The sequence below is a fragment of the Arvicanthis niloticus genome, chromosome 29, assembly GCF_011762505.2.
Source record: "Arvicanthis niloticus isolate mArvNil1 chromosome 29, mArvNil1.pat.X, whole genome shotgun sequence".
NCBI lineage: Eukaryota > Metazoa > Chordata > Mammalia > Rodentia > Muridae > Arvicanthis > Arvicanthis niloticus.
Genome location: NC_133437.1, coordinates 7,985,169 through 8,057,257, shown reverse-complemented (window position 1 = coordinate 8,057,257; position 72,089 = coordinate 7,985,169). Strand labels below are relative to the sequence as shown.

Genomic DNA, 72,089 nt, shown 5'->3' with positions numbered 1-72,089 from the left:
TGAAGTAAAATGAAGAACACCCTGAAAAACAGTTTCAATTCACTTGTATTTTTTCTCCTATGTGGGACATAGGAGATGAAATAGGCGTCAATATGTCACAGTACAAGGAAACTGGGGAGTGACTGTATCATGAAGCAAAATGTACTTAGAAAATGTCACTGATACAATTCCTGCTTTTTAGTAATCAAGATTTAATAAGCAGAGAAAAGAAGACTTCCTGTAAGTGGCCGCATTAGTCTGTGATAGGCAATTGCAGGCTGCTCAGAATTTTCACATTCTTCTTACATCTCCTGTGATGTTTACCTTTACTTGCTTTAATAAATCCTGGTTGATATACTGAACTAAGCACACACACACACACACACACACACAGAGAGAGAGAGAGAGAGAGAGAGAGAGAGAGAGAGAGAGAGAGAGAGAGAGAGAGAGAGAGAGAGAGAGAGATTAAACCTAAGACATAGGAACTCACAAGTCAAAGCATCTATATGTCACTCACTGACTCAGCGACAGTAGAGGTGCCTGCATTTCCTGTGTCTCTCCTTACTCAGTGACAGTCTTGATGCCATGTGTCATGTCAATCAAGGTGCCAGGCAAGAACAACCTACATTCCAGTGACAGAACTGTTGCTTGACATGCACATGACTCTGTGGGAATGCGAAACCCACCATTTTTTGATTAGGCTCACATCTGACATCACATTAAGACTTACTTACCATCTAAGGGTAGAATGTGTTGTTCCACTGAATAGGCACTCCTAGCTTTTTTCTTTTTTAAAAGGAATGTCTGTCAAATGACTTTATACACAGAAGGGCAATACTTGGAAACTCAATGGGCATGGCCTTTTTTAAAGTTACAACAAAGTAGGACAAGAACAGAATAATTGGTGTCTTCATTTCTGTAGGCAATGACAGGAACTAAGAACCAGGAGAAGCGAGAAATCAGTAGTGGAATTCACATACTAATTTAAGAATTTTTCAGAATTATGTTACTTTGTGGAGTAAATTTTATTCTTGGTTAGCCTTAGTTTTGCCAAAGCTATCACTTATGATCCACCGTTTCTTGTGATCAAAGATGAAAATACCCACTATACCACAGCAAGAAGAAGGGAGAGATAGCCAGCTAATGACGTCTTATGAAGACAAAAAAAAAAGTCCAAAATTATCATTTTCACAATCAGCCCCCCCAAAAAAAAAAACAAACCCAAAGAAACAACATACCTACTTTTTGAACTTTCTTTCATTCTTAGTCATGTAGTTGGATACCAGTTGAACACTTTTAGGTAGACAGAAACTTAGACTTGTCTAGAGTGTTACAATCCTACAAAATTGTAATAGATTTATTATGTTGCATTAAGGTTCTACAGTTCTGATGACATTTCTCAATGTACAAGAAGAGCATCAATGTGTGCCCGGGCTGTGCCCACATTCCCGAGTATCTGAGAGGTTGAAATGAATAAACAAAAGCTCAAGATTATTTTTTCACTTTTTAATTTTTTTTGAATTTTTATTTTCTTCTTACTTATTCACTTTATATTTCTATCACTGCCCCCATTCCTGTCACCAGCTCCCATAATCCTTCCCCCATCCTCCTTCCAATACTCCTCTGAGCAGGTGGGGGGACCCCTGATATCACACCAGCACATCCAGTCTCTGTGAGAGTAGGCACATCCTCTCCCACTGCAGCTAGACAAGGCACGCCAGGTAGAAGAACATATCTCACATGCAGTCAACAGCTTTTGGGATAGCCCCAATTCTAGATGTTTGGGACCCACAGGAAGATCAAGCTTCACTTCTGCTACATATGTCCTGGGGACCTGGGTCCAGCCTGTGTATATTCTTTGGTTTGTGGTTCAGTCTCTCAGACTCCAAAGGGCCAACTTAGTTGATTTCTTAGTTGACGCTGTTGGACCTCATATGGAGTTCCTCCCTCCTTTGGGGCCATAATCCTTCCCCTTGTTTTTCCATAAGATTCCCCAAGCTTCATCCACTGTTTAGCTGTGGGTCTCTCCTTCTGTCTGAGTCAGCTGCTGGGTGTAGCCTCTTAGTGGTCAGTTGTGTTAGACTTCTGTCTACAAGCGTAACACAGTGTCATTAATAGTGTCAGAGATTGGTGCTTGCCCATGGGATGGGTCTCAAGTTGGGCCAGTTAATGGTTGGCGATTCCCTTCGTCTCTGTTCCATACCCTGTCCCAGCATTTCTTGAAGACAAGGTAAGTGTTGGTTTGAAAGTTTTGTGGTTAGGTTGGTATCCCTATCACTCCACTGGGGCTCCTGCCTGGCTATAGGAGGTGGCCTCTAAAGGTGCCATATCCTGATTGGGAGTCACAGCTAAGATCACCCCCATTGATTCTTGAGTGCCTCCCTTATCCTAGGTGTCTGGCATAACCTGGAGAAACGTTTTACCTCCCTGTTCCTGTCAGTTGGAGATTTCTATTCATTCTCATGGCCATCTAGACATCTCTTCTGTCCCTCCCCACACTCAATCTTGAACCCCTCCATTCCCCTCCATACCACCTCTCCACCAAATTCTTTCCCTACATCTGCTTCTTATGACTATTCTATTCCCTCTTCTAAGTGAGATTCAAGCATCCTCACTTGGGTCTTCCTTCTTGTTTAGCTTCTTTGGATCTGTGGAGTATAGCATAGGTATTCTGTATTTTATGATTAATATCCACTTATAAATGAGTACATACATTGCATGTCCTTTTGGAACTGGATTACTGTGTGATCTTAAAAGGTAGTATGGTCCTGTGATGAGCTAAGGCTAAAAGTTCTGGAGACCCTGAAGGGACGATAGGAGGTTTACCTGTTCCCGGGTACCAGGACTCTGTTACTAGCCACATCCCAGCATAGATTTGTGACCATCAGTCACATAAGGACAACACACCAAACACCTTCAGGTGTAGAGGAGGTGACCTGTGATCACATAGGCTCAAGACAAATCTCTATTTTAATGGGACACATAGAGGCCTGGGGGGGGGGGGGCTTAGCCAATAAGCTTTCCTTCTCAGACGTTCCTCCCTACAAAAAGTATTTAATCTCAGGCCCACCCTGAAAAGTGGGGTATGGATTTATGCATCCACTTTCCACCATGGCAATAAATGGACTACCTCTTTTCAGAGGGGTCTGCTGTGGGTAGTCACAGAGAAGACCTTTGCCGACAGAGCCTCTGTCCAATCTCCCATAGAAAGCCTCTCTGCACTCCCAACCACCACCAAGCCAACCTCAAGCCTGCTGCAGTCAAGCCAAGGACAATGACAGTGGGACTATCTGGGGGCTGGCCTTTTCCCTTCCCCTCCAGCCCCAGGCTAGATCCAGCCAGTGCGCCCCCACTCTTAAGCAGGTTTCAGCAGTGCCTGGATGTCCAAGAGTCTGAGAACCAGATGGCTCTGGCCTTGTAGCAAGATCAAGGACCCCCAAACCAGCCTCTGCTTTCTTGTGCCTCAGACTGTGCTTTCCTACCCTGGAGTGGTGTCCTGGGGTTTCCCTATAGTCCACCTGCTTAGCATGGGGTAAGTACTGTCAACTTCCCTCATCTTGCCTTCCCAAGTAGCCGAGCCCTGTGGAAGAGCAGGCGGGGACCTACAACCCTACAGGTTACCTCACTCAGGTTGGTATTCTCAAATTCCATCCATTTGCCTGTAAAATTCATGATGTCTTTGTTTTTAGTTGAATAGTATTCCATTGTGTATCTGTATTGTGTACCACATTTCCTTTATTCATTCTGAGATTTGGTGTACCCAGGTTTATGTTAAGGTCCTTGATCCACTTAGACTTGAGTTATATGCAGGATGACAAATATGGATCTACTTTCATTCTTCTACATGTAGACATCCATTTAGAGCAGCACCATTTGTTGAAGATATCTTTCTTGTTCCATTGCATGCTTTTGGCTTCTTTATCAAAAATCAAGTGTCTATAGGTGTATGGGTTTATTTCCTCGACTTTGATTCAATTCCCTTGACCAACCTGTCTATTTCTGTACCAATACCATGCAGTTTTTTTTTTTTTTTTATCACTATTGCTCTATAATACTGCTTGAGGTCAGGGATGGTGATTCTTCCAGAAGTTCTTTTATTGTTCAGAATTGTTTTGGTTATCTTGAATTTTTTTATTTTCATTTTAAATTTGAGAATTGCTCTTTCAAGGTCTAAGAAAAATAGTGTTGGAACTTTAATGTACATTGCATTGAATCTATAGATTGCTTTTGGTAAGATGATAATTTCACTATGTTAATCCTTCCTATTCATGAGCATGGGAGATCTTTCCATCTTCTTATATCTTGTTCAGTTCTTTCTTCAGGGACTTGAGGTTCTGGTCAAACAGATCTTTCACCTGCTAAGTTAGAGCTACAACAATATATTTTATATTATTCATTACTATTGCAGAGGGTATTATTTCCATAATTTCTTTCTTAGCTCCCTTATCATTTGTATAAAGGGAGGCTATTCATTTCTTTTAGTTAATTTTGTATCCAGCCACTTCACTGAAAGTGTTTATCAGCTGTAGGAGTTCTCTGGTGGAAGTTTTGGACTCATGAATATTATCATATCATCTGCAAATAGTGATAACTTGACTTTTTTTTCTCTCCAATTTGTGTCGCCTTGATCTGCTATACTTGTCTTATTGCTCTGGCTAGAACTTCAAGTACAGTATTGAATAGGTAGGGAGACAGTGGGCAGCCTTGTCTTCTTGATTTTAGCAGAATTTCTTTAGGTTTCTCTCTGTTTTGTTTGATGTTGGCTATTGTCTTGCTGTGTATTGCGTTGACTATGTTTGGGTATGTGCCTTACATCCCTCTCTAAGAATTTTAACATGAAGGTGTCTTGGATTTTGTCAAAGGCTATTTCACCATCTAAAGAAATGTTCATGTGATTTTTTTTCTTTCAGTTTGTTTATATAGTGGATTACATTGATGGATGTTCATATACTGAAACATCACTGCATCCCTGGGGTGAAGCCTACATTACTAGATTGTGATGATGGTTTTGATGTGTTCTTGGATTCAGTTTCTGAGAATTTTGAGTATTTTGGCACATCAATATTCACAAGCAAAATTGGTCTGAAGTTTTCTTTCTTTGTTGAGTCTTTGTGTGGTTTACATATCAGGGTGACTAAGACATCATAGAATGAGTTTGGCAGTCTTCCTTCTATTTCTAGTTTGTGAAATAATTTGAGGAGTATTGGTATTAATTCTTCTTTGAAAGTCTGGTAGAACTCCAGGGCTAAAACCATCTGGCCTTGGGTTTTGTTTTGTTTTGTTTTGTTTTGTTTTGTTTTGTTTTGTTTTGTTTGTGTGTGTGGTTTTTGTTTGTTTGTTTGTTTTGTTTTGTGGGGTTTTTTTTTTTTTTTTTGGTTGAGAGACTTTTAGTGACTGCTTCTGTTTCTTTAGAGGTTATGGTGCTGTTTAAATAGTCTACCTGATCCTAATTTAACTTTGGTAAGTGGCACCTATGTAGAAAATCATCAATGTCATTAAGATTTTCCAATCTTGTGGAGTAGAGGCTTTTGAAGTAAGACTTAATGATTTTTTTAATTTCCTCAGTGTTTGTTGTTGTGTCTTGCTTTCCATTTCAGATTTTGTTTATTTGGATACTGTCTCTCCATCTTTTGGTTGATTTGGCTTAGGATTTTTCTATCTTGTTGATTTTATCAAAAAACCAGCTCTTGATTTCAGCCCTGTTCATTATGTCCTGCCTTCTACACCTCTTTGATATGTATCTTCTTCTTCTTTCTTGTTCTTTTTCTTGTTCTTTTCCTCCTCCTCCTCTTCCTCCACCTCCTCCTCTACCTCCTCTGTCTCCTCCTCCTCTTCCTCCTCCTCCTACTTCTCCTCTTCCTCCTCCTCCCCTTTTCCCTCCTCCTCTTCTTCTTTTTCCTGGAGCTTCAGGTGTACTTTTAAATTTCTGGTGCAAGAACTTTCTAATTTTTATGGACGCAGTTAATGCTATGAACTTTTCTCTTAGCCCTGTTTTCATTGTGTCCCATAAATTTGGGCATGCTGTCTCTTCATTTTCATTGAATTCTAGAAAGTCATTATATCTTTCCTTATTCCTTTCCTGAACCAGAAATCATTGCATAGCAGTTGTTTAATTTCCTCAAGCATACAGCATTTTTGGAGTTTCTGTTGTTGTTGAAATACAGCTTTAATCCATGGTGGTCTGCTAAGATACAAGGCATTATTTCAATTCATTGTATCTATTGGAGGCTTGCTTTGTGACTGACTATAATGGTCAGTTTTGGAGAAGGATCCATGAGATACTGAGAAGGTATATTATTTTGTGTTTGGGTAATATATTCTGTAGATGTCTGTTAGATCCATTTGATTCATAATGTCTGTTAATTTCATTATATCTTTGTTTAGTTTTTGTCTGGATAACCTGTGAATTGGTGAGAGTAGGATATTGAATTCTTCCACTTTTAACGTATGGGGTTCATTGTATGATTTAATCATACAATGTTTATGATTTAGCAATGTTTCTTTTAAAATGTGGGTATCCATGTGTTTGGGGCATAGATGTTCAGAATGCAGATATCATCTTGGTAGATTTTTTTTCCTTTGATGAGTATGAAGTGTCCTCCCCTGTGTCTTTTCATTAAGGTTGGTTAGGAATATTTCACTAAATATTAGAATGGCTGTCCCAGCTGCTTCATGGGTCTATTTGCTTGGAAAATGTTTTTCTAGACCTTTGCTGTGACATAATTTTTATCTTTATTGCTGAAGTGTATCTGTTGAATGCAGCAGAATGACAAATCCCGTTTTCCTATCTGTTCTGTTAGCCTCTGTCTTTTTATTGGGGAACTGAGTCCAAGGTGTTAATATTAATGACCAGTAACTGTTATTTTCTGTTATTTTGTTATCAGTGGTATGTATGTGTGTGTTTCTTTGTGTATCCCTTGTTTTAGCTGAAAATGTTTAAATATTTTCTGGGTTTTGGAGCTGGGACTCTTTACCTTTTTTCTATTCCTATTATTCTTATGTTAGATCTTTTCATGGCATCTCAGATTTCCTGGATATTTTGTAACAGAAATTTTTTTAGATTTCACATTTTCTTTGATGGATGAATCAATTTCTTCTATTGTATCTTCTACACCTGAGATTCTTTCTTCAACTTATGTATTTTGTTGGTGATTCTTACATCTGTTGTTCCTGTTCTTTTCTGAATTTTCCATCTCCGTGATCCCTCTGTTCATGTTTTCTTTCTTTCTTTCTTTCTTTCTTTCTTTCTTTCTTTCTTTCTTTCTTTCTTTCCTTTCTATTTTCTCTTTCTTTCTTTCTTTCTTTCTTTCTTTCTTTCTTTCTATCTGGTTTAACTATATTTTCCTGTATATGTTTAAGGGATTTGCTTATTCAGTGTTTGTCTGTGTTTGTGTATGCTTCCCTTACTTTTGCTGGTAAGGAATTACTTATTTCCTGTGTTTTCTTGGATGTAGTTATCCCCTTTGGGTTGGAGTTTTCCCTCTAGTATTTTCTGTAGGCCTAGATTTGAAGATAGATATTGTTTGAATTTGGATTTGTCTTGAAATATCTTGTTTTTTTTTTTCTATCTACTGTGACTGACACTTTTGCTCGGTATAGTAGTCTAGGTTGACTTCTGTGATTTTTAAATAAGTTGCCAAATATTTCTCCAGGCCCTTCTAGCTTTCAGAGTCTCCCCTGAGAAGTAAGGTCTAATTCTGATAGGTCTGTCTTTGTATGCTACCTGGCTTTTTTCCTTTGCTGTATTTAATACTCTCTCTTTTTTGTTGTTGTTGTTGTTTTGTAAATTTTGTGTTTTGATTACTATGTGAGAGGATTTGCTTTTCAGTTGGTGTTCTGTAAGCTTCGTCTGTGTTTATAGGCATCTTTTTCTTTATGTCAGGAAAGTTTTCTTCTACAATTTTGTTGATAATATTTTCTGGGCCTTGGAGTTGGGATTCTTTAACTTTCTTCTATTCCTATTATTCTTGAGTCAGGCCTTTTCATGGTCTCCCAGATTTACTTTGGTGTCTAGATATTCCTGTTGTAGTTGGTATTGGAAAGGTAGGTACCCTTGATCGTCCTGCAGTGGCAAGCTTATGATGAGTATCTTCTGATGGTTCCAGATCTGTAGGTTTGTATGGTTCAGGAGCTGCGGGTCAGATGATTTGGGAAGAGAGGTGGTGCTAGAATAAAGGTCTGCCTGGGTTAGCATGCTGCTCAGGGCAGCTTGGAGTACCTCAGAGACTCAGTTTTGTGTTAGGATTTTTTTCAGACTTAACATTTTCTTTGGATGATGTATCAGTTTCTTCTATTGTATCTTCTATGCTTGAGATTCTCTCTTCCATCTCCTGTATTCTTTTGGTGATGCTTGCATCTGTTTTTGCTTCTTTCTTCCCTGGGTTTTCTATCTCCAGAATTACCTCAGTTTGTATTTTTTTTTTTTATTGCAGTTATTTCTACTTTCAGGTCTTGCACAGCTTTATTTATTTCACCAGTTTAATTGTGTTTTCCTGTATTTCTTTAAGAGATTTATTTATTTTCTCTTTAAAAGCCTCTGTCATCTTTAAAAGATTGCATTTAAGGTTATTTTCTTGTGCTTCAGTTACGTTAGAATAGCCAGGGCTTGCTGCAATCTTACCCTGACTTTTGTTGTATGTGGTTTTTTGTATGTGTTTTTTCAATGGCCTTTAGCCATCTGGATGGCTTTGATCCATGGATGTTCTTGTTGTAGTAGGGAGTTTAGTAGGGGGTTTAAACTTGATGACCCTGATGTGGCAGGCCTCTGATGAGCATTCCAAGGCTGTATGGTTCCAAATCTGAAGGTTTGTATGTTTAGACTCGACAGGTCTGATAAAGTTGGCAGGGGAGATGACAGGAGAATTGAGGTTCACCTGGGATAGGAACCTGCTCGGGGCAACATGGCTTGCCCCAGAGAACTCAGTAACCAGGGAAGAAGAGGACAAGAAGGGAAGCTTAAATGTATGGTTCAGGATCCACAGGTATGATGAAAGTGGGCAAGGAAGTGGGATGAGAATCTAGCTCAACATTTTGACAGCAATGAAGTTATAAACATTAGAAAGACAGAAGGGACAAAAGAAAGGAGGGGAAAGGAAAGAAGGTAAGAAGAAAGGGGGTAAAAAAAGCAAGGGAGAGATAAATGGGGCAAAGACTTCATATAAAAATATCAGTATGTGTGTATAGATACAAATACATATAAATAGTAGATAGGAGCAAATCATTAAGATTTCCACATTTGGGAAATGTTTTAAATTCTTTTCTTAGCCTTTTCCTATTTTTCTAAAATGAAGATGTATTACTTTTAATCAGTAAAAATCTTTATACTATAACCAGCAAATCAATTAATTTTATATTAAGTACTGAGATAAGAACAGATAAGGATAAAAGAATTATAAGAAGAAGACCTTGAATTTACTTAGCACTTCTCAGACAACTTTCCATCTACACCTTACAGGCTTTGGATAATTAATATGCATCTCTTTTACTGAATTGCCAGCAGTACTTTTTAATGAACATCTAATCCTTCCCTGGCAACTGATGATTATCTTATGCAGTGAATGTAACTCTGAATGCACACTTCTCATTTTCACAGATAGCTTCTCAGGCTCCTAAATGAATTTCGTTTGTGAACAAATGGATCAGACCAAGTTATAATTAATATAATCAAATGTTCTTTATATTCAAGTATGATACTAAATTTTTATGTTTAGATACTTTACTTCTAGTGGAAATAACACTATGTCCACCTACAAAGTTTGTAAATGGAGTCAGATTACACAATCTCTTGTAGGTTGAAACTATGTATACCATAACTTCTGGAATTGCAAAAAAAACATGTGTTGTCTTTAAATTATTACTTACTTATTTTGGACTTTTATTAGTCAGTTTTAAATTTGAAGCATCTATCTCCAATTTTATTCTATAAGTTCTGTGTTGCAGAATTCTCTCTACAACACATGCTTGGTGCCCAACTTTGTCTTCCATATTAGCTAAAGATAAAACTGTGCTTTTGTTTGTTTTATTCTCTATTTATCCCCATGGGTATAGAATACATACATACATACATACATACATACATACATACACATACACACATACACACATTGTACATACATAAATATCCATTTCAGAGATCAGAGGCAAAATGAATACAGGGCAGGACTAGGAAAGACGTAAACATTCAGTCTTAGAGGTCCAGTGCCGAATGTGGCTAGCAAAGACTTAAATCTTGAGTCTCTGTTGATTATAGAGGCTGAACCATTGGTATTTTGTTCAGAAAATTGTCTTCTGTACCAATGTGATCAAAGGTATTTCCCACTTTCTCTGCTATGAGATTTAGTATATCTGGATTTATGTTGAGGTTCTCAATCCACTTAGACTTGAATTTTGTACAGGGTGATAAATATGGACCTGTTTGAATTCTTCTACATGCAGATATCCAGATAGACTAGCACCATTTGTTGAAGATGCTTTCTCTTTTTCCCATTGTATGGCTTTGTCTTCTTTATCAAAAATCAAGTGTCCATAGATGTGTGGGTTTATTTCTGGGTCTTTGATTGGATTCCATTGGTTAACCTGTCTCTATCATGAAGTTTTTATCAGTATTGCTTTGTAGTGCAGCTTGAGTTCAGGGATGGCAATTTCTCCAGAAATTCTTTTGTTGGTCAGAATTGTTGACTGTGGTATTTGTTCTCCAACAGGATTGCCCTGACTGGCTTCAGTGAGATAGGATGTGCCTAATCTGGCAGAAATGGGGGATGTAGATCCCACCCTCTCAGAGAAGGGGAAGGGGAATGGGGGAGGTGGTAATGAGAGAGGGACAGAAAGGGGGCAGCAAGGTTATGGGCCTGTGTGCTGAAGGCTTTCCACAGAGATCTTTGGTCTGGCCAGATATGAAGGTTCAGGCAAAAGGGAGAGAGTGCGAACAGGGAGGGGGAATCACCTCTGCTGCAGCTGCCTCAGTTGTTCTAAGATGCTACACCCATTGCTCTGCTCTGCCCTGCTCTGCTCTAAGTTGGGCCGGGCTGAGCTGGGAGTGGTTGACTGGTCAGCAAGGAGTACGGGGAAGCTCCTGATGGCATTTTGGGAGAGCAGATCTCTTCCCATGTGGCAGTGTTACAGCTCGCTTGTATGACAGAAGGTCTCAGATGAAGGAATAATTCTCACATGCTTTTATTCCTTCTGGACAGGACTTGTGTATACAGTTTTAGGGTGGATCAGGGTCTGGCAGCAGGTACTTCCTATTGGCTTGGTCTGAGAGCTTGAGGATACCTTATCTACATGTGGGAGGGCTTGAAGTGTTGCTCCTATATGACCAGTGGCCAAACACCTCTCTGCATAGGGGTGAGGGGGCTGTAGCTATGTGGAAGGAGCCAGGGAGCCAGGAGTGTAACCAAACTCCTAGTGTCCCTTAGGGTCACTGAGGTTTAAAGTCTGTGCTCGACCAGGTACCCAGCTGCTTCTCACAGCCCAACGCCTCACACAAAGTATTTGTTTACTTGGGATATTAATTAATTAATTAATTTTATTTAATTGTTATTAATTATAAAAAAAGAGCCATTAGTACTTCGACAGTTTAAAGTCCTTATAAGTTAAAAGGGGGGAAATGACAATTCCTGTTTAAACTTTTTCATCTGATTTCTAACTTTAATATTTCCCTGATACTTTTCTTTACTTATCTCTGATTGTGTACCAGCCTTCAAATATTCAAATGTTACCTTATCTGTGTCAAGACATCAGTGTCAGGACCAAATATAGCCATGGTTTAACTGGTTTTACCAAAAGAGGTCTGGAAGGCTTTTGAGGTGTTTTGTCAACTAGCTTTTGGGTTTATTTATTTCAGAGAAACTCTTTAACACTTTTTAGAAGATCAACCATGTCACCTTTCTTAGTGCTCTGAAAAAACCAAGGGTATCCTAAGGTTTGGTAGGAGAGCGGGGAGACGGCTGGGCCGTCTGTTCCCACAGCATCATTGTGGTTTTGCTGTGGGAGTACTGGAAAATACAGGCTTTCAGCATCTTAATAAATGTAGCATGTCATCCCCACTGTAAATATGTGCACAAGCCTGTCACCAAAGAACTACAGAATTAGTGACTTCTGGGCGTCTATCTATTCACTTAGACACCCAGGCTGACCGAAATACCCATGGACCTGTAAGTGGCTTTGGAAATAGTACAGCCACGTATATTCTCAATCTTGCATACAATGTGTGTACAGAAACACATCAAAAACAACCACATGACATTTTCAATGAGGTCTTTCTCAAAATACCGATTGACTATTTACTGTTCTGAGAACTGTTTAGTGAGAACAAGAAATAAATACTAAAGTGTAAATAAACACATATAACACAGAAACTTCTTACTTTGGGAGCAGACAGTCTATGCTAACCCTGTGTGGTTGGAACAAATGTAGTCAACGTTTATTTAACCTCCTAAAACCTTGCAGTTATCCATGAAGTACAGGAATTTCTTCACTTTAACTTTTAGTCTCATGAAAATGGAAGGTAGCTTGGATTTTATTGATGATCCTTGGATGAGAATGAAAAGTTTTATATGATGGGATAATTAAATAATAATGAAAGCCAGCCTACACATCTGACTGTTATTGGCTTAAAGGAAAAGGTGTCATTTCTTTTTCCCTCAGGGACTTACAGAATAGAGGAAGAACTATTTCTGATGACCAGTTAGCACAGATATACATTCAAGAAGTATGACTGTGTATCCAAAATATGTTTAAATGTACTGAGGAGAAAACATGGTTCGTTATCATTAATTAGCTAGCATGTAATAAAACCCAGTGACAGCGCTTTGGGCTTTGACATCAGCTGAGTGACTTCTTCCATAGGAGCCATGAAGGATTCTCATCTTCCCTCTCTTGTTTAATTTAAAGACCAAGACTTTGTTTTCACACAACAGAGTTACCTTTACAAGCATCTTCTAGAAACGCCCGCTCTGTTATCTGCTGATACATTCTTCTAGCTGGTAGCTTTTTAAAAAATCTAATTCCAAATTCGGATGGTGCTGACAGGACAAACAATGAAAACAATTCACCCCTCATCCTGGAGAGCATGCCGCTTTGTTCATTTTGCTATTTCTCAAATCAACAAGCCTTTGGTTCTAACCAGGTCCAGTGACTTTAACACAATAGGCGTATCAACACCCAGCACAGAACAGGAAGTAAGTGGTAGAAGTGTGCATGTAATACATTGTAACAAGATCTAAGGTACTAAAAATTGGAATAAAGATGAAAAAAGTGACTTTGTATTTTTTTTGTCTTAAAAGACAGTAGTGCTTTAGTTAACCTCGAGGCAGAATGCATGTGTGGAAGGATATTTTTCCATTAGCCCTTCCACACACAGATGGTTTTTCTCACAAAATAAAAACAATGCATCATTTCCTGTAGCTCAGCTAATATCAATTACCTTTCAAAATCATGAAAGCTGTACTTTATTCCTGGAAGCCTCACTTTAAATATGAGTCCTTTATGATCCTACTAGAATTAAATATCAGAATTGTCTTGGTTCTATATTCTTTTTTTTTTCTTCTTAATTGGATGTTTTATTTACATTTCAGATGTTATTCCTTTTCCCCATTCTCTCCCCCCACCCAGAAACCCCCTATCTCATCTACCCTTCTCCTGCTTCTATGAGGATGTGCTCCCACCCATCTACCCACTTCCACCTCCCCACACTCGAATTCCCCTACACTGAGGCTTCCAGCATCAGTGTAGGACCAAAGACTTCCTCTCCTACCTATGCCCGACAAGACCACCCTCCCCTACATATACAGCTGGAGCCATGGGTCCCTCCCTATGTGTTCCCAGGCTGGTGGTTTAGACCCTGGGAGCTCTGGTTAGTTAGTATTGTTGCTCTCCCCATAGGTCCACAAACCCTTTCAGCTCCTTCAGTCTTCTCTCTAACTCCTCCATTGGGAACCTCATGATCAGTCCAGTGGTTAGCTGTGAGCATCTGCCTCTATATATGCAGGCTCTAGCAGACCTCTAAGGAGACACCTATATCAGGCTCTGGTCAGCATGCACTTCTTGACATCCACATCCGCGTCTACCTTTGTAAAGCTCATGAAGAAGGAAGACCAAAGTGTGGGTGCTCTAGTCCTTCTTAGGAGGAATAACAAAATACTTATGAGAGCAAATGTATTCTTAAATATTATAGAAGACTGTGTTTGACTGTACTGCTCAGGCTGGCCTGAAATTTCTAAGCTCAAAAAAATAATCTTTCTGCCTCAGGCCCCTGAATAACTGGGACTTTTGATTCACGCTACCAGGGTTGGCAGACTTCAGGGTTTTGAAAATATTATAGTAGTAAATTAGATTACAGATATATGTAAAAAAAATTAAGTACACCTGTACATCCTTTGAAATATCTTGTACAACTTGGAAGGATGTCTGGTTAAATTTGAATGGTAATTTTTTCAAAATATTAGGCTTGTTCTTTAACTTTCCTAAATCTGAAATAGAAATCCAAAGACTTCCCATGCAATCAAGTTGTTCGAGCTTTTTTTTTTTTTTAAATGTGTTAACAAACATAAAACAAACAGAGCTGTAGCATCTGTATCCTGAGTCAATAATCGTCCATCCTGCATCCTTGCCGGTTCCCTCTTTATAACTGATCACATCTGATATCATTATCAAAACCAGAAAAAGCTCATCACAAATTGCCATGAATGAGGTATTGCAATATTCCAGGTTCATGGAGTGTAACGACATCTTCAAAGTAACACAGGATTGCACGAAGTATTAAGACTCCGTTCTCATCTGCATTCACAAACATTCATAATAACATGTGTCCTCCTATGCCACTGCCAAAGGAGTTTTATTCTCGTAAGTTTTTTTTTCATAAATTTCATATTATATAAGTAAGTAAAAGTTGTTTGGGCGAAGAGGTGACTTTTATTTTGAAACTCAAAATATTTAATTAACTTTCATCATTTCTACGATTTTTCTACACAGAGATGTATGAGTTAAAATTGCCATTCTGATAGTTCGTGTGAGACCTAGTCAGCTCAGTCTGTGTGTGAAAATACAGCCGAGCTTAGGCAAAAGGAATAAATCAGCTTTGGCCTTTTATCGTAACCTGTTGATTAACTACTAGCAATCTATCATGCTCTGGGTCACATTACTACAGAGCATGAGCGCCGGCTCCCAGAATGCCCCTCTGAGAACCTCGAGTTCGTGGGAATGCACAGTAGAAGGGACCTCTGAACTCTTTCCCACAGTGAAATGGCAGCTGTGCTGTTCTGGCCTCAGCTGCCTCAGTGTTGACTCTGCTTAGGGCCGTGGTGCTTCCTTCACAGTACCCCAGGCCAGCTCCGGATGTTTTTTTTTTACTATGAATAATTATTGAAAGATATAACGTTTTCCTATCACACAGTTTGATCAAAACTCCAGCTTCTAATTACCGCAAGAACAAATCACAGCTGACGGATGAGGTGGGAGTGTTGCTGACTGGCTGCCAATGCTTTTTCCATGAGTCTTTAATTCCATTAAAAAAAAAAAAAAACAAACCAGATGAGACTCCATCTTACCAAAATGTTTCTCATATCAGAGTAACTGTAGTATGCTATAAAAAGAAAAACAAGAAATTTAAACATTTAAGGAAACGGTTGAATTACAGTCTTTTCCGAGCTCCTACTGCAGTGGTGAAAACATAGTTTGTTTCATCTGTAAAATGTGAATAATTTATATCTCATAACATTATTGTCAAATGCAAATGAAAGGCATGAGACAGTAGATTCTGAACTCTAGCTCTTTGTAATACATTCACTGGACCTTACTGGCATGATTCTTCAGTTTGGCCTTTGTTGAAGATTTTGCTTTACTTTACTTGCTTATTTTAAAAACATTAAAGGCTTACTTTCTTGTGTGCTAACTAAACCATTCAAAACTAGAAAATAAACCCTTTTTAGCTTATTTAATTCTTAAAGACCATAAGTAAATGAATGATTAATACTATCAAAAATTTCAAATTTACTTCATGTTCATTTTACTTTGCTCAGTGATATTTACTGATCAGACAAACTATTGTGTTGATGTTTTAAGTATTATTTGATTATTGGTATTGTAAATTTACAAAACCTCTAAGATATTTATATCTTCATGTGCTTCCTTGTTATATTGCAAAATGTGAAACTTTATTATAATAGTTAATAAATGTAAATGCCTACCTGCTCTAAATGTTGTCATTGGCATTGGGCACTCAATTATAAAAGTATAAAGTCTCTTTCTCTTAAAGCTTACATTTTAAAAGATGGACAGTAACTGCCATATGATTGATCCTAGATTTATAAGGGAAATAAAATAAAGTGATTGATAGAAACTGACACTGAAGAAGAAACAGGGTGAACTTTAGATGGACAGGGGCTTAGAGGGGTTGCTCACTACAAATGGTTCACACATCATATACAGAGAGGCCACAGGACTCCCAGAAGATGAGGTGATGCTGTCAGATGCATATGACGGCTGTGTGCTGGGGAAAAATCAACAAAGAAAAAGAAAAGCCAGGTGATGCAGTGGGTAAAAGGTAGTGGGGAGAAGTTAATTTTATCTCTGTGTTAAGGGAGAGCAATGCATAAGGGGGGGGGCTGTCATTAAAGAAAGTTAAACAGGAAAGGAACTACAGGAAAAAAGCATGGTTACTAATATGGTGACTTCTTAGGAGAGTCCAGGAGAGAAATGACAAAAGCATAGTCCAGGTGCAGCAATGGAGATAAATATGGTGTTCATATAAAAGCACTCTGTGCATGGGAAATAAATAAAACCTACTTCTGGGCTATTAGTACTGAGGAAAAGGCACAAGTTAGAAATGAAAAATGACATTTCTGAGACAGAGGAAGAAGAAAAACTACTTTTAAGAGAAGTTTACAGAAAATAAGATCAGAGGTTTTTTTTTAGAAGCTGTTGTTTTTATGGGGACCACTAGATACACACCGGGAAGCAATTAGACTTGTGAATCTTCATACTACCATGATGCTAAGATCCACAAAAATATTAATCAGATCAAAAATACCCTGGATTGATTTGAGATCCTGATGCAACATTCTTGCTCCCTGAAATACCCTGTTACAGTGTTCAATGTATCTGATAATTAATCTTTTTTAGAAAATTGCTAAGTAAAAGAATACCTGTGTCGGGGCAGGGAATGCCTGCTGGTTTCAGTTTCTAAAATGTACTTTGAGACACATTTGTCATTTACAAAGGCCTTGCTCGGAAATTTCAGAAGCAAAGTGTGGGCCATGGAGAAACTGGTCAAAGAACCAAGCATAGCAAGCATCTGGGTGAATCATTTGGTATTTATGTGAAAGGCAGCTCTATAGAAGGACTCAGGATGGATGAGTAGGGTGGAATGACCCAATATCAAGTGGCAGAGAAACTTCAGCAGTTTCCTCTGACACAGTTACATGTACAGCCAACTGTCCCACAAACTCATAAAATGTGGTGTCTCCATAATTTGTGCCCGACCTTGGTCTAAGCCTCCATAACCTCACGTTAACAAAACAACTAACGACCAGATATAGCTAGTGGAACTGATGTTGAACCTTTTCACTTGGTCTTTCAGAGCTTTTCTCTAATGAATACTTGGTTATCATAAAATACCAAACAGTATGTTGCTGAGGAGAAAAGACAGTATAGCCATGATGTCAATGAAGCCCACCTATCCAGACACATGGGTTTTGCAAATCCTGGCAGCTGGGTGGGGCATCCTTCAAATGTTTCTAGGATTGTTTCTTAAGATCTTTTAATACAAGTCAAGATCACTCTTCATACAAGTGAGCAATTGCTATACTCTTTCAATCCATAGCACCTTACAAGAGAGGTCTCTACTGTATGTGTCTATTGGGATGTTGGGGTGAGTGGCGTGGTAAGAAAATGGCGATGAGAAAAAGTCAGTATCAAAAGACATGTGATACTATGCTCCTACTAGATGCAGCCCAGCATCACAGCAATTGTGCTGTGGGACCCTGGTGACCCTGGGATTAGTGTTGTAATTTGGCATGAGGCTGCTGTAGCGTAGGGTAGCTGAGGGCTGCAGGCCTGCTGTAGAACCAAGACTTTTGGTCCTCCCATCTGAGCTGTGACACAGGGAGTGGGTTTTGGAGAGAGTTCCTACAGCACAAAGCCATCATGACTGGAGTTTGATGCTCTAACACAGACACATTCTCACTTCCCCAAATGTTTTCATAAAATGAGAATGTGCTGAGCAAGGGGGTTGTTGTCTTTGTTTCCTTCCTTTCATTTTCTTCTCTTGTGCGAGCACACCTCGTATGGTGTTTTGACTTAGAGAAAATGAAAAACAAAGACTAATTCTGAAACTGCTAATTGTGTAAAAGCATAGATTTTCAAAGAAAGTACAAGTTCTTTTATTAACACAGAAACATTTTTGAAGAAAAAGCACCAAGCATTGCTTTTCCTTAGAATTTTTCTTCCTAATAAAACATATATTTGGACAAGATTTATCAAAATATATCTATCAAACACCTTTGTCTTATCAAGTTTTCTTTTAAGTTTCTATAGAATTATAATTAGTATAACTTAAAATATGTAAGAATTTTCCTTTTAGACATTTTATTTTTGTTTTCATTAATAATACGTTCATATAATCATATCCTGAATAAATGTAGTTAATATTATTTATACATTAGTGTTATTAGCATAGCAATAAGATGTTCATTTATGTGAAAGACAAGAAGACAGAGTTGTAAAACCACATAGTGAAAATATTTGGTTCTAGTTAACTACTACCACAAATTCACTTTTAAGACTGAAACCTGAACTTTTCCTAAAATTGCCTCATCATATCCCATGGGTTTGGCAACTCATCTATGAAAATCTAAAATGACTCCTCCCCCAGATCAGACCCTGAGATAAAGAGAAAGTCATTTTAGTTAGAGATTCAGTATCTTTTTGATGGCACACCCTACTGCTCAGACTTTTGGTGCACACTGTGGGTGTCAACAGCTGGCACTGAAGAGGCATTTGCCCCAGAATGGTATCTATAGCCCACCGTACCAAGCTGAAGAAAGAAAAATATATGGGCCTAGTTGGCTTCTGACGTAATAACCCTACCTGTAGTGCCATTGTGACTTGGATCATTCAGTAGTCACTAGCGTGGCATTTCATGACCTGTCACACTTTCCTGTTATGAGCAGATATTCATGATTGTTGACCTCGTGCAATGGGTCCCGAGAGAAGTGTGTTTCTGAAGTGTTGTGAATGTGAAGCTGATCGCTTATCACCCGCCGTGGAGTGAGACAATGGCCTAAAGTAACCATAAACGTGGACTGCAGAGTCTGATGCAAAGTACATTTCAGAGCGCGCCTATTCGGCGGGAAGGATACTTATCAGAGGAATCAGTGTACAAAACACTTCCACCTTGTGCTTCCGATATCCAAGTGCATCTTCTGCTGTCTTAGTCCTTCAGGAAAGCACAGTCCTCTGTAAGTTGCAATTCCTCTCCAAGCAGTAAACTTACCATGTGGTCACACAGCCATTTACTTCAGCACAATTGTAGACCTATGTACAGTGGGACTCAGTCAGCAAAATCACTCTTCTGTCCATGGAGGCAAAAAGTCTGTAAGAATTTGAGCACTGCAGGGCTGTGAGAGAATAAAATTCCATTGCTCACCAATGCCTGCAACTAGGGAAAAGATGGTGCTTTCTTTCCTTTTCTTTCTTTTTTTTTATTTTTGTTGTTGTTTTTTGTTGTTGTTGTTGGTTTTTGTTCGTTTGTTTTTTTATTAGGTATTTTATTTACACTTCAGATGCCATCCCCTTTCCCCATTCCCCCCCCTTAGAAAACCCCTCTCCCATGCCCCCTTTTCTTTTTTGCATTTATACATTTTTTTTTAAATAATGTTAATCATAAGCTTTATAAGTTTGGAATTGTTCAATCAGAGGTGTAACCCACTGACCAACCTAGATATAACAACTATCTTTGACTGGTGGAGATACATGAATATCTGCCTCCCTGTCTCCCCCCTCTTTCTCTCTTTCTTTTCTTAAGACTAACAAGCTAAGTACATCAGTGTGTGCAAATGCTGAGGAAGGCCCCCTGACACTTGCTAACCGGAGTGATTCCTTTAGTAGACATAAAGTAGCATAAAACATTTCAGGACTAAAGAACAGTTTCAACAGCCTCAGCTTTTCATGGTCAAAACACACCCTCGTTCTCTCTCTTTCTTCACCTGCTCTACTCCAGCAAAGGGGGAGGTAAGTCACATTTGCACCCTCGGAACATGGCTTTGCACCTTGTTTTAAGCCATAATTGTACAGAGAGCAAACTTGGTCAAGTGGTTTAAAAACAAAGCTCCTCGAATCACCAGAAATATCAAACAGCAAATGAGCCAGTTTCAAGTGAAAGAAAACAGAGATCCGCCTGGGAGATATCTCAGCAGCTCAGCAGTGAGAAGCCCTTGCTGTTTTTCTGGAGGACCAGAGTGTCGTTGCCAGCAGCTACATAAAAGAGCTCCCAGTTACCTGTAACTCTAGCCTCACTGCCTATTGCCTTTTCTAGCTACCCCCAGGCAACTGAATGCACATCACATAAATAAAAAGGTATCTTCAGGTGAAAGCAGAGAAAACATCCAAATGGTCCAAGAAATATACATTTGTTTCACTACGCACAATATACCCAGTGAAATTCTTTAGCTCAAGAATTTTCTAGGCAATGCAGAAAGTCCAGTAAAAGGTAGACTTTTGCAAATACCCCCAAATCCAAAAGCACTTTTAAAAACAACTGTTTGAACTTTAAAGTGTATTCCAATATATAGGGTAAACTAAGTGAGGTTATGTACCTAGGCTAGCTGATGATAACCTCATATTAAAGCCTGTGGGTAGAAGTATGCATCTATGTTTGTGATGAAAACTCCAACTACTCTATGCTTAAAATACAAATAATGTATGTGGATGGAAATCATTGGTGTTTCAAAATGCAATTCTACACATAATAAGCATTTTAAAATATAATATTTCAGTATATGCTAATGATGTGTTGCCTGTTTCTAGGACTGATCCAAAATTTAAAAGTGAGATTTGGATATTGCAAAAAATTAAATGACCAATTAAAACTGACCTTAGCATGTGTTTAATTCCACAATTTCCCCTTGCAATCTCAATGACCATTGTAGTTTTTTTTTTTTTTTAACCCTCAATTGACAGAAAGTAAGTGAAATTGTCTCTCAGATGGAGACATCACCACTTTGAAGGGTTCCTAGACCCCACCCGGAATCTTACACCTAACCAATGATGATGGTTTACAGGAGATACCATGTCACACTTTCCAAGAGCTACAATATAACCTTCATGGGCCGGGGGAGGGTCCTGTTGGGGAAACTTGAGGATTATCAGCAGAGGTGGAAAAGACATATAATGTTTACATGGTATAATATTTATAGAGTGAGACTGAACCTGAGCACGATTTCCCTGCTCTACCACTTCCTCAAACAGGCCATTTCTGCAGAAGCCACGGGGTCTCTACGGCAGTCACAACACCCAGCTCCATCTTTTCCATGGGTTTCACAGCATACTTACAATAGAGCTGGACTCAGTTCTTCATGCTTTTTAGAACATGGCCCTAATCAGTTTTCTGTCTTCTTTTTCTATCACCCTCTTTTCTCCTCAATCCAGTAGACCTGACACATTCTGAGCCCTTCCATATCTCAGTACTGTTTACTCCTTTCTTCTGCCTAAAGTACTCTCCCAGGCTCTGTGGAGTTAACTCCTTTCAGAAATCTCCCATCCATGAACTGTGATTTCTTATGTGACCACACATTTTAAAGTGGTCTCACTGTCCTGCCTATACGTTCTATATTTGAAACCATTTACCACTGTTCTGAAATCATAATTCTTCTTCTACATTCCTATTTATTACTCATGAGAGTAAAGACTGTTTAGTCTTCATGACGACTGCTCCTGTATCAACTAACAATGTGTGATGTAAACAATGTGCTTGCATAAAGCATGTTACCCTCATGGAGTACTGATGCTGAGACGTCCTTGAATCTGTAATGCTACATGTAGTTGCCATCTGACTGTTAAATTACAGTCAATCATCTTGTAGCCTAAAGGGAAAATTCTTCACCCATTTCAATAGAAATGCCAAGTTTAAAAGGTGAAAGGTTAAGTGAAGAGGAAAACACAAGTCTGAAAGCACTTTAGGCCAATCCAATTCTTTAAAAAATTAACTGAAAAGAAAGGTTAAAGGTATTAAGATTTTTTTTCAATTAACAAATAGGGACCACAGAGATTAGTTAATTATTACCTTCACATTTTGAAGATATTTTTATCATGGAAATGTCAAGCCTTTATCTGTCCATGAATGGGCAAGGAAAGAAACAGATCTAAATTCATGCTAATGATATTAGAGTGAAGCAAAGACATGGTCAGCCAAGAGAGTAGGCCTCTGAATGGATTCGGAGGTAAATGCCACAGAATTCTGACAGAAATGTTTAAGTCATCAATGTTGAATATATGAAAAATCACTGGTATAAGAGGTGAGGAGAGTCAAAAGGCCAGACAGTCTGATTGGCTAATGGATGCTAAGGGTTAACATAATGGATACATTTGGATACAATGCAAATACATCAATACATTCTTGTTCTTTTGTAGTTCACCATATCCAACAGATACTCTGTATTTAAGCTTCCAAATAACTATCTGGTTTAATAAACAATGTCAAACTAGAAACTAAACATAACCCACTCTCATAGCTGATTTTTTCTCCCTCCTCTCTTACTTATTTTTTTAAAGCACCTGAAGAAAGAATAGTAATAAATAAATAAATAAATGTTCAGCCAAATTTATAGCCCATGGTAGCAGAAGAAATATTTTTGAAATTATTCTATGAGACTAAAAATACTGTTTTGTTTTTCTCGAGATAGGCTCTCACTGTGTTGCCAAAGCAGACCTTGAACTCACCATTCTCCTGCTTCTGGCAACCAATTAAAGAGCCACCGTGAACTTGTAACTAATAGCAGTTAATAACATTAATCGTGATATAGTTAATGTCAATTATCTGAGAGTCATTTTCCAGAAGGCATTCATGAGTAAAAAATGTCTCATAGCTAGTTGAAGAAACTGAGACAAAACAAAAGCAACAACAAGAAGGAAACATTTAAGTTGATATGGACAGGAACAAAAGCAAACCCAGAATACCCTCTGCTCCTGTACACAGACTGGACTGATCCTTTTCTTATAATGCACTGCTACTCTTTTTTATAATAAGCTAGAATAGACTGCAAACGGAAAAAAATTACCAAGGTCGAATTTTCATTTATGCAAGAGAATTAGTATGTTCCCAAGTCCCATGAGGAAATGATTATCTTTCTCCTCCCAACGATACTCTCCAGAAGCCATGTCCCATCTAATACCATCCAACCGCTAGCCAACAGCCAGTGAACAAGCATTTGAAAGTCAAACCATCAGATAATAATACTCAATGGGCTACCATGTGTGAGCACACAACAATGTGTGAACTTGAGGGATGGCCTTAGCATCCAGATCCAGATCTGTTTCTAGCATCCCTGACTAGGATCCAAATACACTGTCCAATCAGGAGAGAGTGGAGGAAGGACTATTTCCATAAATTCACTGAGAATAAAAGTGTTCTGTACGAAGACATGAGGTACCACTGTAGTTGGGCTTCTCAGGATAATAAACTTCTTAAAATATGTATAATATTTTCTTAACAATTTTTCTAATGTATATGCAAAGTGTGTAATTGTAACTTGAATAACAGGTTCAGTTAAAATGTTCTATGCAGTATTACTTACAATTTTAAAAATAAGTGAAGCCAAACAACAACTCCTTACATTAGTTAAGCTCACCATGGTATGTCTGTACAAGAGCATTAATATAGGGCTACAGGGCTGGCTTATCTGTTAAGAGCACTTACTTTTAAGGACACATACTCTAACAAAAAATTCTTGTTCAGTTCCCAGGATCCACAAGGTGGCTCATAGTCATCTACAACTCCAGTGCTAAAGTATGTGACTCCTTCTAACACACCCGGACACCAGTCATATACATCGTGTACACATACATATAGTCAAAAGACTCATACACAGAAAATAAAAAAAGAATAAGTTTTCCTAAATAAGTATTAGTACCAAGCCAGCGTGGTTAATGCCATTGAAAACATTCAATCTAAACTTTCCAGTCCTATGCTGATAGTCTCCGCTATGGAAGAGCATGGCAGAGGGAGGGCTGGGACCTAATGATTCCAGGCAACCTGGAAAACAAAACTAGACCTCAACTGCGTTATCAATTTATAGAATACTGGTCATACATGATTATACTTCCATTAGCAATGAGTAAGTATTTCTCTTTCCCTGCATCCTTATTGGCATCTACTGTCGTTTGTTTACTGATCTTAATTATTCTGACTGGGGTGGAATGAAATCTCAAAATACTTTCGATTTGCATTTCCCTGATGGCTAAAGATGTTGAAAATTATTTCAATATGATTTTCAGATATTTGTGCTTTATATTTTGCTACGTCTCTATTTAGCTAGACACCTAATCCCCACCACAACTAGGTTATTTTCTTGATGTTTAGTTTTCCCCGTTCCCTCTGATATGCCTTCATGTACAATAGACACAAATGTTACGGGAATAATCAACTGCTTTTAAAAAATTGAACTTAATGCCCACTCCCTGAGAGAAAAGCCATACTTGACACTGCTAACAAGACTAAGAACCTGAAAATAGATACGTCATGGGCCCTAATAATAAGCCTACTACTATTTTTCTGCTGAATGAACATTGCAACAAAATATTCATTTTGTTGATTCAGAGATGAGTTCATTGCTGAAACCTTACCGGACAAATAACTAACGCTGGGACCTACAACTGGACAGTGTACAGAGACTGAGAGACTTTGCAATACTCAGCCCAAACTGAGATGTTCTCATCACACTCCTTCCTTCAAGGCTCAGGGATCTATGCAGAAGAGGAGGCAGAAAAATTGGGCTCACTGCAAGGAGAAATTGTTTTCTGAACAGAGAAGGGTTGATGTACATATGGACTCACAGAGAATGTGTATACAAGATCTTCACAAAATCAACCCAGACAAATCCCAGCACAGAGCAAAGGATGTACGGACAAAGTCTCACCCTTAATCAAGACGCTATTTACAATTAATCTCAGGTGGGAGAGGAAAAATCGGTTTTCTTCAATGAAATGACAGTTAAAATATTAGGCTTCATGTTTAGGAGTAATTTGTCAACACAGAATGTATCCACGATTTAGTATGTGTGTTGTTATGGTTGGGTTTGGGATATATATATATATATATATATATATATATATATATATATATATATTAGAAGAGAGAAAAATCATAAATTTGGGTGTGTAGGGTGTCTGGCAAGGACCTTAGAAGAGTTGTGGGAAAGAAACAAATATGATCAAAATATAAATGAGCTTTGAAAACTACATTCATATTAAATGAAAAGTCAATAAGTATACCATATGCATATTATAGATCTATTTCTGCAAAGTAGTATGAAAGTAAATTTAAGCAAGCATTAAACAGGGAAAAACTTGGGAAACATCATAAATTAATTGAAAATAAAAATGATAAGAATCAAACATAAGAGGCATAAAATATTTAAGACCATGTAAATCTTGCATATATAAATTTATAGAAATATGACAGTGCAACAGCTGTAACATTGAGAGGAGTTAACAACTAGTGTCCAGGTAACTGACCACTTCTGAAAATCACTGAAAGAATGGATCCATACGTCAGTATTTTATTAAAGTAAATTTAAATTATATTAAAGACAGGCAAGAATGAAGAAAGCAAATCATTAAACCTCTTAAAAACCAGAAAAGCAGTAATAAAAGTGGTGGGGGGCAGCATAGTAAAATGGCTCAGTGGATAAAGTACTTACCACACATGGGTAAGTTTCTAAAACCCAAGCAGGCATGCATCCAGAGGTAGAAACTTCATAGCAATCTGGCTGGCTAGACTCACAGGAATTGGTGCAATCTGAGTTTAGCAAGATACTGTGCTTGCTGTTTAATCTCAACTGTCTACCTGATGAAGTCTAGAATCACCTGAGAGGCTTCTGGGTATGTCTATAGGAGAAAAACATTCTTATTAAGGAAACAAGGGTGGAAAGATCCTCCCACTGTGGGCAGCATCACTCCTCAGTATATATATATATATATATGTAGTGAACTAAGACTGAGCATTTGTTTTTTTCTGCATCTTGACAGTGGGTACCATGTGACCTGTTGCCTCTATCTTTTGCTGCTGTGGCTTCCAATACCCTTTAATGTTTAGCTGGGAACCAAAACAAATCTGTTGTTTCTTACGTTCTTTTTGCCAGAACAATTTGCCACACCAACAGGAAACGGAACTACAATGCCCTACATCAATATACAAAGTGGATCTCTGTCAGTCAAGGAAGGTACCAGGCATAAACTTCAATGAGTTTACACAAATAAGTTCATTAAGTACACAAACACACGCACACGAGAGAGAGAGAGAGAGAGAGAGAGAGAGAGAGAGAGAGAGACAGAGAGACAGAGAGACAGAGAGACAGAGAGAAGATACAGAGAGGCAGACCCCCCACATTCCTTCATGCACAAATATGTACATGAACATTAATACACATGGACAGAAAAAATACAGCATAAATTTTTATTAATTTGTACTCTTTTATTATTCATGAATAAAGATGCTCATGCTCACCAGCAACCAAGCAAATGGAAATAACAAGTACAAGAACTCATTTCTCTATTAGTCAAATTAAACTTTCTAGTTAAATTGGAAGATATTGTTGACTTGCAGTGTGATGGAAAGGACCTTGAAGTACAATTGGATTGCACATTTTTAAAGAACTTCTCAACCACTTGAATTTTTTGAGATTATAACATGATTATATTTCCTTTTTCCCTTTCCTTTCTCAAACCCTCAAATATACCTTTCCTTGTTTTATTCCGAATTCATGGCCTCTTTTTACTTTTTACACTAATTGTATCACAAAGGGGTGTGTGTGTATGTGTGTGTGTGTGTGTGTGTGTTATTTTGGGTTAGCCCAGTGAAATTTGTCCCTTGTAGTATGTAATCTTAAAAGAACCCATGCTAGTTCCAGCTAGGTGCTGGCATCAGGACTCACGCCCATCCCAAACTGCTAGCTTGGTGCCAAGCCAGAGCTCGTATATCGCTCCCTCACCAGCCTACCATCCCGCATTCAGCTCTGCAGATGCCATGGCCACCACATGGCTTCACCCTCTCATTTGCCCACCTGAATTGTCGCAAATGGAAAACACCAGACAATCTTAATTTTAAAATTAGCCAGAATGACACAATCTCTGGGCATGGAATCTATTGTCCTAAACTCATCATCTATCCTATGTTGGAAATTCTTCCAGTGGTGGAAGCTGGGTCTGACAATTCCCCAGCCTACATCCGACACATCCTCTCACTCCTGTCTCCTTTGAAAAGGCTGTCCATTCTCACTCCAATGTCTCTTCTTCCTCTCCCTGATCCGGAAAAAAAACAGCCTCCTTATGTTCGCCCAGCGATTGGCTTCCTTTCTTTATTAACCAATCAAATAATTAGTGGAAATCCCCCTACAGTCCCTTTTGTGTTGGAATTAGAGTTAGTATTGTTGTCTTTGTTCAGGTCTTAGTCCTGAAATCATATATGTGCATACAAGTAACATTATGTGAATTAAGCATATTATATTTATATACATAGGAACACACACATACACACACACACACACACACAACAATAATTAAAGAAAGTATGTTGCTAATTAAAAGAGAGATTGGAAGTAGTAAAGTCAAGAGGTAACATAACACAAATGTATTTTAATTTAAAAATTAAAATTTATTTTATTGTTTTAGTTATGTGTATGTTTATGAGTCTGTGGGTGTGTACATGCAATTTCACACATGCATGAAGTTTCTATGGAGTCCAGTAGACAGTGTCAGATATCCTAGAGCTGGAGTCAAAAGCTGTTGTGAACCACCTGATGTGGATACTAGGAACCAAATTCGTGAGCTCTGGGAGAACAGCAAGTGATCTTAACCACTGAGTCATATCTCCAGACTCTGGATTGTAAGCTAATATTCAAAATAATATTGTCTATTTACAGATGTAGCTTCAGGGTAAATAATAATAGGTAAAGATGCTTGTGGCAAACTTGACGAATGGAGTTCAATCCTAGATAGCCATGTACTGAAAGGAAAGAACCAAGTTATAAAGTATTCTCTGACCTCCATACCTGTACTATCATGTACAGGAATGCATGTACACACACTCACATATGCTCTCTCTTACACATACCTGTGCGCATACATAAAAATAAAATTATCAAAAAGGGATGACTGTGCTGCTAATAGTCAATAATTATGAGAATCTCAGTTAATAAATACGTACATAACGTCACTGCTACTGGTGAGTCTATACATTGATCAATATTGGACTAGTTAAGGAAATGCAGTATTAAACCTCATCCATCAAGTTTGTCACAAGCATCTTCACCTGTAGTTATCTGATTTACCCTTACACAACTACACGTGTGAACACACACACTCCAGGTCTATATGCAATCCCTGTGTTCTCTATTTATGTACATTTTGAACTGAAATATAAAACCCCAACCCAAGTATCTGCATTGTGTGAGAGAAGAAGAAAGCTGGCACCCACTGAGGGCATTGAACATGGTTTAACACTGTACAGGGTACTAGTCTTCTTTCTACTGTAAAGATATATGCAGTCCTCAGTGTCAGATAACTAAAGAACCTAACTTGTTCTACCAGAACATTTTTTTAATGAATACAGCATGTATTCCAGAGGGAAGAAGGATAAAACCAAGTAACTCTCTGAAATAGCTGGAGGCCTCCCAGACTTCCCGTAATTGGTAAATATGCCTTCAATAGCTTGTACTACTAGGGTACTAAGTCCTCTATCTTCTCAAACCTTTGCAACCCTATAAGTTCAAAACCTGAATCAGCAATTGCCAGAAATCTTGGAGGTGAGATGTTCTTGTCACAAATCATAATAATGAACTTATGAAAGACTGACATGCAGGTGTTTGTGAAAGTCACGACATATAATCCATTAAGAGAGATAAATCCTCTTTGCCCAAACTCCCACTGGTCAGAGCCATTCATCTATGCACTACAGAGAGAGACCTACAAGGTCTGGCTCAGTGACTGAGCTGAATTCTCACTAGAGTTGTTAGTCCCTATGGCTCTCTGGAAGAAACTTTGCCAAGGATTGTGGGCACTCATATAACCATAACTGGAATCCTGTCTTCCAATGTTTAAGGAAATAGAGCAAATGTAATTGTTCATACTGAACAAGGCTTCATGAATCCAACTGAACCACAACTCTAGGAAAACTGCCTATATGCAGAAACTGAAATAAATGGTTTCAAACCATAAAGAAGAGACTATACAGAAAACATGCTCTAAGTTTCTTAAGGAGGTAGAGTTAGTTCAAGATTTTTAGGGGATAAAAAGTGGCAGAAACTCACAGATAATGAAGACATTTGACAAAAGGCATGAACAAAGGCCAAACACACTCACAATGGGATGAAGATATGCTGTATTGAAAATGGTCACTTCACAATGTCAGGCCTTACGATTATCAACTTGATTTTTGCTAAACATGAATTCATAATCCTTTCTATGTCTGAGAAATCCAAGAAGCAACTTCTACTATATTAAAGATAAGACAAGGTAGAAACCTTACCACATGACTGGATGCAGAAACACAGAAACAAGCTCTCTCTAAGGCATCTACTCACTAAAGCAGAATTCATTTGGCACTCTGTTCAGGCTGCAGTTATGCATTCGTAAGTTGTATAGTTAATGTAAAATAAATTCCTGTCAATTACTTTCTACAACCAAATGTTATAGAACTGAGATGAAAATCTATGAACCCAAAACTTTAACTAAGAAAAAGAATCCATCTAAGTTTTTTTAAATTTTGACAACAAAATAAATAACCAAGTAACTGTGCAGAATTATCCAGTGTTGGCAAGAATACAGGAGACCTACTGCAGCTCTCAGTATCTTCTTTATTGCTTCTCTCAGAAAACTTAAAGCAGGGATTACCAGCTCCCCTGACAAACCTGTCCGCCTCCTCATTCCTAATCTTGCAGAAAACAGAAATCTGGTGCCACACAGCAGTCTGTGGAGGGGCAGGATTTCTGCTCAAGAGATCAGAAGAGCAAAGAATTGCATTCTTCTTAGAGAAGGCTCTTGCAAAGTTTCTGCTGAATTGAGCTTTACATGCATGTGGAAAACCTAGTGTAAGGGATGTGGTTGCATTAATTATAAGATTTCAATTTGACAGTTTAATTAGGAAACGGAGAGTTAGTGTAGGGCTTGCAGAATTCATGATGAATCACATACTCCAATAGACTTCATTTTCATATTTCAATTACACACATTTCTAACTGATGAACAGCAACATAGCATTTTCTGTTTAATAAATGTGATATCTGTTGGAATTGATAACATTAGTTCAGTAATTACTGAGCCATTATTGTCAGCCTTTTAAAAAACATGGGAAGAAGACTTAGTTATTAAAGTTTAGCATCAGCACAAACTACGTTTGAAATGTTCCGACTACAGAGCTTTGAGCCGAGTATTAGACAACCCTTAAAGAGGAGAGCAGAATTCATTAGCAGGTGTTTGCATGAGGTTGATTTTGATCTAATCATGCCTTAATCACTCCCAGACATATCACTGCAGTTACTATGTTCTTTTCATATCCTTATCTCAGAAAAAAAAATACAAAAAACAGGAGCAAGACTTAGGTTTAAATAGTGTAATTTAATGTGAAATCAGGCAGATATTCTAAGCTTTGTCTAATAATTCTAACAAAGCAGAAAGAAAATTATTTTTCTCTGTCTAAAGATAAATGTCAGTTGAAAGAGGATAGAGCATTGAGTTGCCAAATCCATCAAAACACATGCAAACTGATGTGTCCTTTCCCAGAGAGGTTGTTCTGAGAACTGGGAGCTAAACTTGAAAGCCAAGTAGGCTCAGAGATTGGAGTCTTTTCTTCCATGGGTTTCAAACAAACAGAAGTTCATTAAATCAAATGCAGATGTCAGTTTCCTCAGGGACTGGGGCAAAGATCTTTCCCTACAATAAACATATCCAAACACACTGGAAGTGAAGCATAAGTCTGTGGTTTTAATTATGTCTCGATTTGTTCATATGGATCTGTATGTGAACAATAGCATGAATTCTATATACTTGAACTGCAAATCTCTTTCTACATAGAAATAACCCTGTTATTTCACTTAGATGAAGTATATTCACATATATAGTGTCACATATTTATGTTATTTATGTTTCTATGTGTGATGTGAACATTTCTAATTATGCTAGGCCTAGACAATAGACAAGAAAGCAAAATGTCGCCTTGTCCACATTAGGATTACACACTTTGTATTTTAAAGTTTCAGGTTAATCATTTTTAAAAATCCATTTTCAATGGTTTCAGGAAAATTGCATGATTAAATATGTTTGCATTGCTTGAGAAAGTTAAATACAAAAATGACCATAAGATGGTTAGCACAGTGCATAGCTTGCTCAATAAATGCTACTTACTCAAGAACTGGTGATTTCACTGTTCCTTCAGCAAAGCGAGTTTTTGTATAATAACTACAAAAGTTAATAAATGCAGGAAAAGATTGTATTCTAATATCATGAACAGTCCAGTTTATCAACAACTGTTATAAGTAGATAACAGAACTCCGGGCATATTTAATAACATTTCATTTGATTCATAAGGTCAAAACTAGTCTTCTAACCTTTATAAGATATGTGGATAATTCACTCTACTGATAGAAAAACATGATAGCTAAAACTTTGGAGACTGTATAAAAGCTATGGCACCAAGGTACAAAAGCATATTATTATACAGTCTTTAGTGACACTCTATCATCAAAAAAAAATTATAAATTAAAAACCTGCTCATCGCACATTGACCTCTCAATATACACATTTTAATATTCTTTATGGAAGACCAAGTGCGAAATATACCAGAAGCATTCCTGTTTGTAGGAAGGGATGCCTGTCATGGGGGAAAGCATGACAGGATGGCCAAAGTTTCTATCATGAAACTTTTTTTCAAAGAACAACATAATGTTTCTTGAAACAACAGACTTAATCTTTTAAACAGAAAGGAGAAATTTGGGGAAAAAATTCTATTATTCATCAAGACAGATTCCAAAATCTTAACAAGCCTTCCAATGAATCATTTGTGATATTAATAAATGTGATATACAGGTCATGTAAAAATTCATGCCTGGATGGAAGATAAACTTGAAATCTTACAAGAACCAATGAATTTTAATGTAATGGAGTATGATTGTGAACAGTTCTTTGCAAATAGGCTTTCAGAAATTATTGCCACTTTTAAGTTTTGAGTATCAAAGAAGAGTATCCATAACCATCAAAACATTATTCAAATAGACTTCATTTTCAAACTACATTAGTTTATGAAAGTAAGTTATTTTCATTGTCTATGACCAAAACAACATAAAGGAACAGACTGAAATGCAGAAACATGCAGGTCCTACTTTCCATCAAACATTAAACAAAAGCTAAAGTCATCTCCAAACTATGAAAAACATTGTCATGTGTTCACTAAACATAAGCATATTGGAAAATATAGGTATACTTTATAAAATACATTATGCTACTTTGTATTTGTATAGTAACTTTAATTCTTAAAAACCTTTAACTAGTTTTTCAGCTTTCTTGGCTATAATTCTGAATGCAACATATACTGCACTACTTGTAACAGGGTATTTAGTCTTAAATAACTTAAGAGCCACTGTCTTATATTTCTGATAAAAATAGAAAATAGGTTATAAGAAGAAAAATATTAAATCAACTAGTGGTTATTGGCAGACAGTGGTAGAAAAAAAAACTAAAAGTAAGAAACCATGTTTCAGAGCAATGATATTATACACTGTAACCACATACATGGGTATAAGACTACATACCTGCAGTACCTTAGAGTCCACTTATCTAACTATGGTTCCACACATCCTAACTGTGAGATAAAGATTAAGAAAATGTTCATGAATTTTACTGAACCTAATATAAAAAAAATGTATGCTACTTGTTCATTTCTTCAGTTCTGACACAAAGTAGAGGGTTATTGTTCTATGAAGCAAATGCCAGAAAAATCCCCCAAAGAGTCTTTTTTTAAGAGTCTTAAGATATTCAGCAAATATACTAGACAATTATGCAGTTTGTGTGATTTTAAGAGAACAGAATCTATTCCTTCCCATAAATGAAACATTTTATACCTAGTAGTTGATGTCTGAATTCATTATAATAATTAGATATATGGCCTTTTATTCTACAATGAAATGTCAAAATACAAATATCCAAAAAAGAAGCAGCTTATTCACTTAAATTCACAATAAATTTCAGATGATTGATATTACACAGGTTTCAAAGTGACATAATCAAATGAAGATAATAGGGTGGTAGATCTGGAATGAAAGACACTTAATAGATGGTGAGAGGGAAGACACTTGCTAGAAAAATTGGAGGTTTAAAAGAAACTTTGTTTCATAATTTAATACAAAGTGAGTCATGTTTTGGAAATCTGTTAAATGCCACTCACCATAAATAAATCGCTAATCATGAATTTACAGAGCTCCCATAATACTGTGTTTACAGAGAACAAAACTACATTGGAAAGAGATCACTCCTGCCCACAAAGTACATCCGAGCTTTGGTCTCTCAGGCTCTTGTCTGTCAGCTGCTATCCTTGAAGTTACTACTCCATCTGTGCAAATGTGCAGACTTTCAGCTAAGCCTTCCCCTGGCAGTGGAACTGGCTTTGGACCACGTGTGCTAGTTCAGCACAATAGAAGAGGGGCTAGAGCATAGGAAAGGGTAACCCAACTCATGCAGCCTTCTTCCTGCTCATCTTTGTCACTGTGGACAAGAATTTATGTTCTTTGAGGCTCAGCTTTCCACTGACAAAAGAGCAGTTGTGATTTTCATTATCGTTATCATCGTTACTACTATGACTATTTGAAACACAAAACACCACCATATTAATTTTAGGTATTTAGGAAAGAAGTTGACATTTCTGTCACAAGTATTAGTTGAACATGTCTCACTGGAATTTTGTAGGACGATATTTCCTTCAAGGAAAATCAGAATGAAGAATAGAAAGAGCATTTTAACGAGACAAACTTGTCTCTTGAGGAGAAAAATCTATATTTAAGCAACTCCTTTGTTTAATCTCAGTTTCTCATTAACTACTTAAGAACATGTACTCTTCCACTCAGCTTTGTCCAGCAATGCCCAAAGGGTTTTCTTCTTAACAGTAAAAGAAACACATAAAGAGTTTAAGATGAGAATCTGTCTCTATCAAACATTCATCTCTGGCCATGTCCTAGGAGAATTCTAAGAGGCCAAGATGTCACAATCATGCATTTTCCACCCCTTATAAAACTGTCCTACAGTACAGATGGAAAACCTGCTCGTAAATCTCGGCAATGCACATGTTGTACACTGCGTATTACTCCTGGCAAGTGGTTCCCAGTTCCCTCTTCCCTGTTAGTGGCATAGACTTGTATCCACAGATACTTGCAAATGAAAACAACACTTTTTAGAAAACAGAGGTCTGTTTCCACATGTTTTACCCCAGTGGCTCTAAAAACCTCCTCACCTTCTAATGATTGTGAGATATATATATATATATATATATATATATATATATATATATATATATATATATTCTTTTTATTGTAAATCTTTATATTCCAAATATTGTAGCCCCCAATTTCATACAACAAATTCTAAAAGACATAAAGACCATACAGATCATAGTGCAATAATAACATCTATATAATAAAGCACTAAAGCATTCAAACATTCGGGGCTATAAATTAAAATAATTGGGCTTTTTACAAGATAAAAGATAAAAAATGTAATTTAATTCTTGTGATGTAGAAATGCATATTCACCCTTCCATTTGTTGAGTAGGCTATCTCTTTGTCCAATGTATGTTGACTACTTTGTCAAAAATAAATCAGACATAGATTTGCAGTTTTAATTCTGGGTCCTCTATTCTATTCCATTGGTCTTCCTGTCTAGTATCAGGCGGTCCTTAGGTAAACGGCTCTACAGGATAACTTGAAGTTGTACATTGTATAACCTTAATAGTGTTCTTGCTATTAGGATGGCTTTGGTGATCCATGGACTTTTGTGGTTCCATATGAACACATGCATTGCTTTTTTTTTTTAAACCTGTGAAATATAAGATAGGGATTTTGAAGGTTATTACATATAATTAATACAAATATCTTTAAAAGATACTAGATGATATAAAGACTTTCCATGGTCCTGAATAATAAATTTAATACTGCAAAATGGCTCATCTATAAAAAATTAGTTTACAGATTTAATATAATAACTTTCAAAATCCTAATGTATATATTTAAATTTCCAGTAGCAACTACTATTCACAAGAATTCACTATGCCTCTAAAATGTCTAGTCACTTAAAAAATCTCTACCTTGGATACCATGTTGGTGACTATGTCTCATCTTCCTTCAGAGTTTTAAGTTCTGTTTTCTACTTGCAATTGACATGTGTTGGTATATTTGCATGAATCTTCATTAGTCCTTTTAAAAAGCAGCCCCTAATTTGAAATGTAATTAAATACCAGCAAAGAAGAGAATAGCCGTCAGATTATCACATGATTGCCATGGATTTATTGGGAAAACCTCTCTATTTTTCTTGCCAATGGCTACATGTCTTACAGAATTACTGACTTGGTGCATAAAATGAAGAACACTCATCACTAAAGGTAGTTTGTGAAACCAATTAATCAACAAAGACTCATATGTTAGTCTTTATGCTGAGTAGTACCCAGTGTCAGCACTTCAGACCACATGTTACCTCTGTTTGCAGTAATACAAAGGCATTGCCTCTGTGCTAAGGATTCCATTTCTTGCCTTAAGTTTGCATTGTCTGAAACTAGACTGGCTCCTATAGACTCATTCTGATAGCTTATAACTCTGATAAGTCTCTATATCAATTTCTATACATTAGAGTTGAAATAAGGCTCTCTAGTCTCAGTTTATTTATTAATGTTTTCCTTCTACTTTCAGTACAAAAACTATATACATTTCAGTTTCATTATGTACTTTGAGACAAATAGAGATTTTTATGCACCCTATATAGTAGCCATTTGGGGGTGGAACACTTTAAACAATCTCCTGACAGAGTTTTCATGTTAATATGTCATTGCTAGCTATGGACATCATGTTGTAGAGAGACCTTCAGAACTCTTTCTTCCCATAACTGAAAGTTTGTACCTTTTGATGTTGTTTTTAAAATAGTATTTCTAAATTCTTCAGAAACTCCAAGAAAACAACTATAACAAATATAGAAATCCTTTAAGGTTTTGCTGTCCTTTAAAATACAAGCCAAGGATCAATTAACAAAACAAACTCCTTCCATTAATCAGTTTACTAAGGTGCAAATTGTTTACCAGAACACAATGCCGGCGAGGCTGCTTTGTTTAATGACAATCTTAACAGCAAGAATCCCTGGGGCAGGAAGCAAGTAATCAAGAATCCATCTCTGAAACTCTGAGAATGTTGGCAACAGTCTATTCTAATACATGGTTACAACGAGACCTTGTACAGAAAACAATACACTGAAATAGACCAAACTTGTTATGAAACAATAAACTTAAATATAGCTATGGACCTGAAACAAATTAGCAATTTTTGCCTTTAGGATCAAGTTTAACATTGTTTCAAACATATTTTTGTTGCCTACTTTGTGCACCCGAATACTCACAGTACATACACATTTTTAGATAGAATTTCAAGATGTGAGAGTGTCCATGGAGGTTCATGATGCCATTAAATTCAGATTTGAACTTCTAAGCACCTGATCTAGAGATGGGTCAAGCAGATGCTTAAATGCTTTCATATACTTACTCTGTGTTAGGATAAATTTAAAAAATATATACAACACAGAATAAAGTTATAATAATGCCACAAATATACTATCAAGATATGACATCCATGTGGAATATCATGGGAAAGTCAGGTGATTTCAGATGGAGAGTGGACTCGGGAATGGGTGTGGACTGACTTTCCAGAAGGAACAGCACGACATGCAGAGTAAGGACATAGAGAATGCCCAACATTATGTTGAGGGGACCATGAATCCACCATCTGGCCTTAAATCAGGGACATTGAATTATGACATGTACAAGACAAATTTAGAAGACAGGTTCAGGCCCAACTATGGAGATAGAGCCAGTTTTCCAAGCACAACTTTTATTTTTTTTTTATTTACTTTTTTTTTTTTTAGTTCAGTCTCATGACTAAGAGAGCGCTCTCAGAGTTACATGATGATCAACATTTCCTCCAACTTAGAGGTGGGGTCAGGAATGCTGGGAAGAGGTCAGGGTCATGCTGAGACTGACACAGGGAATGACAGAGAGTCCTGTTTCCCAGTCCAGCCATCTCCCAGCCAAAATATACTACAGCCTCCCTCTTCTTTCCCAGGTTTCAAAGTCTTGCAGTGGAATGACCGGCTGGAAGCTGGAACTGCCCTGTATTTTTTCCTCTCCCTGTGACAGAAAAGAAAAGAGAGGAGGGCCAGTGAACTTTAAACTTCCTGATAACTATAATGTGGGAAAGTGCCATTTTTAGGTTTACATGAAGGAGCTACCTCTGAGAATGGCCTCTTGGCCTGTGAAAAACTAGAAACATCCCAGGAAGTCACTGCAATGTTGTAGCACTGTGAGAAATTGTATAAAAATAAACATTGGATTATTTCAGGCCTAGTCCCTTGAGAAAATGAGCCAGAATTACTCAGAACTACTAGGCTAATCTTGACAGAACAGAGGAAATTAACAACTGAAGCCAGATTTTTCCCTTCTAAAAAAACTGGAGGTGGAAACTATTTATGATATTTTGGAAAATGAAAAAGAATCAGGTTAACCGTGTGATTCAAATGACCCTGAGTGAAGATGGCTGATGTCCCTGATGAGAAAAAGCAGAGGGGACAACTGCCTCAGGAAGGTGATGGCTGAAAACCAGATTCAGGACAGCCTGAACCACACAGTCCAAGAAGCTTACAGCTCCAACCTCTGAAAACTCGAATATCTGGAGCTTGGTGGGTTCTCTTAAAGCTTTGCTTTAAATATTTGTTTTTCCTTGGAAGAAACAAATATTTAAAGACAGAAAGGAAACATGCCCTGTCACTATGTCACTATGGGAGCTCTCCTCACACATGACCAAGAAAGGGTTTCCTTTTCACTTAAAAATAATTTCCTATTGACCTTCTGGTTTACAGGAAATCTACTCATTGAGAAAGCCAAAACCAGTTTAAGATTTAAGTAATGTTAGCTAAACAATAGCTCAGAGTACTGTGCTAAAATGATAAAAGTCAGTCTCTCTCAAGTGTGATCACTTTCTACAATTTAATCAATCGACGCCATGTTATTCTAATTCTGCTCTAGGGACTTAGTAGCTTCTCTATATAGGCAGAGTCCTGGGCCCATGATGTCCTGGCTTTCATCATTGTATGGGACAGAAATAATCTAGAAACACAACATGGAGAAGAAAATGAAGTTATTGTGTCCCAATTCTTTACAACTAGGTTGAACCTCAAAATCCCACATGGGCTTTTATAAAGAACGCCTTTCTACTGCTAACAACCGAAGAGCTGGACAAACAATTTGAATCTATTACATCTACATAATCTACTAACTCAGAAAATAAAGAGGAATATGAAGAGCTTTTTTTCCTCTAACATTTGGAAAAGGGTTCACTGTTCATATCTTCATTACCTATGATAGTTAAATCCTCCAGAAAACCAATGCTAACATAGTGTTACAACTACTAGCCTAGCCGGGAGTAAGTGAAAGCATTTGTGTGTGAGGAATGCCTGGGAACCATTTAGGGTAGAAGATTGAGGGGCACCATGGAAAGTCCTAAGCTCTGAAGCTGTGGCCCAGCTCTCCCAGCTAGGAGAAGGGATCCAGATACAAGAATAATTAGCCACTAAGGGCTTTAAATAGAGAATACTGTTGAGAAGTTTTTAACCACAGTTGTCACTAATAGATAAATTTAGAGTCGGTGGAGTATGGAAGCCCTGAAGTCCTGCTTGTGTCTTCCCATTGACTTCAGGTTTCTATGGGTCAAAGAATAAAGCAGTTCTCAAGGGGCTGCACTCATATTTGGTGCACCAGGTTGGCAGGGTGTTACTGGAAAGTCGTCTAAGTTATATACACCTATGCTGCAGTTGTCTGTCCATGTGATTTTCATTGTCTGAGAATCGTCATTCCATGGTCTGGTGGGGGACGGTCTTAGTAGTGAGCTTAGAGCTCATATTTCCTATGTCTATATCATCTCAGAATGATCCTGCTTTCTTTTTCACCCAGATTTCGTGTCAACTTGTTATTTCTTGGGAAATTCTACTAGTTCTCATCAGCTTAAATTCCTTCAGAGATGCAACTGAGCCCAGGTCATATGGAATTTTCCCAGAGCTTATAACTTATCGGAAGTTTTTTCTCAACAGGAATGTGATTTCTCAAATGCCATAGCTATGCTCTGGACCCCTAAGGATTAGACACGTGTTTTGCACCAATATGATAGAGACCAACACTTCTGTATCTTTCAAGTTCTTAAAGATAATTCTAACCAGTGGCTTTGCTCTTGACAGTAATATAATTCCTGAAATCCTATCTCAGTTGACATAGGAGGAAGTTCAAAATTCTACTTCTTGTCATTCTCCATTCTAATAGTTCTCAGTCAGTAAATTAAGATTGAAATTGTGGTTATTCCACCTTTTGAGTATTTTATTCTAAATTGTATATTTTATGAACAAGGAAATAAAAATTAGATTGGCTCTAGATCATATGGGCCTGTGATAAGATGAACATTGGCAAGAGTCCCACAGATCTCTGTACCTGAGTGGTCCTCACATTCTCTCGGAAATATTGTAACCTTCAGATTCCCAGTTATAATACCAGTTAAAATCCAGTTCAAAGAAGTTCTAGGAATGTCTGGTGTTACTATTCCTCAAGACATAAGCACCTAGGTGAATATCTATCTGGATCCTTTAGTGGAAACAATAAAGGAAAATCAACGTGTCTCTTAAGGATCAGTCACTGTATTCTGTAGCTAGACACTGAGAACCTGAATTTGAGACTCCAGGCTCATTAATCTCATTAGTACTTGTTTTTATAATGTACTAAACATAATGTCAACATTATCTTTCAATTTAAGATTATTTTTCCCTGTAAACACCATACTATATACATTCTTCTTAGGTGTCTCTGACCTTGACAACCCCTAGCATAAATTACACCCTTTGATTTTTGGTAGTTAACACAGCTGTGTCAATACCACTGCATCAGAGAAACATTATTCCATGAGCCCCTGAAGCTCTTGGCTCTGTGACTGCCTCTCCTGACATAAAGGAAAGGAGGCATTACCAAACTTCTCAGTGATTCAGATGTCTTCCTCAGTGAAGCCCTGATGCCTTCGATGGCAGGTGAGTCTTCTGGATCTTCTCTGTAGAATAATCCTCTTTCGAGTTCTAGTACGCCCACATCCTGGAGTCTCTTAACCTCTTCCTTCATCATTGACAGCTATAGTTTAACATTCCATTTCCCATTTTGAGCCATCACACTGCCCAGACATCAAAAAGCAATTGTAGCAATGGGTTTTTCTTTTCCTCTGGACTCATAAATGTTAGATCCCATGTGCAGACTAAATGACAATGAGTCGGTGAACTCTTTTTTACCTACTCTGTGATCCAGTACCCTTAGTCAAGCTCATTACAAACCTATGCCATGGCTTCTGACAATATATGCTAACTTAATCATGCAATTTCCTCAGCATACCTGCTATAAATATATAGAAATTTCCTGATTCTCAGAATCATAGAGCATTACTTATCTTTCCTTTAACAAAGTCACCATTCATATCCTTGTAATAAATAATGTCACCATTGATTCTTCCTATAATATTTAATTCTAAAGCAACTTATATTGCTTTTAAGACACTTTAGATTAGGTACCAGAAACTACCATCAGATCTTTAGGATCATATTAATCCTAAGCTTGACACCTTCACTGTCACAAAATGGCTAAAAGAGACAAATGGGCCTTAGCTCTTTGTTCAATGTTCAGTCTGAGAGAGAGAAATTTTCCTCTTTATTTTTTTTTTCATCTGATTGAGAAAATAGGGCCCGTATACACAGTGTTGGCACTAGACCATGAGACTCGCCAGTTATGGGAGTCTTTCATACAAAAGCCAGAGCCCCAGCAGCATCAACAGCTAGGTTCTACCACCCATGGAGATACACTAATGCAAGAGATGTGTAATGGTGAAAATCAGAGACAAAGGATTTAGCCAAAGGGCGGCAGTAAGCCTGAGTCTGCCTTAAGTCTCTAACTTAAAACTTAGGGCTATTTAGCCAGCAAGTGGAGTGGACTTAAGCAATGGTCAATATGAAGGTTTGACGACCATCTCCAATACTTCTAGGTAGTACAATGTCGCCTGTGTAATGCCCATAAAACTGTTTTGTTGTTAATCAGTCTCACCCTCTGAAATGCTTGTCCTTCCTGGGCAATGGGGAGGCAGTCTTGTCAAAAGACACTCAAAGGCAGAGAGAAGAGGCTTTCAACTTTGTTTTTAACTACCAGGTAGGATCAAAGAAGACTCAGAGGTTCCAGCCTGATTGGTTCCATTTTGACTAATTTATTCATACTATTTAAGCATAATGAAAGTGACTTTTGCATTTCTGCGTATTTTTTTGCATATTTGTTATGTTTCTGTTTTTTAAATGTAATTTTACATGCTTATCGTAATTGGCATGCAATAAATACTTAAATGGGGTCAATTGATGTAACCAGTGGAAATTAGAGGTAAGGTAGATTTTGAGCAGAACCAGAGGAAACAGCAAGAGAAAATGGACTTAAGTCATCTTAACTTCTTTCTAATTTGAGGAAGATGTTAAAGAAATAATTCTCTAAAACCATGGGTTGCTACATTGCCATTATTAATTTTATTTGTCAACCTGGCAGGGCTAAAAGTAGTCCATGAGAAAAACTAGTTGACCACCATTTCTTGATATTTCTTGAAGGTTATTTTGAAAAGTCATTTAAATTTGAATTCATATATAAAGAATAGATTGGCAGAAGACGGTAAGACCGAAAGGAAGACATAGAATGCTGTAAAACACCATCTTCTGGGCATGACATCATTCTTTGACTTTAGAATGCAAAATACTTGTGATGACCTACCTGCACAATATCTGTGCGAGATTTGGGCCCTCAACATTGTTTCATGAATAATAGGGTCAAGAGGCCCCCTTTTTCCCCTGAGGATTTGTAAGTAGTTGCCAGGACAAGAAAAGAGTCATTTTCTTCAGTGGTACAACTGCTAGTAAGTTTCCTATACTCCCGGAAGTAATCATAATTGAAGTCGTTCAGTCATCTCTCGCAAAAGAATGAAAATAATTCTACCTTCAGTATTCAGGAAGAGAATCGGCAGAATATAAGGAGGATACGCGATGGTAATGAGCTGAGTATCATCAAAACATATGTGTGAAAAGGTTGACACTGAAACACACTATTATGTCTTGTTAATATATACTAATAAAAAAAGTGCTCTAAACCAACTCTATAAATAACATCAAATTTGATGAGAAGTCAAATTTAACAAAAAAGAGAATTGAAGAGCAAACTCTTTGTCATCGCTGAAACGCAGTTCTTCTCCTGCCCTCAGTGGGTGATTATTGGTCTTTGGAACTCAACTCGGAACTTAACAACAGCAGCTACTCCAATTGTCAACCAGATGGAGACTCATTTTCACCCAAACTCTGCCCTAGCTTCTAAGCTTGAAATAGCATATTTGGGCTTCTCAGAAGCCAATGTGATTCAAGGCAATTTTCATAATAAATCCCGACTTAAATACCTGTATTATCCTATTGGGTTTGTTTCTTCAGTGATTGCTTGCTGATGTACACATCTATCTCAGTAGAATAAACGATTCAACTGTTGAGCAGAATCTCTCAGCTTCTCTCCTCATCAAAGTTAGTTGTGACTCAATTTGAAGTATTTCATTTTCCTGATATTAATGAAAGGAAAGGTAGTTTTCTCTGTTTAACATAATCATTGCCTTACAGTGCTCTTAAGGAGATACTGTGCTTTTAAAACCTTCATCTATTCATATATCTGATATTTGAAACAATCACTCTCCAGCAATGTAACATCCAAAGTGAAAATTCAATATCTTCTACCATTAACAACATCATTAATAACAAATGTCTGTTTAATTACTCTTGCTAAGATTAAAAAGGCCATTATTCTTGTAACTCGAAAAACTCATTAGCTGAAAAGGGCTGTTAATGCCAAATGCACTCTTTAAAGATGCAGTCCTCGATATTTGAAGGTATTTCTGACACTCATGCATTTGTATTACTTTAAAAAAGCACTACCCAACTGTGCTGAAGATCATGCTGGGACAAGAAGCAAGCACTGTAACATTTCAAAATCAGACATGAAACTACAAGACATTTTACAATATCATACAGAGTTTGTTCTTCGGCATAGTTAAACTCTCCACACTGAGCCCATTACTCATCACGTGCCTCGCACTAACCCAGTGCGTCCATACCAACACAGTGCATCCTAAGGTACAGTTAATATTCATAGGCAACTTCTCCAAAGGGATTGAGAACCATAACTTACGATTCCTGAAAGTCAATTTAACATCTGAGATTTCAAGGAATTTAGACCCATTAAATGAAAATTATACGGGATTTAGAACAGCATCTTTCCTAATCCACTGTTGCAGCTCAATATATTTTTAACACAGAACAACTTGCTTAACGTTTAGGAAGAATTAGAACAGTGACAGTACGCTCAGAAAGCAATTCAGGTTGTGGCAGTGGTAACAGCTACATCAGCTACATGCCATGTTTTGTAACAATTTTTCATATTTTTTTCACTGCAAATGATAAAGAAGACAAACGACTCGCTGTGCTGAAGCATCTGTCCTTACTGTAGGATGCGTGTACTTAATGGATCTAATGACATTTCATACTCATGATTTAGCCTCAAAGAGACAACTTTTGAATAAGAGCAGAGCCCGAGGAAGAGCAGGAGTCAACTCTGGTGAATCACTATAAGGAAGAAAGATACTGCTTCAAAAGAAGAATGAAATACCTTGCAATGGTGAATGGGTCTCACTTCTTTTTTTTTCCATACTTTAATACATGCAAACTGATTGCATCCTTAGTATCAGGAGCTATGATAAGGTCTAGACTGTCACCACATATCAATCCTGGAGGAGTTCTTCCATTGCCTGGGCTGCTGAGCCCATCAACCAATAGAGGCCATCATGTAGACACCACACTGGTTATTTGTGCTGGCTTTATTGTGGCAGCAAAGATAAGAAAATAAAAGTTCTTCAAGGCCAGGAAAATCATCTGAACAGCATAGAATTTAGTTCTGATGTATTTTGTATCGAGAGCTTTTACTGCTGTGAAAAGAAAATATTTCACTGAAGCTAGTTTACAGTTTATAGATGTAGTCCATATTTTCATGATGGAAAGCATGGTGGCAGACAGGCAGACATGGTGCAGGGGAAGGACCCAAGAGTTCTTCATCTGGATCAGCGGTCAGCAGGAATAGGGAACATTGGGCCTGGCTTTAATGTCTGAAACCTTGAAGCCCAACCCCCAGTGACACGTTTCCTCCAACAAGACCACACCTCCTAATCTTACCACTCCTTATGGGCCTATGGGATCCATTTTCATTCAAACCATCACAGATCTAAAAAGACAAATAGAACTTGAGCTAATTGTCACCCTTGTCTTTAGGTAATAGGGCAAGATAAATGAAGGGAGGTTTTAGTTGAGCCTGTAGTTTTACCCACAAGCCTGACTCCCGTTCGTTCCTTCATATGCTGCACAAGTGAGCTTGTTACTGTCTCTCTGGAGAGATACTGGGACCCACAGGCTCCTGGTTTATGCACCATTTACTACAGCTTCTTACGATACTTTTTCTTTAGGGAAAGCACTGTCTTACAAACTTTGTCTAATCAGTTTTTAATCTCTCATTGCTCTCTCTCTCGGTTGGAGTGCAGTAGTGTTTACAGAATAAACTTCCAGGGACAGTAACAAAAAATAAGAAGTTGCTTTTGCATCATCTCATAGCCTGAAAAAAAAACAAACAAAAACAAACAAAAACAAACAAACAAACAAACAAACAAACATGTTTAAACATTTGAAAATGCCTCTTTCAGATCCGTGGTGGTTTGAATGAAAATGCATCCCGTAGGCCCATAAGGAGTGGTATGAATAGGAGGTGAGGCCTTTTTGAAGAAAGTGTGTCACTGGGGGGGGGGTGTTTTGGGGTTTCAGATGTAAAAATGTAAAAAGAAAATAGTGCATACCTGATTATATAGAAAATAAGCATACCTTACTCTGAGGGAATTCTCTCTTATATTTGTGTAAATGTAAAAGGAATTGCTCTCCCACTTGCTAACACCCCTGAAACAGGATGTGAGAACGTCAAAGTTCATTAACATTAAGTAAGTGTGCTATTAGATAGCCCTTTTAGGAAAACTGTACTTCTTGGTTTGCTGTTATGATTTTTTTTTTTTTTGAATTATATGAAGCATTAGGTTTGGAGATAAGGAAATAGGTACCGTAGCCATCATTTTGCTCTTCAAATTTTTCAAGGGAGAAACATTTTGTGTGTTTCTTCTACATAAAAAAAAAAAAAGTTGTCAGAAATAGTTATAGTAGGAAGCAGAGAGGTGATTCAGCAGTTAAGATCCCTGGCTATTCTTCCAAAGGACTGAGGTTTGACTGTGGCACCCACATGGCATCTCACAACCTTCTGTAACTTTAGTTCAGTGGGGATCTGATGTTCTCTTCTGACTTCCACAGGCACCAAGCATACAAGTAATACACAGACATACATGTAATCAAAACACACACACACACATATACATATATACATCATATATACATATACATCATATACATATATACATACAGATATATATACAGATATATACATATATACATACATATATACATATACACATACACACATACACACACAAATATATATATACATATATGTGTGTATACATACACACATATATATATATATACATATATATATATATATATTAACTAGAGTCCCTCAAAATTAACTCAGTGAAAAAGAATAGTTACATTTGCCCTGACAGGGTTTCAGGTTTAAACATTTTTGCCAAATAAATTCATGTAAACCATAATCACATGTGCTGTGTGGGACCAAAATCAAGCTACTAGATTACATCCAAGTCTGCCCAGTTACATTCCTGATATCACATGATGAGTGTTCTACATGGTCATGTGAGTTGCTTTGGGACCGGGCAAGAGCTGGGAGTCTGCTTTCTACGTTTGAAAATAATCTCAAATATAGTTTTGTCTGCCAAGATGAGAGTGAGACATGGTGGCACACACCTGTAGTCCCACCATTGAAGAGAGGGAGGTAAGATGATCAGAAACCTAGATGACATGGTGACATTCAGTCTACAGGACTGGGGGAAGAAAAAACTTTAAAAACCCAGAAAAATATATATAGATAATTAATAAATATTTGGAGAGCTTACCTCTAATTAATTTGAAATTAGTACAAGGAACCGAGGGATCTTTGTATCATATGCGTGAGTTTGACTCATCAGAAATTAGCTTGACTGATTTTTTATGTGACTTTTTTAATACACATATATGCTCATATTTACAGAATCCTAAATGAAACTGCTCTTCCATGGGAACTACATGGGCATTTATAGATAGTGCCTTCGGGTAAAATGAAGAGAGCATACTCTTTTCCCTTTTATGAAAGACTCAGTTTTTTTATTATTCTGGGAAATTCTATTGGGAAAATTTAAAAGGTAAGACTGTGTCTCCTAAAGCAGAACAAAGCCCTGGTTTTGCTATGAACATTAGAATTCACACAATTTTGAATCTGTCATGTGAGTAGAAAGTATGTGTGCATTGCATGCCTGTGTGTGTATATGTGTATGCATGTGTGTATGTGCATGTGTATTCGTGTGTGCATGTGCGTGTGCGTGTGCGTGTGTGTGTGTGTGTGTGTGTGTGTGTGTGTGTATAGAGAGAGAGAGAGAGAGAGAGAGGAAGAGAGAATGAATGAATTTTAAGTAATTTAAAAATAAAAAATAAATAATTTTACTTCTTATGAAACATGTAGAAATATTTACATGGAAATTAATTTTTAAGGAAAGAGTTTGCTCCAAGTCCATGAAATAAACAAGATTGTATGTCACAAACATGGGCAGCATTGGCCAAACAGCTCAAGCCAAGGCTGCCAGATATTTGTCAGTTGGAGAGTTTTCCCTTCTTGTCTTTCCCACCTACGTCTTATATGACTCCACTGTTTATGACTATTAAAATTCTATTTCATATCAATAATATCTGTTCCATGAATTATTTATAAAGTTTCTTTAGATTCCCATAGGAAAGAGCAGTCATAGTGGGAAACTAATATACCAAATGTAGGCCCATGTTCCTAGGTAAAAATGGATAGTTCAGCATAGGTATGACATCTCACTATGCACCTGTGACGTGGTAAATAGAATTATACTACATAAAAATGGTCATCATGTGCCAAATCACCCACAGACAACCATTGGACTGAGCCCACAGACCCCAGTGGAAGAGTTAAGGAAAGGACTGAAGGAGCTGAAGGGAATTCAACCCCACAGGAAGAACAAAGCATCAACAAATCGGATCCCCCAGAGCTCCCAGGGACTAAGCCACCAATCAAAGAGTACACATGGTTGATCTGTGGCCCCCACCTTGTCAGGCTTCAGTGAGAGGGTATGGGCTTGGTTCTGAGGAGGCTTGATGCCCTAGAGAGAATGCTAGAAGGGTGAGGAGGGAGTGGGTAGGTAGGTGGAGGAGTACCCTCTTAGAGGCAAAGGAGAGGAAATATGGGGTGGCATGCTCATGGAGAGGGGACCAGGAAGGAGGACAACATTTGAAATATAAATAAATAAGATAACTAATTAAAAATTGGTCATCATGATGCTATGTGAATTAGAGGGAAATAATTGCATCACAGAAAAGCAAGCCATAAAAGCACCAATAGTTATTTTATAATAAGTGGTCAGAGGGCAATCATAATTAGTTGTTAGGGATTTTGTGACCAATTCTCTGGCTCAGAATTAAGTTAAGTCAGAGAGCTGTGCTGGGATCAGGAGACTGAAAATAAATTCATGCCAGAGAGAATTTACCACCTTCATAATTTTTTTCCTGACAGTTAAAAGCTTAAACAAATAATAGAAGGTTAAGTTTGTGTTTAAAGTAGGAAAATGTCTGATATCACCTGGGGAAGTTCTCAAAGGAAATCTTGAGTCTCATATTTTATCTTTGATAATTTCCTTAACCAGACTTTATTTCTAAAAGGCTAGAGAGTTTATCCATGTCTCCAGGAAGGACTTATGTTAACACCTCTCAAAGCAATAAATTCTCTCTCTGTGTCTCTCTGTCTCTCTCTTTCTCTGTGTATGTCTCTGTCTCTCTTTGTCTGTCTCTGTCTGTCTCTCTCTGTCTCTGTTTCTCTATCTCTCTGTCTCTCTATCTCTGTCTCTCTATCTCTCACACATACACACACACATAAACACACAGGCACTCAACACATATACATGGTACACACATACACACATACATTCAATACACACATATACAATACATACATATACACACAATACACTCACACACATACAAACAGTAAGCACATACACACACATACATACACACAGAGACACACATGTGTCATCACTGCTACTGAGGCCAACATCACCATGTGTTAGAAATATACAAAGAAAGTGCAAAATTATACATGCCAGAAAACACATGTAACAGTAAGTTCTATTTTCTCTGAAACTAAGAAGTCTGAAAAACACTCTTTATACATAACTGGGTCTCCAAAGTTAGTGAAAGGACAATTCAACATCTAGGCAATACCACTCATACAATTTGGGGATAAAAGATTCTGAGCCGTCCATGAAAGTGGAAAGAGCTAAGAGGTCTCTGACAATTTGGGGTCAGGGCTGGGAAATAGAGAGAGGTGAGTAGAGCCTTTCAGCAGACAATGAAATTTAATGAAGAGAAGAGAAACTTGCTTTTGTATACATAGGTTTTTTTTTACATGCAGATGAATATTTTCAGTTTAGTAAGGAAAGAAGAGATTGTGTAATAAAATTTGGTCTCTTTATTATCTGTGTAGAAAATGATGTCATATCTCACTGTGGATACGAAAATCGAGTGGAGGGCACTTATGTTCCTTCTCGTACCATAAACAGAATCAGCTCAAAACAACTGGAAATAAAGAAGGGCTGAAATTTTAGTACTTTTAGAAGAACATTTGAAAAAATCATTTTATGGCCTTCACAACAAGGAAAGCATCTTTTTTTTCCCCAAACACTTTATTTATCAGTATTTGTATATACATACATACTTATACATGTATACATATATACATACATATATGAACAATAATTAAATAAGATATATTTGAAAAGTATTGGGGGTTGGGCAAGGAAAGCATCTTAAACGAACAACCAAAACACACAAGAAGAAGTAGAACCGATTCAATTTATTGAAGTTTTATACTGTTGTTAGAGCAGAGTCCACGGACCTTGTTAAAACACACATTCAGCTTCAAGACGTGTGCTTGGACGAAAAATTAGATCCTAAATAGCAAACAAAAATAAAGTATCCAGAATATTTAAAATACAACACATAAAAATATAGATATGGACAAAACACTTCCGTTGACAGGAAAACCCAGAAACCGGGCTCTAAGATGAAGGTGCCTGCTGCCAAACTTGAAAATCTGAGTTCAAAACTGTATGGTGGAAGTCAAGAAGGAAGTGCTGTGTGTTCTCCTGACTGTGACTACCACACACATGGTGTAGTATGTGCACACACAAGCGCATATGCACACACACACACACACAAACAAAAGAAAATAAGTAAATAAATACAGCTCCTCTTTTTAAAAATCTAACAGTAATATTGGATTGGAAAATATTGGAATATATTATTTGCCTTTCTCTAATTCAAGTTTTCCTTGTTAATGACCATTAGAACCATTAAGAGCCATCTCTGTTGCTTATTTTCCCCAGAAACTTCTTCCATGCTCTTGGGAGCTGACTTAGTTAGGGTTTTACTGCTGTGAACAGACACCATCACCAAGACAAATCTTATAAGGACAACATTTAATTGTGACTGGCTTACAGGTTCAGAGGTTCAGTCCAGTATCAAGGTGAAAACATGGCAGCATCCAGGCAGGCATGGTACAGCTAGAGCTGAGAGTTCTACGTCCTCATCTGAAGGCTGCTAACAGAATTCTAGCTTGCAGGCAGCTAGGAAGATGGTCTTATAGTGCACACCCACAGTGACATACCTACTCCAACAGGGCCACACCTTCTAATAGTGTCACTTCCTGGACTGAACATATACAAACCATCACAGGGGCTCTCACTGAAAATGCAATAGTAGTCTTTGAGGGACATTGGTCTAGAAGAAGCATAAGCACATGTGCCTATCATGTTCCTTTAAAAACAGCAGTCAACACGAGAATGGAGGGCTCAAAGAGGGTGATAGGTTTCTATTGATCGCTGAGGATGCAAGCTCTATTTTATCAGAAACACTTCCTTCAGCTTCATGATTTGTCTGTGTGTGTTGGATACACAAGACATTGTAAAATAGTATTAAATTCCTTATGAGGATTTGCATTACATAGTGATATCTTTATTATCAAAAAATGTATGACATATTGAAACAAAACTGATCGTTGTCCTGTAAAAATCTCCCTTTACAAAGACCTTCAGAAGAAAGTCCTTTTTTGGCTTTATTGCAAAAACACATTTGCTTTATTTTTTTCCTAAATTATATTTTGAGCAAGTAAACTATGAAGCCAAACAAATCCTTGTTTTCTGTAAAGGCAAGCATGGTCACATTGCAGGCAAAAGCACTAAGTGCTCTGTTACTGCTTCAAGAACTTTACGGATTGCCAGATTGCCCTTCCTACCCTTTGTCCTCTCCGGCTGCTTCTAAACTCTGCAAAGGGGCTTTTAAAGACTATTATCTGCCATATACATTAAATGCATAATAATAAATATATACATGACTGACTTTAAAGTGTAAATGTACATCTCAGGTGTCTGTTTCTGTATATCAGCTGCAGATGAAACTATTTTTTAATTGACTGGGGACGTTTTTAGTAAATTTACCAATTTTTATTCAAAAGTAAAAGTTTAATCTTTGAATCTCATAGTAACATTTGTTAATCAAATAAACTAGGTAAAAGTATTGATTTTAAAGTATTATGTTATGAATTCAAAAGCTGACACTTCCGCTAATAAATTTATTATAAACCTTGACCACAACAAAGCATTTTTATTCGGTATGTTTCTTTGTCTGCAAAAATGTACCAATGATGACTTTTTCAGGATTCTGTTAGGAAATGAGTAGAAACCTGTATTTTTAAGTCATAAAGTTACCAAAAAGAAAATACAAAGAAATTTCTCAGTTTTACCATAAAATCTTATCTTTAAACTCTGCTTCTGTTCTTTTCTCATCCCAAGCCCTTGGATTACTCTTAATCAATATAGTCTCTGAAAATGGCGATGACTAATCCTGCATGATGACAAACACCTGAATCCCAGTGTTTGAGAAACAACTGTCTCCACAGACAAAGAAAATGTGTAAGGCAAGAAATATCTTATAAATTGATAAACAAAAATGTATGTGTGAATGTATATATGTAGACACACATAAACTAAATATACATACATCATTGATATCTTGATATATGATATATATGATACATCATTGATTAGTCTTGAAAATATAAGCCAGTATAAAATATACTACTGCTATAACAAATACTTCAAAACTGGATGAGCCACATTAACAGAGCCTGATGTTACTGAAAATACACCTGATATCTGATAATTAAATTAAAGTGAATTTAAATATTTGAATATAAATATTTTGAAATAGGACTAATTTATAGACATTGATACAAATAACATATGGATTAGACAGTTTATACTTAGGAATATATATACATATATATGTGTGTATATATGTATATGTATACATATATATGTGTATATATGTATATATATGTGTGTATATACACACATATATATACATATATGTTATACAATATGTATATACATATATAATACATATATTTATGCTTAGAAATATATATACATATATATTATATATGTATACCCATACATATATGTATGTGTATATATGTGTGTATGTATGTGTATATATGTGTATATATGTATAGAGGTATATATATGTATATGTATGTAGTATATATATGTATATATTACACATATATGTAACCCATATACATATATGCATACAATAACAGTTAATAAAGAAAGATGTCATGAATTACAAGGAGGATATATAGAGAGGTTTGTGTGGAGGAAGGGAAAGGAACAAATGTAATTAAATTATAATATCAAAGATAAAAAGCAATGTAAATTATAATAAAACACTTAAAGAACAAAATAAATTAATAAACAAGTAAATAAAATTGCCTAAAGAGAAGTCACATAATTAAATACAATTAGTTTTTCGAATTTTTCCTACAACAGTTATTATGAATACATCACCTAAATTTCCAAATAATTTAAAAATAAATCTTTTGCAAAAAGAATTGTAGTTTGCAATCAATGCTAGCATCTGAATAGAGCATATGGGCAGCCTGCATTGAAAAAAGTTTCTGTACAAACATGTTGCTTTCCTCAGGTTTCCTTTCAGGGAGCTGGTTTCTTTTTCTGCATATCATCCTGTGTAATTTATCCATCGATATGACAAATTCATGTGTCTGGTAAACATACATCTAAGTTCTTCTGGTATGCTTCTTAGTATGTGCTGACACTATTCTAGTACTAGATACATAGTATACAACAAGAGAAAATTTTGTTTGAAATGGAAAGTCAGTTGTGTCATGTTTTCTGGAAACTGTCTTATGAGAGGATGTTTTGCTGAAGCAGACATGTGGGAGGATGTTTTGTTGAGAGCAGACATGTAGGGTTTTTCTGGAAGGAGCCTGGTAAAGGACATGTGATGTTTTGCTAGAGCAGCTGCTTAAGAGAACATGCAATGTTTGGAAAGGATATAAACATAGCCCCAAATACAAAGTATGATGGTGTGTGGTATTGGTTCACCCTGGCACTCTTTGCTGATTATCATTTATCATGATGTTGTAGAGAGAAATCAAAGATCTTCCGGTGATGTTCTAGAGACTTCTTGCCACTTCTGCAGACTCTGGCCAATTGGCAGAGCCTCGCTGTTTCCTCTGGATCAAATCACTATTCCTAATTCGTGAATGCTGTTTGCAAGTAGGTTGAGCTATCACTGGTGATTTGTGTGAACTGAACTCCTGCTTCCCTGGCAATGCGGTCTGGATTCACCAAAGAACTATTTCTAACCAGGTACCCATCCTCCTCTTCCCTGTTCACCTTTCCTTTCCACTACCTCTGGTGGGTGGGAGGCAAGAAGGGAGGTCAAAGCATTTAAGTATACTTACTAAAGTAGGTTTTGGAAAATAAAAGCCTACATTTGTTCTCATGTAATTTACATTACATTAAATTCTGATGATAAAAATATGTGCATGAATAAATATGTAAAAACCAACCAGGTGATGCCGTAAAATAAATAGCAAGGAAAAAAAGAAACAGAACGTTAGGTGTGTTTGTGTTAGATCATATATTGTTTAAAGAGGATAGGGAAGAAATCTAATAAGATGATATTTGAACAGTGTGCTGAGTAAAAACAAGTGAGCAAACAATGTAGATCAGGAGAATATGTATATTGTAGACATGGGGGAAAGTAAGTGAGGAGTCCTAAGAGAAAGGCCTTAGAATTTTCAAAGAAGAGTAGGAAAATGCATGCAAAGGAGAACAGCAAACAAGAGAGTTGGTAGAAGGTGACATCAGGTAGTCAATGAGAGTAAAGTTCACATGGACTTGGTAGGGTTGTGAGCAGGAAGAGAGTGCAGATAGATGAAACAGAATTGGAGTATGTGTTTCCAGCTCTTTCTATATTAGAGATAGACTAAAAAAGTGCACAAACTGTCAGTGGGGTGCCCAGCCACTAATGCAACATCGGTACCTACATTCCACACCTCATGAAAAGCTCTGGACCTTCACAGAAGAGGAAGGAGTGAGATCCTAAGAACCATAGGTCAGGGAGACCAGAATGAAGCAATATCTTCTGTACCCTACTGGCCATTGTATTCATGAACCCAACAGCCCTAGTTGCCTGCACAAGATCTGATCAAGAACAAACGAGCCAACATTTTATCATAGAGGGGGAGAAGCCCATGAGCTGTAACCCCTAACTGGAGAGACACTGACAGCTGATGGCTTCTTGGGGAAACAAGGTCTGTTTTCTTTAAGAACATGTATCCTGAAGGTGAAGCATGCTCCAATGGGTGTCCCCAAACCGAGGGAACACAGATTGGACTTTGTTCCCAAGCCTAGAAGAAGGTATAGACATCTAGGAACTACCTCTGTGGCATTCAAGGGAAAGATGAACAGAGAAGGGGAGATTGTACCGGGAGCTGGTCAGAGTCCATGAGACTAAGCCGGTGTTACCCATGACCTCCATATGGGAACTTAAGCACTAGCAAACATTTCCGTGCATATTAATGAGTCTGGGACAAAAAGCAGAGATCTGGGTCGAAAGAGAGAGAAACTCTAGTGAACATTTTATATATTTACATAAAAATGGAAGAGACCATGGGCCTGTGCTGTGTTTGCTGATTGGAACCCATAAGACAAAATGAAGTTACTCATATTATCTCATTGACACCGGTAAATTCAAAGACATCTGTGTGGAAGAGAAAATCAAAGAAGTTGGACTTATAAACCTTGTTTTAAATATGGAGAAGAACACTGACAGGTTTTCATGCATCCATCCTTCCTTCCTTAAGCTTTACTTAGTGGTGAGAGAGTCTTTGGAGAGCTTCTGGACTGAGCACTGCGATGACACCATATCAATGTGACTGTGCTACAACCTGGGATGTGAAAGCCACTTCCATGTCCTTTATAGGATACATATAACATATATTGCAATGAGTCTTGAATTTTGTGCAGTCAGTTATATAACCAACAGAATAAATTTTAAAGATCAAAGATTGTTTACTGTCATTTTGACTTTATAATAGGTTCAAACTCAGTTGCTCAAATATTTCACAATGCAGCCAAGTCACAAACCTGCCACCAGAAAACAAATACTGATTTGGGTTATCTAGGAAAATCCCTCGTGTTATCATACTCTGCCAAGATTTCCAAGATTTACTAAACTAGTATCATAAGCTTAATCATCATATAAGTAATTTTTAAAGTCCTAGAACTGACCACTCTTAAGACTTAATATCTGTGTACTCAAAAATCAAAATACTGAGCTTCAGATTTAGTATGCAACTAATCCATTTTCCCTGCCATTTATGTTCAAAGCAGATATTATTTTGAAGATAATTATTATTTGTATTAACTCAGATAATAGCCTAAACACACCCCTCCAAATATTGTTATTTTGAATTTTTTATTGCTGTTTTTGAACACATTTTTCTTCCCATCTTCTTGTAGTCTTTATAATTATTTCCTCACAAAGTCCTTCTGTGGTATAAAGCACAAAAGCATATAAAATCTTACATTTGCTGGCAGGAATGAGAAGAAAAGAATTAGTGGAAGTCACAGACACAATTTTCAGTTGTGGTTCAGACAGCTTATAAATGCTCACTCAACTCATTTTAAATCTACTCAGATGGCCACCTTATTCTTCTCGATATGCTTACCTCCAGGGTTATCTGCTGCTTGGATGACATTACAAAGTCAGACCAGATCAGTGTCCTGTCAAATGGATTACTCTGTGTCCTTATTCTACACCCAACTCCTTCTCTGTCTGCACAGGATCCTCACTGCATACCAGGAAATAGCAGTGGGCACCTCCTGGCACTGTTTTTATTCTTATGCTGAACACAGGTGATGTGAACCCCAGGGAGCAGCTCATGTGGTTTTCATGTGACATCCAAGCAAATCTCATTTCCCTTGAGGAAAGTAAAAGAAAGCATTCTTATAGAAAGGACCAATACTCCAGTTTGTTATGTGGGGATTATTACTCACTAAACAAAATGTAATTCTGAAAATGAATTATATTTTATAAATATAAAGAAAGCCATATATTTTAACACTCTATTTTAATTTTGAATCATATCCTTGCACTCTATTTCAACATTTTACCTTCCCAGTGTCTTATATTTGGGCAATAAAGTTTAATAATATTTTCTAAAGCTTTTATGACATTATTTTAAAGTAGCATAAATAATGAAAAGTAAGCCTAATTTCATGTTCAATACCTTCTATGGAGATTCGTGCAGCTCTGTCCTATTTTTTTTTAATTAAGGTGATTTCCAACAGTCATTTCTGACTTCTGTGGCATCTCTCTGCAAATCCTACCTACTTTCCTACTGCACAGAGGTTCATTTGTGTCATTCAAATTTTTGCTCTTTAAATACCCACTTATAAATTTATTATGGCAATACATTCATGTCTTTACATTTAATCCGAATCTTCGATAACAAGCAAGAGATGGAATAGATAAGTAGCAGACACACTTGACAAAGTTAAAATGCTCTGCTGTCGGGCCGAAGTGGACTATTACAGTGACATAGGAGGATTTTAATTTTGTCCAGTTCTTCCTTCCCTGTTCCCCCATCATTGCTAGAAAACCTTTGATAAAAGATCCAGAGTTTAAGTGTCCAACATCCTCACCAAAAAAAATGTGTCGGGGGCGTTTTAACATCACGGCTTTTGAATGACACAGATGAACTTCGCTGCTGTGCTGCTGCAGTGCAGATTTATCATTTCGTTAATTAAGAAGGGTTTTCCAATAGTAACTCCAGAAATTGCCTCTGGAATATCATTAATTAACAATCCTGCTTCAATCATGAGAGGGAGAGGCTAAGGCAAGCAAAACTGACAAGAGCAGTAACTATTAAAATACACTCACATACACACAAAAGCATGCATACATGCACATATCCGCGTGTACACACATCCCCACACTCACAAACCCATACACACACATGCACATAGACACAATACACATATACAAGCACATGTATACACATGCAAACACACACACAGACACAGACACAGACACACACACACACACGCACACAAATCTGGAATTTACCAAGCAAACTTGGAAACGGGGATGGGAGTTACTTAAGGCAGGTATTATCAGGCCAACAGACATATAACAAATAAATCCAATTTGCAGCATATAACCTATCTTTGTTGTCAGGCTTTGTGTGAGTTTCCAAATAAAATCAACAGTTGGGAAACTATTTATCCAAACCAAATTATTTACCATGTTGTTTAGAGTTTGAGAGGTGTTTTATTCTTTGTCTTTTCTTTTTTCCACGATGTGTGTTTCCTTTCTAGGGACGAAGAAAACAAGCACACCCCCCCCCTGCCCCCACCACCACCACTTAGTTTTCTTATTTGTTGAGTATCCAGGTAACAAACTACTTAAAATCAGCCAAACAAAACTTGATAATTGGCCCCTATCCCCATCTGAGCCACAGAAGAATGTAACCATAGCAACCTGCCGTTTAGCACCAACCATCTCATGTACCTTTCAGAATTCAAGTCTGTGAGAATCTCCATTCCTAAGAAGAATTATCGTGCTGGGAGCATTTTGTTCTTTACTGTAAAGTGAGCCTGAAGCCAGGCGCTCAGATGGTTCTCAACAAGGTGTTCAGGTGAAGAAGAAGCTCAGTAACCATGAAACATGCAAATATCTCCACTGATCTAAAGCTCTTTCTAAATAGGTTTGAGCAGGAATGGAATCTATGGACAACCATTGGTGCACGCTAGCTGACCGTGGGAACATCCTTCCGCAGAGCGGAAGCACCATGTTCTACTACACCCTTGCTTAATGTTAAAAACACTGATTTTTTTTTCAATCACCTGACAAATATTTATTGATGTCAGCTTGGAAATTAAATCTCATCAGAAACTCATTTCTGTAGATTTCATAATGCATCCAAAAAATAGTGAAGGGGTCACTTAAACTCACTGGAAACAAACTTACAGATTTTTTTTTTGTCCCAAATTGGTAAGAATTTGAAAAGTTGATCCCTTATCAAAGGGAGCTTTTTAATTTAACCATCAAAATACTGATCGTTCTGGTGTTAAAAATTATAATCAGTTTTAATTGTAACAGCAAAATGTGTTTCTGCGACTGTAATTTTATAGAATACAATTACAGGAAAAAAGAAAAACACTGTCAAGAGAATAGCTCAATAGGGAGGCTTGCAAGAATGAATTAAACTCAGAAAGAGGTGTTGGTGCTGGACTCTCTTTGTAGTCTCCCCATCAAGGGGCTTTAATAGGTGTCTAAAGAAAACCAAGAATGGATTTTTGTCCTTGATAGTTAACATGCTATCGGATTTGTATTTCTACCTTGCTCTATGTAGGGGTCTTGTGAACTGTGACTAACACTTTTATCTGTGTACAACACTGAAACCACAATGATAATTCTGTAACTCCTGCTGAAGCCAATGAATGTATATATTGAGCACCTATTATGTGAACGTAGCGCTGCCAAGAGCTGAGGGGCACGCTGAGGAACAGCGCCTGGCTTACCATGAACTGATGCTCGCTTCCTTTAAGAATCACCGAGTGTGCCAGGGATTTTAAACTCATAGCATTATTTTTATTTGAAAGTCATTCTGACACGTTTTGAGCCTCAGATTCCCTTAGATGATTCTCCGGACCATGTTCCACTGTAACGGAACAAAAGCACCTTAGAACTTGGTCCACACTTATCTGTGAGGAACTGTTTGAAACAAAAGCAGAGAAGAAAAGCTGACTGACAATCATTGAATACTGAAAGAGAAAAGAAAACTGTGGCAGACAGCATTGGTGATTAAATTTGAGACTGGGAGGACGTAATATTAGATATCAACTGTTAAGATTTTAACAGTCCTTGATAGTATTTTGTCTGGATGTGTTAATATTATTGCTTTAATAAGTTTTTAACATTCAAATAATATCAAGAGAATAAATTATGCTTTATTTATATAATAGAGAATTTTACTCAGAACAGCTAATGTTTATTGACTACAATACTTTTGTTGTTCAGTGTCTGAAAACTAAAGTGAACATTAAAAGTAGCTTTACACACATGATCAATAGAGCAGAGTTACAAGGCAGTTGTCATGACTGCATCATACAGAGAAGTCTGAACCGTAGTAAAATTAAATAACTTTTCAAAAGCTGTATCATTTTTAACCATCTCATTCGAAAACATACTATTTGGTTGTTTTATAGGTAAAGGATAAGGTAAGGACCTTCATTTGAGATAAAGGCTTATAAGACTCACTATAAAAACAACTAAATAGTGTAAATATATTTTAACTAAAATATTCATGTGTTTGCTTGAGTGACATCATTTTTAGGAGATCACCTGGAGACAGATTCCGTTGTGCACACTGTTGTGAACTCCTAACTGGAGCATCAGGTTAGATGATCAAGAGTTTAGGGCCAGACAGGAGTATTATTGAGTTCTAGATTCCTCTGGACACATAGTGGAGGCCTTATTTTTAAAAAGCAGAACAAAATCTCAGCAGAAATTAGACCAATATTTATGTCCAAAAGTGTTCTTCTCCAGTGTCATGAATATGAAAATATAACAAATATTTAATATTAAGGATTTATAATTGTATTAGAATGAGACAATTTGTCAGAGTGATATGTAGCTCCTAAGAGTTTTATTTGATCATTCTTATAACAAATGAAACTTGAAACATATATTTTTACTAATTAATTGTTTTTGTTATTTATATCCCAAACCGTGCCCCCTTTCTGGTCCTGCCCTTGTAGAGTTCTTCCTCAAATTTCCCCATCCCCTTCACCTCTGAGAGGGTGCCCAACCCCAGGTATCACATCACCCTGAGACATGGAGTCTCTACAGGATTAGACACATCCTCTCTCACTGAGGCCAGACAAGGCACCTCCCTGCTACATATGTGCTGGGGACCTCAGGCCAGGCAATGTATGGTCTTTGGTTGGTGACTCAGTCTCTGGGAACTCCCAGGGGTCCAAGTTAGTAAAAACTCTTGGTCTTCCTATGAGGCTGCCATCTTCTTCAGTTCCTTCAATGCTTTTCCCTAACTCTTCCAGAGGGATTCCCAACATGCATCCATAAGTTGTTTTTATTTTTATTTTTTAAAGACTGAAAGAAAATGTGTCAAAGTGATTTTAGTTGCCCATAGAAGTAGTGGATCTTTCGAGTTGTATTTAAAAATCTGAAGCTTAAGTCAGAAAATGTGTGTGTGTGTGGGGGGTGCTCATATATATACATACACAAATGATAATTAAAGAAGATGATGCCATACATTTAGGAGGTCACTACTGGGGACTCTGGAGTGATTGTTGGAAAGAGGGAGATGCAAATATTATAAATACATGGTTTGTGTATACATGTATTCATACATGAAATTCTCAAAAATAAAACATTTAGATTAATTCTGTCACTATTACTAATAAAAGTCAAAGTAAAACAGCTAGCATTATATTATATTCTGATACACTTTTTCTCTCCCAAATTGTACTTTTTCTCTGATCTCAAAATCTTCTACTTAAGTTTGTATTATACCGAAAGATTTTGTTTTTGTTTTTATAAGATATCATTAAAATTGAAGGTATTGAACTAGTTTCTCAAGAGGCAGAGAAGTTTACATAAATCTTGAAATATTGGGGTTGTAAAAGAAAAACAACATAAAACCAATAAGTATCAAAACATCTAAATCAAGAGAGCTTAATCCATATCTTGGAAGAGTTTCCCTTTTGGCACAGTATTTCCTTTCTAAAGATAAAAATAAAAATAAATACTTGTGTAAACTAATTTTTAAGCAATTTGATGCTAGCTTTGGGGGTCTGAATTTTAGTTTTTGTTTTTTAATAATATTACAGATAAACATAGGCTTTGACATAGGAGCTATGACAGACAACGGAAGAGAATTTGACAGCCATTAAAGACTGAGCGTAGAGACAGCACTGTTACTTTTCATAAAAGCCTACCATGATGACTTGCAACTTCATTGTAGGAATGGAGTGTAGAGACCCCTAGGAACCAACAGTGTTTGTTTAAAGTGAGTACATGAAATGGTCAGAGTGGGAGACATTTAAGCATTTAAATACCATGAGCTTCAATGTCTTCAATGTTGTAAGAGGAGACAGACATAGCATGTTTAGCATGAAAATAATCTCCCATCTAATGTTTGGATTGCTGAGATGTACCACTGAGAGAGTAAGTTCAGACACTATTGAGATACAGAGTTACAAATCTGCAATAAAATAAAGAGAAGTTTCCATATGATTCAAAACAAAAAAAGCTCTGAGCCAGAGGAGAGAAGAAGAAAAAAAAAAAAAAAAAAAAAAAAAAAAAACCAACCCACCGATCTAGTCTGCTGGTTCCACTAGGGGCTGTTAGCAGTTACTCATTCTAAGTGTCACTTTGCAAACAGACTTAAATCGATCTTTGGGAATTTAACTGAAGTATAAATAGAAGTTTGGTAAGGGGGGCTATCAGTATGGAAGTGAAAGTCAAAACCATGCGTCATAGTTTATCCAAGGAAGAAGACAGAACAGAAGGAGAAAGGCCAAGCAATGGGCTGTAGGAATGTTCACATAGATAAAAAAGAATTAATTCCAGAAAAGTACTTTTCAATATAGAAAGCTTAGTGTAACACCAAATTTACACTTCAGGTCACATATAGATGTTTCACACTTGAAATCTTGAATGAAAAAGCCAGAGGAAAAGAACGAGGAATATTTTTCATGAAAATTCTGAGTGTAGGTTTTTGCTGAAAAACAAGGACGCCATTAAAATCAACTGACCTCTGACTATATGTCATTGAAGAAATTTATTGCTTATACAAAAATTCTCTGAGAAAAATAAAAGGGAAAATCATTTCATATTCTGACTGAATTGCAAATCCAAATTGTTAAGACTAAAGAATGTATTTCCATGGGAAGCAGCACAGTCAGCTGTGACTGAGATTGAAGTCACTGCATTTCTCTGTTAAGGACATCATGCATGTCAATACAAAAAGCTCTAAAAGTGACATTCTGTTAAGTTTCCACTCCTCTGTGTGTATCTTATTCACATGATGACTACAGTACCTGCTTTCCTTCTAGATGTTTCTTCTCTCTTGATTTTCGGATGACCTTCTAACTTCTTTCTCACAGCATCTCGTTTATGAGTTCTCAAGTACAAATTTGCTTTCAAAATTTAAATCAAGTGTGCTTTTGCTGGTGGCCAAATCCCCCAAGAGGCCTAGTTAAGTAGAGATTGGACAGAAGTACTAAATTTCAAAAGCACTTACTGGGAAATGGCAGGTATGTCATGTAATAGGGTGCCAATAACTCAGTGCCACAAACAAGAAGAAAGAGAAGGTGATTCTGATAACTTTTTTATTTCTGTAATGTAGTAAGCAAAAAGGGCTACTTTTAAATTAATAATTGCCCACAAATTCAATAATTTGGGAGTCATAGTTTTTATTTTTTTAGAAATATGGTTAGCAAGAGGGATAAGCAAAATTCTTGTGCCCATGCCCCTCCCATTTCACCCCCCTGTACCCACATCCCTCCCTCCCTGTGCCCACTCCCCCCATTTCACCCCCTCCCTCCCTATACCCACATCCCTCCCTCCCTGTGCCCACTCCCCCCATTTCACCCCCTCCCTCCCTGTACCCACACCCCTCCCTCCCTGTGCCCACTCCCCCTTATTTCACCCCCTCCCTCCCTGTACCCACACCCCTCCCTCCCTGTGCCCACTCCCCCCATTTCACCCCCTTCTTCCCTGTACCCACATCCCTCCCTCCCTGTGCCCACTCCCCCCCATTTCACCCCCCCCCTTTGTGCTATCTATATTTACATCAGCTTAACACAAGCTGCAGGCATTGGATAGAGAGATCCTCAATTGAGAAGATACCCCCATGGGCAAGCCTGTGGTGTATTTTCCAGACGGATAATTATTGAGGCCCAGCTCAGTGTAGGTGGAGGCACTCCTAGATTTCTAGTCTTGGGTATATTAAACAGTAGGATGAACAAGCAGGAAGAGCAAGTTTGTAAGCAGCACTCCTTCAGGGCTGCTATATGTTCCTGCCTGCAAGGTCTTTTCGTGTTTCAGTTCTTGTTCTTAACTTTCCCAGCGAAGGACTCACTGTTAATTAAAAGATGAAATAAGCTCTCATTCCCAAGTTTCCTTTGGTCTGGCATATTAGCACAGCAACAGAAGCACTAAGACACTCCCTAAAGGTAAACTGTACAGATAGACTTTTTGACTTCAGAAATTGCCTTACAAGAGAAGTACAAATTAAAATCATGGGATATTTTATACACAACATTTCATGTAAAATTTGCAAAGCCTATACATACCAAAAGTTTGTTGAGGATACAACAAAATTCTTTTATCCATTTCATAGCAATGTAAACTTGGTATGATCACTTTTGAAAGGAATTTGCCAAATCTTGCAAGTAGAGAGTGTCTTTACTCCATGGCAGAACCATTTTGCTGCTAGGTAGAGAAACTAGAATATAGAAATATTAAACAACTAAGATGCCTCCACGTGATTGAGTGTGATTAGGCTTTTCTATCTGTTGGTTTAAGGTCACAATATGACTGTCACAAGCATCTGGATATACAATTGCAAATGCAGAACTTTATGTGTTAACCTGAAGGGGCCATAAAATGAAGGCAGCCTAGGAAGGCTGAACAATGGGAGTCTATGTTAGCAAGACACAATCTTATTTTGTGTTAAGACAATGGTATTTGGAATCTGGTTCTTATGGGAAACAAAACTAGCTTAGTCTGATTACCACATAGACATCAAACAAACAGGGTCACAAATGTATCCATTTTGATAGAAAATTGAAAACCTCAATCTTTTTAAAAACTAGAATCTGTTGTGATTTAATCTGTGCAAATTAAAATAGAAAGAACTTAACTTACACTTATATTTTAAGAGAATCAAGTTGCAGTATGATATGAACAATACAGTAATTCTAGAATTTCAACTCAATATCGGCATAAAATTGTTTTAAGTAAATTCTCACTGTTTAAAACAGTTCCTGATAGAATATTTGAAGAAATAGTTGTCAAGATATTGAATATTATTTTGTCAAAGTTACAAATATAGTAAGTATTTTTGATGGTTAGTCAGGACTTTCAGCTTGAAAGGATATAAAATGGCCTAGATAAGCCCCTTGGCATTCTAGATTAGGTTAAATCAGAAAGAAGCCCCACCTTAACTTTGGTCTAAGGGTGGCACTGCTCCATGTCCAGGGACCAGAGTGGGGACATTCATCTCTCTCTCACCTGACTGAAGATGCAATGTGATCAGTCACTTCACGTTCCTGCCACTAAAACATCTGTGCCATAAAGCACATAATTCTTAATTAAGCCATTTCTTCTTCCTCGACTTGTCCGTGACAGGCATTTTGTTCCTTCAAAGTGAAAAGTAACCAGTAGAGAATAATGATACCAAGAGTAAGCTTGTTGCTGTGAAGACTGAACCTTGTGGCCCTTAGGTCGTAGGAACTGTTTTGCAGAAGGTATTTGGGATTTGGGAGACTATGAGTTAGAAAACTCCGTGGATGTTATAAGCTTGAATAACATAAGCAGAGCGTAGTGGTCCGCTCTGACGAGTACTCGGGAGACAGAGCTTAGTGGTCCATTCTGATGAGCGCTTGGGAGACAGGAAAAGACAATGAATGCCAGGAACAGAAGACTTCTTTTTTTCATCCATTTATTTATTCACTTTACATCCTTTCACTGCCTCCCTACTCCTGGTCCCCATCCACACACAGTCCCTCCTCCATACTCCCTCCCTTTCTCCTCTGAGACGGTTGAGACCTCCTATCCTTGCACATCAAGTCTCTGCAGAGCTATGCACACCCTTCTCACACACTGACGCCAGATAAGACAGCACAGTTAGGGGAACAGGACCCACAGACAGAGTGGGAGATCCACAAGAAGACTGAGCTTCACATCTGCCATATATGTGCGGTGGGTAGGGTGCCAGAGGTGGGTGCTCGGGCTAGGTCCAGCTTGTGTATGCTCTTTGGCTGTTGATTCAGTCTCTGAGAGCCCCCAAGGGTCCAGGTTAGTGGACTCTTATCAATCTTTCTGTGAAGTTTCTAGCTCCTTTAGGACCCTCAATCTTTTCCCTAACTCTTCCATAAGTCTCTAGTTGCTAGTTTGGCTATTCTGTCAAAAATCAAGTGTTTCTAGCTGTGTGGGTTTATTTCTGGGTCTTTAATTAGATTCTATTGATCAACCTATCTGTTCGTATACTAATGCAATGCAATTTTTATTACAATTGCTCTGTCATACATCTTGAAATCGGAGATGGTGATACCTACAGAGGTTCCTTCATTGTACAGGATTATTTAGACATCCTGGGATCTTTTGTTTTTTGTTTGTTTTTTTTTTCATATAAAGCTAAAAATTGTTCTTTCAAGGTCTATAAAAATTGTATTGGAATTTTGATGGAAATTGCATCGAATCTATAGATTGTTTTTTTGTAAAATGGCCATTTTTACGAGGTTAATCCTACCAATCTATAAAAAATGGGAGATCTTTCCATTTTCTTATATCTTCTTCAGTTTCTTCCTTCAAAGACTTGAAGGTTTTGTCATATATTTGTCATATTTGCTTGATCTCCTTTAGTCAGTTTATTACTCCAGATAGAATTTTAAATACTATTTTGAAGATATATGGAGAGAGTGGGCAGCTTTGCCTTGTCCCTGATTTTAATTTTTTTCCCATTTAATTCGATGTTGGCTATTGGCTTGCTGTATTTTGCCTTTATTCTATTTAGGTATGTGCATTGTAGCCCTGATCTTTCCAAGACTTTTAACATGAAGGGATAATGGATTTTGTCAGTGACTTTTTCAGCATCTAATGAGATAATCATCTGGGTTTCTTTCATTCAATTTGTTTATATGCTGAATTACATTGATGGATTTTCATACATTGAACCACACCTAAATCCCTGGAATGAAGTCTTCTGAATCATGGTGGATGATTTTTTTGGTGTGTTCTTATATTTGGTTTACAAGTATTTTACCGAATATTTTTGCATTAATGTTCATAACGGAGGTTGGTCTGAGATTCTCTTTCTTGGTTGAGTTTGTGATTTAGATATCAGGGTACCTGTGGCCTCATAGATTGAGTTTGACAATGTTCCTCCTGATTATATTTTGTGGAATAGTTTGAAGAAAATTGGTTTTTAGCTGTTTTGAAATGTCTTGTGGAATTATGTGCTAAAAACATCTGGCCCTGTGCTTCTTTTGGTTGGGAGACTTTTCATGAGTGCTTCTATTTTCTTAACGGTCACAGGGCTGTTTAAATAATTTACCTGATCTTGATTTAACTTGGTAAGTGGTATCTAACTATAAAATCATCCATTTCATTTAGATTTTCTAATTTTGTGGAGTACAGGCATTTGAAATAAGACCTAATGACTTTTTAAAATTTCCTCAGTGTGTGTTGTTATGTCTCCTTTTTCATTCCTGATTTTGTTCAGGCACTGTGTCTCTCTGTCTTTTGGTTAGATTGACTAAGAGTTTGTCCATCTTCTTGAATTTTTCAAAGAACCAGCTCTTGGTTTTATTGACTCTTTGTATTGTTCTTTTTGTTTCTAATTTATTGATTTCAGCCCTGGTTTTGATTATTTCCTGCCATCTTGGGTGAGTTTGCTTCTTCTATAGCTTTCAGATATGCTGTTAAGTTGCTAGCTTGAGATATTTTCAATTTCTTTTTGAAGGCATTTAGTGCTATGAATTTTCCTCTTAGAACTGCTTTCATTGTGTCCCATAAGTTTGAGTATGCTGTGCCTTCATTTTCATTTAATTTTAGAAATTCATTGACTTCTTTCTTTATTTCTTGTTTGACAATGTGGTCATTGAGTAAAGAGTTGTTTAGTTTTCATGAGTTTGTAGGCTTGCAGTTTTTCTGTTATTGAAATACAGTTTTAATCCATGGTGATCTGATAAGATGTAAGGGGTTATTTCAATCTTCTTGTGTCTGTTGAGGCTTGCTTTGTGGCCATGTACATGCTCAATTTTGGAGAAGGTTTTATGATGTGCTGAGAAGAAAGTATATTCTTTTGTTTGGGTGAAATCTTCTGTAGATATCTGTTAGATTCATTTGATTTTTAACCTCTGTTAATTTTGTTTTTCTCTGCTTAGTTTCTGCTTTGATGACTTGTGTGTTGGTGACACTGGAGTGCTAAAGCCCTTTTTCCTAGCTCTTCTTGTTGTTATCTAGTTTTAATCTATAGTGATCTAATAGGATAATGGTGTTATTTCAACTTTTTTTATCTGTTGAGACTTGCTTTGTGACAAAGTATTTGGTCAATTTTTGACCATATTGGTCAATTTGACCCTATGGTCATTTCCATGAGGTACAGAGAAGAAGGCATATTCTTCATTGTTTGGGTGAAATATTCTGTAGATGTCTGTTAGGTCCATTTGATTTATAACATCTGTTAGCTCCATTATTTTTCTCACTAGATTGTGTTTGGATAACTTGCCAATCAGTGAGAATGGAGTACTGAAGCCCCACACTATTACTATGTGTGGTTCAATGTGTGATTAAGCTTTAGTAATGTTTATTTTATGAATGTGGGTACCCTTGTATTTGTGGCATAGATGTTTAAAACTGAAACATCATCTTGGTGGATTTTTTTTCTTTGAAAAGTATAAAATGTTCCCTATCTCTTTTGATTAATTTTATTTTGAAGTTTATTTTGTTAGATATTATAATGTCTACACCAGCTTGCCTCTTGGGTCCATTAGTTGGGGAAAAAATCTTTTTCCATCTTTTACTCTGAGATCAAAAAATAAACATGGCAGTGGACTAAAAATAATTTAAGTTTCTATAAAATCCCAGAAATAATCTTTGTGTATATTGAGTGGACATTCTTTTATTTTGATACAAGCACTTGTTTTGTTGTGCCCAAGGTAAGTTTGCTTCACATGTTGACACACAGCGATGTTTTCCTCCTTATTGTATGTATGGTGGCCTTACAGAACAGTGGTGGAGAGATCAGATCTGATAATAGAACACAAGGGCTCATTCAGTGCATCTCATTTTCCTGATTAACTTTGTCTGTGAATATAGCCTTTCTGAACCACAAAGCTATACATTCCTAATAATAAAATACCTATTTCACTTCCCAGGTCTCTGATGCTTTCTGGAGAATCCCAAGACTCAGAGGGAGGGACCCTAGATGAAATGCCCAAAAATGGGGAGAGGGAACTTACAGAGCCACCTCCAACAGAAAGAAAGGGCATCAAATGAGGGAGGGGGTTGGCATCTCACAGTCAAAACTCTGACCCGTAATTCTTCCTGTCTGAAAGAACAGCTGGGATGGAAATGGAGAAGAGCCTGAAGAAAAGAAAATCCAGCAACAGGCCCAAAGTGAGATCCAGCTCAAGGGGAGGCCCCAAGACCTGACACTATTACTTAGGCTATGGAGCACTCACAAAAAGATACCTATCATGACTGCCCTCCAAAAGACCCAACAAGCAACTGAAAGAGTCAGATTCAGATATTTTCACCAAACCAATGAACAGAAGCTGCTAACCACTGTAGATGAATTAGGGAAAAGCTGGAAGAAGCTAAGAGGAATGCAACCCCATAGGAGGACCAGCAGTCTCAATTAACCTGGACCCCAAAGATCTCTCAAACACTGGACCACCAATCAGACAGCATTTACCAGCTGATATGAGGCCCCCAACACATATACAGCAGAGGACTTCCAGATCTAAGTTCAGTCAGAAAAGATGCATCTAACACTCAAGAGACTTGAGGCCCCATGGAGTTTAGAGCTCTGGTGGGGGGATGGCTGGGTGTGGGGACAACCTCGTGGAGACAGAGAGTGTGGAGGATGTATGGGATGTGGAACAGTCAGAAGGTGGACAGGGGTGGGATAAAATCTGAACTGTAAATAAATAAAGACAAAGAAAAACCAAGTTCCTACAAAAAAAAAAAATGTACCTACTTCAAAGCATTGTTGTGAGGACTAAGACAATCCATACAAATAATTTCAGCTAGACATCTGGAATGTAATGATTATAACATTGATTTTAACAGTTGTAAGAGAAAATTGCTCTGAAAATTGTAAATTGTAGTATATACCTTCATTCAGATATTTTCTAATATAACTAGCTATATTATAATCATTAATTATATAATTATGTTTATATGTGTGTTTTTATGAGGTCATATTAATAAAGTATATCAGTCTCTTAGGTGTACAACTAATCTTTTTCTTTGGAAATTTCTCATAGAGTTATGTAAATAAAGTCATAACTAAATGCAAATCCTTTATATTCAAAGAAAAAAACATTTTTCTAAAGAAGAAGAAGAAGAAGAAGAAGAAGAAGAAGAAGAAGAAGAAGAAGAAGAAGAAGAAGAAGAAGAAGAAGAAGAAGAAGAGGAAGGAGAAGAAGAAATGAACTCACCAAAAGGATTCATCTCTCAGCATCTCTCAAGTATTTGCCACCATGAATTTTTAACCACTGAATCCTTGAACTTTGAGCCAAAATAAACTCTTCTTTAGGTTGTTTTGCCAGATATGTTGTCCCAGCAACATGTAAAGTAACAGATAGAATTCTAAATTTATGAATTAGTATACAATAGACAGTTAGGAACATACATTAGACCAACATTTTACTTCTATTTGAAAAATTAAATGTAAGAGGACCTCTATTTCTCAGTACATCCCAAATTAATCTGTTCTCATGTTTCTCATTCTAACCTGACACTTATTGTTGACAATAGGCATAGTACTTAATGCCACTGTCTCTTTGCTGATAAAGTGAAAGCAAGCACAGTGTTTACTAAAACTATACTGAAGGTAAAGTTAAATAATAAGTATTTTTGAAGAACACAGTGAAATGTAAATAGCCAGTAACTATTGCCAGCTAATGTTATTACTGTTATTATTAACACTGTTCTTATAGCACCTTTTAGAAATAATCAGGCAGTTTTCTCATATTTTGTAAATCATGGCACATATACTATAGAGAGTAATAAATCAAATGGATTCTTATATGTAGCCACTTCTTGATCATATACAAGGTGTTTACACTGGAACGTGAGGTGGAAGGAGACAGGTGCCTTGGACAGATTTTTTTAAGGCTTTGGATTCCTGTTCTTCCTAATGATTGGGTTTGTTCAGTGATATAAAGCTGACATTTTTTTAAATGTATATAATATTCACTGTGTACAATATTACAAACAGATATTGCCATTAGCCATCTGACTTAGAGGTGAGGTAGAATCGATTATGTAGAAGTTCAAGGTTCGCAGCTCCTTTTTGTCCTGATGAGAATGAACTTTAGTTGGCAGTGGCACTGCTACAAGTGACTTCTTAGAAAATCAATGGCCCTCAGTAGCAGTCCTTGCCAAACTGCCGGAGCTCTGGGACTTCTCCTAATGAGAACATTCTCATTAAACTTCATGTTTTCCTTTCTTTTCTGGGTCTTATTGACAATTACTTAGAATTCTATTAAGCAGATACATTTGTCTAAATTTAATCATTTTGTAATTTGTAAAAAAAATATTGGATTCGAATTCTACATACCATATAGCTTTAAAATATTCAACTTGGAATCATGCATTCGTATGGAAATGATGAATGATATCCAAAATCAGTATCAGTTTATAATATCATATTTACATGTGGATATGCCTTACTGTAAAGTTTCACACAAGATAACATTTTGAATAGTCTATTAGTTGTAATTGCAATAAGAAATATAAATGGTAGGAAAACCCAAGATACCCACAAAAAGTCAGGCAAAGAAATTTAATTTATAAGCAAATTTAATATAAAAATTAGTAACAGCATATTCAACGTTTATTGTGTAAGTTTGCTTTTCTATTAATACATCTCTTTTTATTGTGATGTCAATAATTTGTAAGTATGTTTGTTGAAAATAAGGCCGATAAATATTAGAGAATTTAATTTTCAGATGGTAAACACTGCTTTGCCACTAAATTTTATCCTTGGAGAATTTTATAACTTGTAGGTTTTGAAAGAAATAAAAGCTCATTAACAGAATTTTTTTACCCAAACCATTACAACTGCATCATTTTGAATCACAGCTCATTAAAACAATTATAATCAAATGTTTTATTTCTTTTTTCCCTTTTGAGAAACAGCTGAAAAGGTTATGTTTGTTGTTCTTTATACAAATCTCTGGGGCGACATAAACAGGCTACATTGATTTGTGGGCTGTTTTACATTTAAGTTTCAATGTGTCTCTGATGTTAGTTTGAGTTATTTCAACATTATTTCAATAGAATTTCAAAACTTGGCATTAGAAGCACAGTTAAATTAACAAGATATTTAATATCATCATCTCAAAATTCAAGTATTGGCAGGTGATTGCTTAATGGAATTCAGTTACACTTGCAGGTGTATTCTATTTTGGATCTTTCCAAAGTTGAAAGAGGATACAGTCTTTAATGGTTAGTCTGCCTTCTTTTATAACCTCATGTATACTATGATACACTATTGCAAGAGCAACCTCAGACAACAGGGGTAAAAACACTGTGGCTGCAAGTACCTCCCTAATGCAGAGTTTAATTCAACCAGTTACACACCCTATGGTAAATAAAGTTAACTGGAAAGAGAATTTGACCTTTCCCTGTTTTTCTACACACATATAAACTAAGTATGGGTCTACATTTGAGATTCCATTCAAATTGGCCCACCTAGGCCTGTGATTAACTACAAGGAAAAAAAAACCTGTCCTCTTGAATGTGTATTTAAAAGAAACTTGTCATCTGACTCCAACTTTTATTATCAATGCAACCAGCATAGTTTGTGTTTCCAGGATTGTCTCAGTTTTCTTAATCATTCT

The 72,089-nt window shown here is 37.0% G+C and overlaps 1 long non-coding RNA gene across 2 annotated transcripts; it reads right to left on the bottom strand.

Moving 5' to 3' along the window:
• Window positions 1-34,788: 34,788 nt before the first annotated feature.
• On the bottom strand, window positions 34,789-56,172 carry LOC143440360 (uncharacterized). Of its 2 annotated transcripts, none has more exons than XR_013108097.1 (3): window positions 55,928-56,172; window positions 42,972-43,124; window positions 34,789-35,262 (listed from the first exon to the last, which is right to left on the bottom strand). It is a non-coding gene; the product is annotated as an uncharacterized LOC143440360 (long non-coding RNA). The 2 variants fall into 2 exon arrangements; XR_013108098.1 differs by lacking the exon at window positions 34,789-35,262 and adding an exon at window positions 36,480-37,609.
• Between the last annotated feature and the right edge of the window lie 15,917 nt (window positions 56,173-72,089).